Here is a 72,089-nt window from a genome sequence, read left to right as displayed (position 1 = left end):
TGTGATGGGGATGAGACAGTCCCTCAGGTAACCTGGCCTCATGCGATGTACGGCTTTAAAGGTAATAACCAACACCTTGAAGCAAATTGGGATCCAGTGCAGCTCACGTACCAAAGGTGTTACATGTGCCGACCTTGGGGCACTTAGAATTGCTTGCATGGCTGCATTCTGGACCAGTTGTAGTTTCCTGATATTCTTCAAGGGTAGTCCCATGTACAGCACATTACAGTAGTCTATATGGGAGATGACCAGGGCATGAGTGACCCTTCGAAGGGCCTCTTGGTCCAGGAAAGGGCGTAACTGGCACACAACATGAAGTTGAGCAAAGGCCCTCCTGGCCATAACTGCCACCTGCTCTTTGAGCAGGAGTCATGAGTCCAAGAGGACCTCCAAGTTATGCACTGGATCTGTTTGGAGCAGTGCAACCCCAACCAGAACTAAAGATGACAATTTCCCAGATCCTGAGGAGCCGTTAATCCACAGCCACTCCATCTTACCAGGGTTCAGCCGAAGCCTGTTGTTCCCCATCCAGGCCCCCAAGCACCTGGAAAGGGTGGTCACGGCATCACTTACTTCACCCAGGATGGAGATACATAATTGAGTATCATCAGCATATTGATAATACCTCATCCCGTGGTGACAGATGATCTTTCCCAGTAGTTTCATGTAGATGTTAAAAAGGAGCGGAGAGAGTACTGAGCCCTGTGGAACCCCACAGAATAGGGGCCGCGGGCTGGATTTCTTGCTCCCTATCAACACTGATTGGGACCAGCCCTGGAGGAAGGAGGTGAACCAGCGTAGAACCATGCCACCCACCCCCAACTCCCTGAGCCGCCCCAAAAGGATACCATGGTTGATGGTATCGAAAGCCACTGAGAGGTCAAGGAGAGCAAGGATGGATGCATTGCCTCCATCCCGCTCCCACCAGAGATCATCCATAAGTGCGACCAATGCTGTTTCTGTCCCATAACTGGGCCTGAAAACCACATACCAAAATTATTCTCAATCAGTTGGATTTTGCAAGAATACCTACACATTCTAAATGGCTCTTTTCAGTAAATACTAACTGCCAGGGCAACTTAGTTCCCCTATTCCTTTCAGTTTGCCATTTGGTTGTAACAAAATAGTGCAAGGAGTTTCCCCCTGAAGAAAAAGAAACACTGTTCACATTCCTTTGGGCCTGAAGATACATTGGCCAAGGATGATTGATTGATTGATTGATTGATTGATTAATTAATTGATTGATTCCTTCAGGCCGATTGCCCATAGATTCCACAGAACTGTGCATAATAGATCATACCGACTCAGAAAAGTTATCCAGGCACAAAGTAAGGCCAGGAGACAGAAGCATATCTTACAATTCATGTGGCTGGTGTGGTATAGTAGTTAAGATGTGGGCTTTTAAAAAGTTAGGCTCATGCTTCATCTGTGTGCACATGTGCATGTGCCTACTCTTGGTTTAGAACTATCTAGTCTTTTTTTAATAAGAATTTTATTAAGTTTAAAGCAAAGATAAAAGCTATAGAAAATCAAAAAACTAAAAAACTAAAAAAGTATAGAAACACGAAGAATTTTTCAAAATTACAAAAAGAGGTGACTTCTGACTTTTAACAGCAAGGATACATAACAATTTTCCATAATCAATCCCTTTCTCTATATTAAACCAAAATCACATTATTTCTATAAATCATTCCATTGGCACATTATAAAAATCACTAAATATAGTTACTCTCTCCCCTTATATTGAAAGAAAAGAAAAAATATAGACCTCCTAATCAACTTCCCCCCGCCAAGATAACATTTATTTAATTATTTCCTTCCTACTGCTATTCTATACATTCCTGTCTATATAATAAAGCTCGAACTAAAAAACATATAAATTGTCTGCCATTGTACTTGATAATACAACAATTTTAATAATCTTAATCATATTAAGATTATTGCAGATGCTGACTGCAGTCAGGAAATCAGAAGACGCTCAATCTTTGGGAGAAGAGCAATGACAAATCTCGATAAAATAGTTAAGAGCAGAGACATCACACTGACAACAAAGGCCCGCATAGTTAAAGCAATGGTGTTCCCCATAGTAACATATGGCTGCGAGAGCTGGACCATAAGGAAGGCTGAGAGAAGGAAGATAGATGCTTTTGAACTGTGGTGTTAGAGGAAAATTCTGAGAGTGCCTTGGACTGCAAGAAGATCAAACCAGTCCATCCTCCAGGAAATCAGCCAGACTGCTCACTTGAGGGAATGATATTAAAGGCAAAACTGAAATACTTTGGCCACATAATGAGAAGACAGGACACCCTGGAGAAGATGCTGATGCTAGGGAGAGTGGAAGGCAAAAGGAAGAGGGGCCGACCAAGAGCAAGGTGGATGGATGATATTCTAGAGGTGACGGACTCGTCCCTGGGGGTGTTGACGACCAACAGGAAGCTCTGGCGTGGGCTGGTCCATGAAGTCACGAAGAGTCGGAAGCGACTAAACGAATAAACAACAAATCATATTAAATCCAAAACCAAACATTTATTATTTTTTTCTTATTATACCTTAATAATTTTAACCCAAATCGTTAAAGATAAATGAAATCAGCGAAACCCTAAAAGCAATTGAGATAAATATTCTTAAACCTTTATCCCACTTCAGAATAAACCAGAGCATTTAGATATCCACACAATACGCACAGAGCTTTTTTCTTTAAAAAAATCAAACAGCCCAAGTGCCCCCCTCAAAAACCCCAACTTCTCCTATACATAATAACCTTTTTTTTTCCAGGGCATTCCATCAGAAGCTCAATTTCACTTACAGCTTGCAACTCGATCTCTCCCTTAAATTTCTCCAACTCGACTATCCGATCTTCCTCCAGCATTTCAACAGAAGTCCCGATCTCACTCTTAGAAGAGACATTTCTGTCACTGTCAAATTCCTCAGTTTCATCCATGACATCCCCAACCAGATGACAGATTTTAGACCTCATCTTTTCCACAATGTCCTGAATGCCTTGCATAAAAACTTGGTAGGAATCAGAAAGAATCTGTTTAAAATCTTGTTGGAAGTCAGAGAAAGTCTGTTTAAAATCCTCCATGTCTGAAAAACATGTCTGTTTTTCCGCGGGCACAGCTGTTCAGTCCGCCATGTCCCCACTGGAAGTCAGAATTATCTAGTTTTCTAAAGCGTTCAGAATATGGCAGCGAAATTACTAACTGAAAGGTAACAGTTGGAATATATTTCACTGTTTTTTAAAATTGCATACAGTTTAAAAATCCTGTTTTTGACTCTTATAGCCCACCACTGATCTATGGTCACTCTTTTTACTATGATTTACTGCTTTACCATTTTTATTTGTTTATTGTTTTAAATACTATTGTTGCCCACTCTCAGTCATAACAACTGAAATGAATGAATGATTAGGCTTGGATAAGGACATTTTAATGCATGATGCCAATCCAATTATTATTGTTATTACTAATTCACCTTCCATCACATATATTGAGTGATTAGATTTATATCCTACCTTTTCTCCAGGAACTAAAGGTGGCATACATAGCGCCCCCTGTTCCACTTTTTCCTCTGCAGTGACCCTGTGGGGTAGGTTGAGCCAAGAAACAGTGATTGGCCCAGATTCATCCCACACCTTAACTACTATACCACACCAGCCATATGAACTTTTTAAAGCCCCATTGAACTCAGTAGGATATTTTGCACATGCTTCTGCCTTTCTGATTGATGTCAAGGGAATTAAAAGTGTTTTGCATTGGTTGAATCATTCAGGTGAGTAATTCTTGGGTGGAAATAAGAGAATCGGTTCCATCAGCATCTTCCGGAGGACTGTTGAAACATTTCTGCTTTGTTATTATTTTTAAAACAATGGAGATTGAATTTGTTTTTAGGTGTCCCCTTCTGTTTTAATAATCATGCTGCAATTTTGAAACATGGATTTCTTTAAAAGATTGAATTCTTGTTTTATAGTTGTTGGAAGTTACTTTGGAGAAGGGGAATGTGAAGGCAGATAATAAATTAACAAAATTGTCTGTGTAATGGCTGCTTCAAAAATGCTGTTCTGATTACTGTTGTGAAACCACATATGTTGTTGAAATTTTGTAGTTATAGATAGTCCCTGTCATAGCAATCAGTGGCAACAATGTGGATTGATTAATACTCATGGTATTTCTGGGCAGGAGAAATAATGCTTTTGGGGTGCAGGATATTCTGTAATCTGGCATTTTGCCAAACATTAATTTAGCATGTGTAATTATTTCTGAGCTGAATGTAGTGAATTGTACAGTGTTTATGAAGAGCCAGTTGTTTAGCCATTATAACACCTGGGTATAAAAAAAAGTGATGAGACTCCCATACTTCGAAGAGTTAGCTAAAAAAATGGAATTTCAGGAGGTGTTTGTTGAAGTACCCAGTTATTTAAGGAGTAAGAGGAAGCTGATCCTCTTTTTTTTTAACCTGTTAACTCATTCAGTGATGATGCAGAAATTCTGTATGCAGAAGAAATGCTCAGGTTCAGCAAAAAAGGATGAAAGCGGAAGCGGAAAGATCTTTCTCTGGTTAAGCACTAGAAAAACTGCTGCCATTAAAAGCATAATAGCTCAGAGTCGTCTGAATATGGTGGGGAATAAAAGCTGAAATACCTACCTATCTGAACCGGGTAGAAGGGATAGGGAGTTTGGATCAGTATGACTGAAATCCTACAAGAAGTTAGTCTAAAAAACACACTGTTGTGTAGACATTTCTTTTTAATCCATTAAATCATGTCTGATTCTCGCTGACTGCCTGGACGAGTCCCTGCAGCTTTCTTGGCAAGGTTTTTCAGAAGTGGTTTGCCCTGGCCTCCTTCCTAGGGCTGAGAGGGAGGGGCTGGCCCAAGGTCACCCAGCTGGCTTTGTGCCTCAGGTGGGACTAGAACTCACGGTCTCCCGGTTTCTAGCCTGGTGCCTTTACCCCTACACCAAACTGGGTCTCTTGTGTAGACATTATAGAGCTATAAAACAATCATCTGATGAAATTCATGATACTGAACCAGTATACAAAGAATAAAATGAAAGTTTAACAAGCTGAGATATTCAGGGTAATTTATGGGAAGTGCCCCCCACCAAGCTGTGCATTCAGTGCTCCTACAAGACAGAAAGGCAACCTCTGGCAAGAGAGGGCTGTTCTGGGTGGTGTTGGAGGCTCTTGTTGCAATCTCCCTCCCCACCCAAAGATCTTGCACAGTGACATGAAACCAGAAGCAACCAGAAAGGCAATACACAAAATTAGCTGGAGGAAGACCGCCCAGGAAGTGGCACACCTTCCCGTCTTCCTGGCCTATAACAGCTGGAGTTCTCAGAACCTGCTCAGGGAAAACCTGCAGGGCCCCAGCTTAGCTGGCTGGGAGCAGGTCCATCTTCTGACAGCACCACAAGAATGATAGAACCAGGGGCCCTTACAGTTGTTCAGAGAGCAAAATGTACAGTAATCCTAATTGTTTTGTCTGGTTTTCTGAATTGAAAGGGGAGGTGGGGGAGAGATGTGGTTGGCTTTCTTTTTAGTCCCCTTTTCTGCGCTGCTGTAGCAGATCTAATGTAAATGTACAGGAAATCTGTAACATATTTATAAAGGGTGAGAACCTTCCCCGGAACTGGAGAAACCACTCCCCCCCCCACTCCTGCCTGCACTCCAGCTTGCCTGCTTTTAGCTGTAAGCCTGTGCCTGCTTGGTCCTTGCAAAACTGATAAGAAGATTTATTCAGCAGGAACCCTGCAGCTTATCCCCCACCTTTGTTTCTGACATCATTCCTGTCTCTATAGCAACCAGATGTGATGTAACTCCAAAAGGTTTCTTGGTCCTGGAGGGCAAGGTACAGGATGCAGAAGAAAAGTCAGCTGGCTCCTGAGTAGGGAGGATCCCTTTTCAGTTTCTAAAAGGGGGTCAACAAGAGAAAGCCGAGTGGGCCTGCTTGGCATGAATGGGGGAGATTGTGAGAGACGCCTCGCCCACCTGCCTGAAAGGGAGAAGGGACAGAACTGGGATCTGGTTGGAGAAATCCCAGCCCCCCATCCTTGCCTGCATTTTGCAGAAACGCTATTCATATAGGTTAATGTGTCCATATGGGAAACATCTTGTGTAATGAATGATGTCTTAGCCGATGGTTAAATAGGGCAGAAGAATCATTACACACACTTGCTCCATTTCATCAACAAACGTACAGCCTTGTGCTCCATTGTGAACAGGTGTGCCAAAGACTGACAAGCAAATGGGCTATTACTCAGTTAAAATTCTTTGCTTAGTGATCCTTTAGCTGCCCTTCTTCCAGATGTGCTGGCGGGGTCTGTGCTTTATGTCTCCTGCAACATTTTCTTTCTGCCTCTTTTCAGTCACTGCAAGCAAATAGATTTAATTGGTTGAGGTACAGTATGCAGGATGGTGATTAACTCACTCACTGCTGGATTTCCCTTCCCAGAGGCCTGTCCAGCCTGAACAGTCATCCCTGGGACCCAGACATGTGAACAAGGAAGTGTCCAGCTTGTGGAGCAGGTGGGTAAGCCGGTGTCGCACACATTTGTGCCCTCACTTTTCCCCCTTCCTTTGCACACAGTTGGGTTATCACCACTGTATGCCAAGAGGCTGTGCTAGTTAGGGTGGGGAGAGAAGGAGTTAAGCCACCCAGTCATGGGGTTGCCTTGCCAGTGGAAGGGAGCCCCTGCCCTCAGCACAAATCATCTGGTAATATGTTTACTAGAGTGGCCCTGGAGGTGGAGCTAAGCAGCTTTATGGTGGAGAACACCGAGCAACAAGGACGTGCATCTAGTGCACGGAGGAAGGCTCCCTGGCTCGTCCACTAAATCTTTCCCAAGCATAAAGGCCTCTGTGTAATCTGCTGAGAGGATAAAAGCTGCAGGGTGGCCGCTGGGCTGGTGACATAGTTTCACAAACGGCCGTGTGCTGGCATTTCTTTGAGCTGCTAGTGCAGTGCTGGTGAACGGCACTGGCAGGGGGAGCAGAATCTGCAGGGGGAGCAGGGTGGGTGGGCCAGAGCTGCTGGAGGAGCAAGCTGGAACGGCTGTGCGCTTGTGTGGCTGCAGTGGCATCTCCCTTCCAGGGTGGTGAGGGCAGCCTGGCCTCCCCTCTCTCTTCTCAGGCAGCCAAGCCAATGAAAAGAACGCAGTTATTTATTTATTTATTATTCAAATTTAATGACTGCCCATCTCCCCCAAGAGAGGGACTCTGGGCAGTTTACAATAAAATCAAACTCCGATCATAAACATTAAAATCTCATAAAACCAGACACATTACACTTATTATAAAATACAATAATAAATATAAAATCCAAGAGGGTATAAAAGTTATCCCAAGATTGTGCCAAAAGGCTTGGGCTGAGCAAGGTAGATGGATAGTAAGAATGTGCCATTATCTTAAAAGTTGCATCCAATGCAAAACAAATGGGCTGAGTTGTCAAGGCTTTCCACTTACTCCCATATTGGGGTGGGGGGGGGTGTCTGTGCGTGCATATTATATGTGCAGAGTTTTTTGGGTGGTACATGAGTAGGGAAGTTGTATTTGCATATCTACAGCTGTGTATCACCATGGTTCTTATATGGATGTGTGTAATTTTGTGGCCCCTAAGGGCCTGTTTCAGCATTTGGTGTGGCCTTCAGGGCCCAACCCTGCAAAACATCACTATGACATGCTATTTTTACAACAGCCAGTGGATTAAATATCTCCTTGCTCAGAGCTCTGCACTGGTGTTAGTCCCCCTGAAATCAATATATCTTATGGCAGCCACACAGAGACTATTGAAAAAAAATATTGCAAGGTGGTATTTTCATAGGATACCAGATATCTAGACAGTTCATAGGAGGAGTTAGTGCCCTGTGTTCTCGCTGACAGCCAATGCTATTGAAACACTCTATGGAAAGAATGAGGCCATGCTGTAACTCCCACAAGAAGCTGCCACTGCCCCAAAGGATCTCTTCGTGGTTCTGTGGAGTGGCCATGACAAAGGAATCTTTTATGGCAGCATGGTCAAAGTGGCCCTTCCAGGGCTGTTATAACATGAAACCTGCTCTCTCTACCTTTCATTGGGCCTGTATATCAACTATGGAAACCACACGGTCACTAGGCTTTCAGATATTCCTTGGTATAATGACCCAGTAGACAAGGAGATCGCTGTCCTTTGATCGCGTCATCTTGTGGGAACAAGTAGTGGGAAAGTTGCTTATCCCTCAGATAAGGTGTTAACCCGGACTTGGGAGCTCCAGGTTCAACTCACCATTTGACCACAGAGATCACTGATGACTTTACACTAGTCTACTTCCCAGCCAAAGGTTGCTGAGGGGATAAAATTAGGAATCCACTTTGAGCTTGTGTAGAAAAGGTGGGATATTAATGCAATAAATAGAGCATAAATATATAGCATAGTGCAATTTTCTCTAACTTGACTACTACAGGTCTATCCCAGCCAGTGTAAACTAATGCCCTCCAGATGTCCTAGATGTGTAGCTCAACACATCTAAAAGCATTAGTTTGTAGAAACAGAGTATGATATGTAACACAAGACACATTTGGGCATCTAATTTCTTTGTCTCTGGCATAGCATGGAGAGGAGTCATTATAATCATGTTCCAGAGAATCTTCAAGTAGCTAGAGTCCACTCCAAAGAGGCAAGCTGCTCAAGACTGACAGTGGGGCTTTGGAAGGTCTGGATGGACAGAACTTGGTGGGGAGAAAAAATGTAAGGGCTGGCTAAAATTGCAATCAGAAGAATCCTATATCAGCGCATTTGGCTTTATTGTGACCCTCAAATGAAGAAAGCACAGCCTATGGAGCTACAGATTGCCTCACCCCTGTTCTACTTTTTCTTTTTTGCTTTTTGGGGGAAGGGGAATAGAGACACATGAATATATTTGAGTGCAGACCCTCTCAGATGAAATTTGTAGTTGAGGATGGGTAACTTGCAGCAGCTGTTGAAAAACTCCCTCCACAGCTTAATTAATAATTGCTGTTGTCCTGTGTCAGTATTAGCTGGACACCCCTTTGGGGAGAGATGTATAAGACTGTGCCACCAGAAGATGGGGATCTTTCTGGAACTCACCATTGTATATATTCACAAAATGTATAATTTTTGCAAAGCCTTTGCATGTTTGAAGGCCAAAGGATGGAGAGAGAGTGAGAAGGGAGTAGGAAGTGCAGCTGTAAAAATTGTGCCAAATATCTACACTGTCTCACAATTCACTGAGCAGCTGATGGGCTTCTTGTTGCTGCTGTTGTCAGCCCCTCTTCCCTCTGTTGCAATCAATGCATGTGCTGACCTGTTCTTCTTGGAGAAAATTCTCCAGTTACACTCCTCTGTTCGCAAATCGCATCCTCTCAAGTGGCATGTAACAAGTGATGCACAGGACCTAATTTTCTCTTGCCTTCTCAACTTGGCCTCAGCACTGTGCTTGCACAAAAAATAAAATGAAACAGCCTGTATGGTCTCTTTGAAGTGGTACAAATGCCTCTGCACCTTGCAGCACAAAATAACTCATACCCCATATACTGTATTCCTTCCGCTTGACTACAAGTCAGATTTAGGATGACTGTGTGAAAATGAGGCCAGAGTGGCTGCCCCTTTCATAATTGTACAGTAGGCAGAATTTCAGCTTAACTTCTCATGCTGAAATTCTGTCTCCCAGCACAAATCTTAAAGGTGCAAAACCTTTAGCGGCTTTTGCATCTGACTCACTGTATTAACAGCAGCAGCCAGAGGTTTTATTGAATCTAAAGGCTGGAACAGGTGAATTAGGAAGTTGACAATCAGGATATTCTTCAATCTTAACAGTAAAACTATCAGGTTTGGGGTGGGAAAACCAACTCCCCACCCCCAGCACAAGCAAGACCAACATTTTGCAAGCTTTTATCTGCTTGCTTTGGGGAAGGGAATGCAAGAACATTGTTTCACTTTCATTTTTCAGAAATAAAAAATGAACTCCCATGGAGACTTCGTGCACTTATTTATCTAAGAAATAAACTAAACATTCCTGTCCTGCCCTCTCCAGCAATGTCATTGTTACACTTCTTCACCCCCAGCGGCCAAAAGATAGGTGGAAAGAAAAGATGCAGCTCTTAGCCTCAAGAAAGGTTACCCCATCCTGGGATGGAGAAACGGGATCTGTGGCTTGTTTACTTCATTCCAAATGCCTACATTTAATTACAATTTATATTAAGTGCTTAGATTTCTCTGGAAATATGGGAGGGGTGCTATACCTGAAAAAAGAAGGAACGAATGCTTAATCACAGGGACCACTTTCTGGACATTCCATTTTCTCAATAGCCAAGGGATTAGATTGTCTTTCCAGCCTCCTTAAGCAACTTTCCTTGAGAAAACACTCCATCTCTAGCTGCTGTTCCAGAGCAATTTCTCCCGCGAGGCTCCCATGCATCAATGTGAAATGCTCCCCTCCCCCACAATCATGTGGCAATACCCCACAGTGTGGATTGTTTGCCTCAGTGAAAGTATGCTATGAAAGTGACCAACAATTGCCTTAAATACTATTTTGATGGGAAGGATGAGCAAATCACTTTCTAGGTTGTCCCAGGACAGGCACTGAGTTATGCAGGGGGCATAGGAGGGCTCTTTCTGCTAACTCAAGAAAAATTCTATCTTAGCTGATCTCTTAATTCTTAAGGCTGTTTTTGAAGTCCTAGGAAATTTAAGCACCCAGTTTACACTACAGTACACAGGGACAAGTTTATTTTGAAGATAAAGGGCAATACATCTGTCTTGACTCTGGCTCCAAAGTTATTGCAATTCTGGCCCTGGAGGCAGCCAAGCACCACTTGATTCAGTTCTTCAGGACTGAGATGTGGTCACAATTCTTGGTAAGTTTGATGAACTGGTTGTATGATCAACTCTTACACCTCCTGTCTTCTTGTGTTTAATAGAGAAGGATAAACAACTGGCTTCAAAATCCTCTCAGAGCAGGGAGACAGATCAACTTTTTAAAAAGGCTGTTCCTGAAAAACATCCCCCTGGAATAAGAAGAGGAAAATAACTACTGGTTACATGCCCATGTCCCTTTCCTGGGCAAGATGCTTAAGCAAGTTGTTGCTGATCAGTTCTAGACACTTTGATGGAACTAATTTTTTGGATCCATTTTAATTTAGTTTCAGGCATTGGTCATCCCATGGAATGACCTATGTGTGGAATGTGACAAAGAGAGTGCAGTCCTGTCCATTCTTTGGATCAATGCATTTTTCTAGATAAGCTAAGCTGGAGGTGAGAAATAGTGTATTGCAGTGGTTCCACTCAGATCTAGATAGCCAGTTCCATCAGGTGGTGTTGGGACACTACTGTTTTACTCTGTAATAATTTTTAAATTCCTAAGGAATATTATCTGGAGATGTGGACTAAGTGGTCTTCAATATGGGGCTGATACCAAGCTGCGTTTTTAATCTAATACAGCAAGGCAGTTGATCTTCTAAATCTTTGTTTGGGTAAGGCAATAAATAGGCTTAATCTAGAGAAATGGAAATAATGTTTGTGGCTGGATTACCTGTCCAGTTCATGTAAGGGTAAACAATGAGTGGCCTTCATGATGTCACACTGAATTACAATATGCCCATAGGTGAGGGACACTGAGTTTTGTAGTTCTGCAACGTCTGGAGTTCTACACCACTACCCTAAAGGATTAGGATTAGGATTTGGGGATTCTCTTGAATCTCCGTTTGCTTGGTACTAACACTTTTCAGCACTATTTATATGTTATTCCCTGCTACTGACTTGACTTTGAATTTATAATCCTTGCTACTAGTTCTGCAACTCTCACTTATCCATCGTGTTTTAAAGTTATCTGTAGGATACCTAGAACGCTTTGGTTATGGAGTAGTCAAAAGGTGTAATAAAATGTAAACAATTTTAAAACATACATGGCTAAGTGGAATTTGGATCTTGTCCTGAACTGCTTGTTGAAGAGTCCGTTCTAAGCTTTTACCATCACTGTAACTGAAGAAACAGACCTATCCCGTAAACAAGATTCAAGCTATGAAAACCCACGATCAAGAATCCAAAACTCTTTCAGGTGCTAAGAGAAACCCACAGTCTTGCTGGATCCAGGCTTGCATTTCTGGGGGTGGGTTTGGGTGGCGGGGCGAGGTGTCCTACCATGTTTAGAGGCATGGCAGAAGACTGAAAGGGACTTGCTTGGATCCTGGGCTGCTTCTACCCTTCCACATCCCCCCCCACTTCTTCAAAGTTGAGACTTTCTGACCTCAGAAAGCACCAGATGCATAGGCTGATCAGAAAGGGGAAAAAGAGTCTGTTGTTATATGCTCTCTTTTGAGAACAGAGACTTATCTCCAGTCATGGAATGTGGAAACTAAACAATCCAATGGAAGGGCTACCGGATCTGGACTGCTAAAAATCCAGAGGACTACCAGAGGAAAGCCAAGAGATATAGAAAAAGTTTATTTGCTGCCAGCTGATGGCTTTCTGGATTTTTGCCGCCCAAATCTGGTAACACTAGCAATGAATTCTGGGTCGCTGGACTGCAGCCAGAATTTATTGTTGTCCTATTGGTAAGATCCTTGGGAGAAAGTTACATATCAGTAACTAATCTGAGAGACATTTAAAGGAAAAAAGAGCTGCAGCTTGTTCATTGGATGGTCACAAGAAAGAAATCCACAAAAATTAAAGCAATGGGTCTCTTCTTATATTGCAGAAAAGCCAGTTAAATCCATATGAGTACAATACATGCTGCTAGATCTAATAGTCTAAATGGTTGAATACATAAAAGAAATATAGAAATATATATGTTCACCCACAGGCTCATTGACTGGTTAAGCAAAATTCAGCCTCAATTTGTCATTTCTAAAATTGGATTAGTAGTGCCTTGCCTCCAAGAGATATTTCAGAAATAAACAAGGGTTATGTGGTAACTTTCCCTAGGCTAACCGTTTCCCACTTAGCACCTTTCAGATGTATTAGACTACAGTTTCCATAACTTCCAGCCAGCGTGGCCGTTGATCATTCTATAAGCATTATGGTTATAGAAGCTGTTGTCCAGTACATATGAAATGCACCAGGTTAAGGAAAGCTGGTCTAAGCTAAGCCAATTAACTTGTATTGACTTGGACCATGGATATCTAGGTGTAGGTACTTTCTTGATCATAGTTGTTGCTATGAGGACCTACCCTATGTGTATCACCTTGAGCTCTTAGGAAAAAAGATAGGATATAAATGCAATAAAAATAATACTTTATTAGCTAACTGAAAACATTTCTGTCACTGGACATTGAATGGACTGTTCAGTTCAATTTCAGTTTCTGAAACCAAGCAAGCTTGGACTTGCATCTAATCAGTATCTGGTGGCAAATATCCTACGAACTTCGGCTATGCCATTCTTAAATTCTGGAAAAGGAACAGAATAGAAATATAACAAATAATTAGAAGCTAAAATGGAGTGTAGACCTTTGGTAGCAACTCTCAAAACTATGAGCTGAGTTCGCTCTCATGCTAAATCTCAGTTTAGTTAATCTGTTTCTTAATTAAACCACTTTTGCCTATTTTTATTGTTTGTATGTGATTATACATATCATTGCAAGTTATATATAAAAAACTAAAATAAGTTGATGAATTTGTGTATCATGCTACAGGGTTTACGGCTGATTGGAAAATAGATGGAGAAATGTTCAGATATGCAAATGCTGTTAGAAAGGTAGTGGATGGGATGTGGTTTCTTGCATGGGTGTGAGTAGTAAAAGAGGAAGAGATTGGGTGGGTCAAGAATAAATGGGTACTGAATGAATATGAACAGAAGTACATTGAAATAACTTGGTCATACAGAAAAAATGAATGAAAATCAAATCCCAAAACAAATAGATGGAAAAAGATGAATGGCTTGGGAGGAAGAGGAAGACCAAGAAAGTCTGGTAAGATGGACTTGATGAGATCCTCCAAAAGAGAGAGGTTAGCAATTTAAAGAATAACAGGCTGTGTCTCAAGCAGTGTTTCTCAAACTTGGCAATTTAAAAATGTGTAGATCTCAACTCCCAGAATTCCCCAGCCAGTCATGCTATGGAATTCTGGGATTTGAATTCTACACATCTTGAAGTTGCCAAGTTTCAGAAATACTGATCCAAAGCTTAGATGGGTGTAGTAGAAGCAAGGATGATTTGCAAGGACAGAGAGAGATGCAGGGATATGGTGCGTGGTGTTAGCTGTATTTCCTTTCCTTTCAGCTCCTGGCTTTATTTCTTTGGCTTACTACTGCTTATTTCTTTTCTGAAAGACAGTAGCATGATGCGCATATGTACATATGCGTGTAGGTCAATGTTGGACATACAGGTTACACATTAGAGTAAGCCATAAGCCATGATTTACAAATGACAGTGCTGGATTTGGACAACATGACAGACCAAAAGCTATTAAAACTAGAGGTGATAAACCATTTTTGGAGCTGGGAGACAGGGCAGTTGCGTACCACATGCAGGGCAGAGAGGAAAGAGAACAATAAGCAGGTGGAAGGTTTTTTAAAGAAAGGCGAAAAGGCTTGGAAATGAAAATCAATGGGACGCCAGAAAGTAAGAGGCACACAAAGAATCCCTGCTCTGTGTTGCCAAGGCAAACCTGTCAATAGAGTATTGAACAAGCGCTTCAGACTTGCAATTATTGTTTCCTTCGAAACACAACTTGCTCCTTCACCTCCCAGATCAAGCTCAACTCTTGACGGCTGCAGAGATTTCAAGCAAAAGGAGGTTGCTTCCAAGGGAGATGAAACCAGGTCCCCAAAAGAAAAGCTCTGAAATGAAGGAGCTGGCCAGCTGCTGATAGATGGAGACCAACTTCTACAGGGGAGCTCCCTTCATCCATTGCAGCAAACCTCTCAAAGGAATTGTGGCATGCCTGCAAGGCTAGTGTATTTGCTATAGTGTGTCTGTGGTGGTCAGCTAGGATGATCCAGCAGAATTCAGCCCACGGAAGAAGGATTCTTAGCTGTCTAGCATATGTACCTGTGTCTAAATAGATACGGAGGAAATATACATAAATGGTGAGGCCGAACAGCCATGAAATACAACTCGTGACAGTTCAGTATTTAGCTTAAAGGTATAGATGTAACTCGTATACTTAAATACTTCACGATTGTTTGATCCACCTGTGGATCTCCCTCCTTCCCTTCCTCTATCTTCTCAACTAACTACCAACTTACTGATCATCCAACAAGGAAACCTCTCATCCCACAAAGCTAATGCCACAATAAATCTCTTGATTTTTAAGGTGCCACAGGCCTCGGGGCTGCGTATGAAGACAAATGTAATACTTTGGCGGAACAGTCATCTGAGGTTATTGCTGGCAGTTGTTCAGCTGTCTGAGGAGGCAACTACAAAAGCAAAGTGAGTGTATTTGAAGACATGTCTGCACCTGGGCTTCTGGAATGAGCAGTCCAGGTGAGGAGCCCACTTCAGACAGGACATGTGTAATACGCTCAAAACCTGAAAAGCTGCCGTGCTGTTATGTGACATACAAAGGTGCTATCAGAGAAGGCCCTCTCACCACACCTGCTCCTGATCTGGGTGAGAATTGGAGAACCCCTGAACAATACTGGGTCACCCCACAAGCCCTGCAGCCCTGGGACACTTTCCACCTTGCTTAATTGCCTCTCCACAGTCAGGGGAAGGGAGGTGCAGCCAGGGCCGCAACTGGGGGGGGGAGGCAAATGGGACATGTGCCCCAGGCGCCATGCTGGGGGGGCGCCAAAATGGGTGCAGAGTCCATGTTTGCCCCGGGTGACACAGACCCTAGTTGCAGTCCTGGGTGCAGTAGCTGCGGGCCCTGTATGAGCCACTCAGTTCATGTGGACTGAAGAAGCAGTGCCGACAGTTTGCAGTTACTGTACGTGTCTCTTTAGAGATGATTTCCCACAATGTCTAGACAGAACACCAAGCCAGACATGTGGGAAGCTCACCTGCAGAACTGCCCTAATGATTGTATTGATTAAGACGTGAGCTTTTGCAAGCCTCTTCCCCCGGATACAGAAAACAGATGGAGAAGCACACGGCCAAGGAGGGCTGAGGAAGACAAGCGCACAAAGCAAAGTGGGAGCCAAATACATGGAAAGCAAATGTCACCTTTTCATATCTGGAATGTAAAAGGTCAGATAATTTCCCTTAGCCATCAATATCCACAGAATCTTGCCAGCAGCCAGCAAGATAATCCAACTCATTCATAGTTCACAAAGCCTGTGGTTTCAGGTTTTCTCCATACATTTTGATAGCCGTCGTTTCTATGCGTGACACCCAATTAATAACATTGGTGAAGTAAAGGTAGATTTACTGCCAGGAGAGAAGACCCCTTCTGGCGATGGTGGTGTCAGGATTATGAAGAACTTAAGGGCTCCTGCATTTTTTAGATTTGTGCGAAACAAGAATGCTGGCAATTGCCTCTTGCATGAGAAGCTGCAACAACCTTCCCCAATTTGATGTCCTCTAGCAGAGTTGCTACAATTCCAATGAAAACGCAGTAGCGATGGGAGTTGTAGTCCAGCACTTCAGAAGTCATTAGGTGAGGAAATGCTCAGCCACATCTTCATTTTGTTTTCTATAAGGTGCAGTAGTTTTATCCCTTTTGTCCTAGCCCCTACTCCAAAGACAGTGGGAGTGATATACAGTACGTGAATGCCATGCTTACAGTTCAAAGAGACAAATACAGAAAACAAACCAGGGGCTCCTGAGAAAGATCTTGAGTCACTGGCTCATAGTCTCATCCTTGTTTCTAATTTTGCTGAAAACACTACTCAGAAGTACAGTGAAATTTTATTCTCTGAAAAAGCAAGATCTAAGAAGAAGGTTACAGCCCCTTCCTGGGCCAGAAGACAATCTGCACAGGTTTTGCAGAGCACTAGTGTGGTACTTTTAGAAGAAGGGCTTGAGGATGGGAAACTTGAGTTCAGAACTCTGCATCTATCAAACAGATTGATTAATATCAGAAAGATTTAACAGTTATTAACATTGGAAAGATGCATAGAGAGCTATTAAGACCTTTTGTCTATGAGTAGAGGCTAATTGAGTAACTAAGAGTTCTTTATAAAAGTGTTGGATAAAGAAACATGTTTGCATGTATATGCTGCAGACATGAGTGAAATAATAAACATTAATAGCATTTGTTGGCTGCTTGCCAAAATTTCTAATGAACAATGAAATAATGTCAATAGGTAAGATGGTGGAAGCATAGAACGTAAGGGTTGTAAGGTACCTTTGAAATCATCTAGCCCAACCTCCTGCCTCATGCAGGAATTTGCTATATCATAGCATCTGATAGATGGCCGTCCAGCATCAGGCAGCAGAGTCCCCTGGCTCTTGAGGTAGTCTGTTCTATTGTTGAACAGTTCTTACCATTAGGACTTTTTATTCATGTCTAACCATAACCTACATCCCTATAGTTTAAACTCGTTGTTTCTGGTTCTGTTTTCTGGAACTACTCTGAACAGTTTCCCTTTCTACTTGACGGTTCTTCAGGTATTTGAAGATAGCTATTATGTCCCTCCACAGTTGTTGTTTTTTCCTCAGATCTAAGCATACCCAACAGCTTCCATCATTCCTCATGAGTTTTTCGTTCCAGGACCCTTAACATCTTGGCTGGTCCCTCTCTGGAAACACTCCAGTTTCTTAGTGTCCTTCCTAAAATATAGTGCCTCGAACTGGATGTGGTATTTTAGGTCCGGCTTGACCAATGCAGAATAGAGAGGAACAATGCCTTCTCTGGCACTATATTAAATGGAGCCTAGGAGTGCATTTGCTTTTTTGCAGCTGAATACACTGTTGGCTCATGTTCAGCCTGTGATCCACTAAGAGGCCCAGATCTGTAGTGCATGTACAGTGCCCTATATGGTATCCCTATCCTCATTCAATACTCATGCCTTTGAATTTTCCTACCCAGTATAGGACTCTGCATTTGTCTGAGTTAAAATCTTCTTACTGGCTTCTGCCAATTGTTCCAGGTTGCCCATTGGAACTGGGCAGCTTATAAATTCAAAATCATCATCATCATCATCATCAAGATCCCCCTGAATCCAGATATTATGCTTTAAGGTGTTGGTTATCCTGCCCCCATCTTTGTGTCATCTGCCCCTTATTCAAGCCATTTCTAAATAAGTTGAACAGTGTAGTTCTAGAACAGAACCCTTCAGTACAAGTCACTTGACACTTCCTTCCAGCCTGATGTGCAGCCATTGAGGTATGCTTGTTGGGTATGATGATTCAAACAACTCAGTATTCATCTGATGGTAGCATAATCCCACCCACATTTTGCTATTTCTCAACTAAAATCTTTTAGGAGATTGTGACGAAAGCTTTGCCGAAGCCAAAGTTCATATGTTGACTGCATTCCTGTGGTCAGCTGAAATGGTTACACTACCAAAAAAAGATCAGGTTAGGTTGGCATATTTGCTCTGTATGCAACTAGAAAACCATTACTGTACTTTGGTCTCAGTCAGCACTGTGGACCACTACAGGTCTTAAGGAAATGGGTGAAAAGCTCTTCTATATAAATGTATGGCATTGTTAATCAATGTGAGACTTTTTTTTTTGATAGGGGGAAAAAGTGAAATCCTATATATAATTCCCTGAGTGAAAATTTCATTGAATTTAAGCACCACTGAATTCAATGAAATTTTCACTCAAAAAAGTATGTTTAGGATTTCACTTTTCCCCTTATCAAAAAACAAAACAAAACCACCTCACACTGATTGACAGAGCCTTCTCAGAATAGAGATATACTGGATTGCATGTAACTGTGCTATTTGCAAGTAGCGAACAAACATAAAAGAATACATGTTATTCCATGAAAAAAACCCACCCTGAGTTGCCCAGCATTGTTTTCTGATTATATAGTTCTATACATGCTTACTCAGAAATAGGTTCTAGTGTGTCTATGAGGACCTACTCCTTTGTAAGAACACTTAGGATTATAGCTGATTTATGAGGCAATAGTCAAGTGTCTGCCCGTGAATCTTAAAGCAAAATAGATTTAGATGGCTCTTGGTTATGACAACGTAATATTTGTGCATTAAATAATTTTTTATGATTGTCTGAATCAAGGTTGCATTGTGTTTTGTTTATAACCCCTCTGTATCATATGTCTTTACATAAAGGTATTTGTTTTAACTCTTAGTTATGAAGAGCAATAAAAATATTGTTCTAGTGAATGTGGCTTTCCTGTGGTTTCTTGTAGAATTACATATTTTTGAGGGGAGGGGTACCACAAAGCAAAAGTTCATGAAACTCTCAGGTACAATGAAGCCAAAGACACATTATAAGCCCAATTATAATCATTACAGTACTGTCAAATCAAGTGCAATCAGTCTGGGGAAAGAAGCCAGATGAAATTCCTGCCAAAATCCACATGTCATATTGGCTTTTGAGCAATTTGGACTCTTTATGGAATGGAATGATTCTAATACTGAATGCTGGGTTCCAAGATGCACCTTCTGCTTTTATACATGACTAGTGGTCTCTTGTATTTTTACCTGAGAATTATTTTCTTCTGAAGCACAAAGAACTCAAGTATATTAACTTGTGCATGTAAAGAAGGCAACTCAGTGACTAATTGGCCGCTTTTGTGCATGTTGCCACCCCAGAGGAAATACTGAGTTTTGTGAGATGCAGTCATTAATTTAAAGTTCAGACGACGAAGATGGATCCTGCAGAAAGGCCCTAATGTGCAATCCCTCTCTACTTGTACATGCACGCACACACATGCAAATATACTGATATCTGTGCACTGAGATCCAATTATTTTAGGCTGTATGCTCAATGTATATGCATGTGTAATTTCCTAGTTTCTAAACACATGTGTCACAGAAATTTAAGAATTTCTCTTGTGTTGGAAGTTTAACAAATTCTTAGCACAAACATATTGGTACAAAAATTTAGCATTGCTTAAAGAAAGCACTGATCCTTTTATTTTAAGAAATCAGCCCTGCCATATCCTGCCATATCCTGTGTCCTCTATAACAGCCGCTGTTCACAATGGATAATAATTTTTACATTAAGCCCCTTCAGGCCCTCTGGGAAATCAAAATTGTAATATCAGTTTGTTTTTTATTGGTTCAGCTCTGTGACAGTGCAGAGGCAGGGTCTTTGTTCAGCTTAAAGTCTGAGATGTCTACAAATGATCTCCAGCAAGCCCTTCCAACTGCAAGCTAAGCTAAGATCACTGTTCTTGTTTCACTCTCAGTCAAAAGGGTCGCCCTGTCTAATACAGAAAAACCATTCAGTGGCAGTTCTTTCTTTTCTACTCAAGTCTTTTTCAGCACATGCGCACACACGCACGCACACACGCACACACACTTTCTTTTCAATTAGATTTTTTTGTCTGACAGCACCAAGACTGTTGGGTGGGGTGATTTTTTTAAAAATATTATTTTATAACGTATCACCCTTCCATAGAACCTAATGAATTTCCCTGCATTACCTTGAATGGGATCTGACCCAGCCCAAGATATCTTGTGCCTCAGGCAAAGAATCCAAATGATGCTTTGCAACCATGCCCATCTGATCCATCACAAACCCAGGAGCACATACATATCTGTATGTTGCTCACGCTATGACAAAGTAGACCATGAAATTAATATATAATGCTTTCTTCCTCCATTGCCTTAATGCATTAAACATCAGGTTTATGACATTAAACCACTGCATTATAGAATGGTTTCTCTGTGTAGGTGTATGTGTAAGAAAGTTTGTTTTGTCCTTCAAGTCAGTCTTGGCTCCTGGTGACTGCATGGGCAAATCCACAGTTTTCTTGGCAGCATTTTCAAAAGTGGTTTGCCATGGTCTTCTTCCTAGGACTGAAAAGGACTGACTGGCCCAGAGTCACCCCGTTGACTTCCACATCTAAAACAGGATTAGAACTCACAGGCCCCTAGCTTCTAATCCAGTGCTTTATTCAAACACACACACATATGGCCTTTCCTCTCTGCTGAGTTGAAGTGTTATCTGCCCATTCTTGAGTTAGCAAAACTGTGCCAATATAAAATTTGCTGTCTCCCCTGTCAATTCCTATCCTGCCTCTGTTTCCTCTGTTTCTCTAATGATGTTCTTTATTCAAGGCTGCCCTTGAAGATGGCCTAGAAGCTTCAACCAGCATAGAATATAGTGTTTTTCTAAGCACAGGTCAAGTTACTGCTATTGGGCTTTTGCATCCATAAATTGTCTGGACCCAAAATACTTAAGGGAGCATCCATATAAATACTCTGAAATATTCAGGACTTTTTATGAGGCTCTGGTCTGTCAGTTTAGATTGACAAAAGCTTGTCTATTGTGTTCGAGAATGTTTTATCTGCTCTTCTGCTCTGCTATTAGCTAAGATTGTTAACTTACCATTTTGATATAAAGCAATTATGAATAGTTTTGAGTTACAAAAACTGTAAGGAAACCATTTCCTCACCAAAGGATTTTAATGTATTAAGAAGAATATTATTTGCTATAATCAAGATATTTCAATTGTTTAAGGATTCTAAAAGTGATCATTGAAGAAGGAACATACTGCAGCCTAAGAGACTAGGAATCCGTCTAGTTCAATTTGTCAATGCAAATTTACAGTCTCTCTTGAGAGTTTCACGTAATGGTTGGTTTGTGGGGGGTTGCTTTGTATTCCCCAAATCTTCCTGGAAATGCTGGGTTTAAACCTGGGATCTTTTGCAGTTATCCTGCCACTGAATTATCCCTTCAGTCTTACAGTCCTAGTTCTTGTTGCTGTCATCTACTATAATTCATGCTAAAGACATTGGTCTTAAACACACTGCTTTAACTCATGTTCATTTGTCCTTGAATTTTCATTCTTTTGATTCCTATTTTAATTTATTAATTTCAATTGAAAATATGCCTACACTCGGATACACACACACACACACACAAACACTTGGCAGTGTTTCCCTTCTCCCTCTTCAAAAGCATACCGCAATTACATGAAGGGCTCAACAACTCTATTCTCCAAATCAATGAAAGATGGCAGAGTGAGGGTGGAGAGATGGCTTGTTGCAATACCTGCCTACTTCCTCTAGCTGTTTCACCAGTGGCTTTCAATGAGAGGATTGCATTTTCAATGGCCAAAGGAAACCTAGGCTGTTTTGTTTTGTTTTTTTAATGGATACTAATAGCCTTCAGTCTTCTCCAACCATTTGGAGAACCCACTGCTTTGTGTGATGATGTGTCTGCTAATTGACTCAAGGCAGAACACAGCAGATGAAGTGCAACTCTACTGCCCTTATCTTTTCATCATTTCTCTGTTTCCGCAAGTCTCCAAGCAAAGTCTTCACGCTTGTCCGTATCAATGGATAGCTTCTTCCATATATCCCTCCCCTGGTAATTCTAGGTCTGCCACTATCATTGTCTTTGCTGCAGGAAGAAGATATTTGAAAGATGCCAACCAGTGAATAATGGTATATCTTCAACACTCATTAACACTTGATAGTAATAAATGTAACTAAGAGGGTAGGAAGGTCCAAAATATTTTTTAAAATAATATAAATTGTAAACATCTATATTCATTTTGTTGTCCTGTCTTATTACCGGTCATGGATACATCATCTAGAGAAATTTACAAAATAATATATCTGCCACAAGACTCACTGTAGTTGTTGCTGTCACAACAGAGTAACAATGGTTCACTCTGGAACTTTTAAAAATAATGCAACTAGTTGCAAGGTTATTGAATTTGCTCCAGTTAAATATTCGGGGTGGGGGGGTTGGGTGGGAGGGCGAAGATTGTCTTGCTTTGCTTTGCTTGTTTTGATGTGGCACAAAACACAGACAAAACCAGCCTAGCAACTGCTCCATATATTTACAAGTGCTTTCTAGTATCACCAAGTAATCACCATCCCAGAGCTCAAGTGTAGAGAAGAAGCAACACATTTCTGTGACCGTCTGATCCATCCATACTACTTCTTGCAAGCTTATGGGATTCTTGCCACAAGATGTAGGAATAGACTGTAGCTTTCCAATGGCTTTAAAAGAAAATGGAGCAAGCATATCATAACTACTAGGTATGATACACATACAGACCTCCGGCACTGAAGGCAATGTGTCTTTGACTGTCAGTTGCTGCAGAACATGACCTGGAGTGAGCTATTGTTTGTGGGCTTCCCCAAGGCAGCCAGTTGGCTACAATTTATTTATTTATTTATTTATTATTCAAATTTTGTTGCCACCCATCTCCCCCAAAAGAGGGGCTCTGGGTGGTTTACAATAAAATTAATACAATAACAATAAACATTAAAATCCCATAAAAATAAAAACAAGTTACAAATATAAAATACAATATAAATAAATACAAAATCTAAGAGGCTATAAAAGTTCCAATCTGGTGGGAGGGGCTTTAAGGCGCAAGCCATCCCCAAGAATGGCTACCCACCTTCCTGCCCCAAGTGAGATGGCAGAACCAGGTCTTCAGGGCCTTCTGGAAGGTCAGGAGTGAAGGGGCCTGCCTCACCTCTGGGGCAAGATGTTCCAAAGGGCAGGGGCCACTGCAGAGAAGGCCCATTTCCTGGACCCCGCCAGATGAAATTCTCTTACAGATGGGGTCTGTAACATGCCCTCTTTGCATGATCAGGTTGGGCGGGTTGATGTTATGGGGATGAGACGGTCCCTCAGGTAACCTGGTCCTGTGCCATGCAGGGCTTTAAAGGTAATAACCAACACCTTGAATTGGACCCAGAAGCAAACTGGCACCCAGTGCAGCTCGCGCAACAAAGGTGTTATATGTGCCGACCTAGGGGCACCAAAAATAACCTGCGCAGCTGCATTCTGGACCAGCTGAAGCTTCTGGATACTCTTCAAGGGTAGCCCCATGTAGAGCACATTGCAGTAGCCTATATGGGAGATGGCCAGGGCGTGAGTGACTGTTTGGAGGGCTTCTCGCTCCAGGAATGGGAGTAACTGGTGCACAACCCGAAGTTGAGCAAAGGCCCTCCTGGCCACAACTGCCACCTGCTCTTTGAGCAGGAGTTGTGAGTCCAGGAGAACCCCCAAGTTACACACCGGGTCTGTCTGGGGCAGTGTGACCCCATCCAGAACTTAAGATGACAATTTCCTGGAAACAGAGGAGGCGTCAACCCACAGCCACTCCATCTTACCAGGGTTCAGCTGAAGCCTGTTGTTCCCCATCCAGACCCCCACAGCCCCCAGGCACCGAGAAAGGGCAGACACCACATCCCTTACCTCACCCTGGTTGGAGATGTATAATTGGGTATCATCAGCATACTGATGATACCTCATCCCATGGTGACAGATGATCTCACCCAGTGGTTTCATGTAGATGTTGAATAGGAGAGGAGAGAGAACTGAACCCTGCGGCACCCCACAATGGAGGGGTCGAGGGTCGGATCTCTCCTCTCCTATCACCACTGATTGGGACTGGCCCTGGAGGAAGGAGGTGAACCAGCACAAAACCACGCCGCCCACCCCCAACTCCCTGAGCTGCCCCAAAAGGATACCATGGTTGATGGTATCGAAAGCCACTGAGAGGTCCAGAAGAGCCAGGATGGATGCACTGCCTCCATCCAGCTCCTGCCAGAGATCATCCACAAGTGCAACCAATGCTGTTTCTGTCCCATAACCGGCCTGAAACCTGACTGGAAGGGATCCAGATAATCCATTTCATCCAGGACCTTCTGGAGCTGCAACACCACCACCTTCTCAACCACCTTCCCGAAAAAGGGGAGGTGGGAGACTAGACGAAAATTGTCCAGCATAGTTGGGTCCAACAATGGCTTCTTGAGGAGGGGGTGTACCAGTGCCTCCTTAAAGGCAGCCAGGAACACCCGCTCTCTCAGGGATGTATTTACCATGCATTTACCTTATTTTCTCCAGGGCCAGGACTTTATGCCAATCCCTCCCATTCTGGAAAATAACTACTTTTTCCTGCTTAAGCAGACAGAATTCTCCCACATAACACCTCATCACTTTTTGGGGGGTGCTAAGTCAGGTGACCTGTTATAGGGAGTGACTAGAAGTGTATTTGGGATGTGTGAGGACATAGCCTCCCCTTTTTTGGCTAATTAGCCAGCACAGACAACCACAAGTAGGGGCAGGGTGACAACATGTGGATGATGACATCACACAAATGCCACAATTTATGTATTTCCATCAAACATGACACTTATGGCATTTGATGACATCATCACACACCTGTAGCCATTCTGACATCACTGGGGTTTGTTACAGACACTGTTGTCGGCCAGTGGGATTTACCTGCCATATCACTAACCAGACATTAAGAAAACTCTGGGTTGAATATATTGGGAGGTGAGGCACCATGAACACTGGATGGAGGCTGCAGTCCAGGAAACCCAATGTATGCGGTCAGTACTTCTTGGATCAGTAGGTGTTGGATGACCCAATCAACCACTAAAGAAAGGGCCTTAGAGCTGGTTCAGCCCTACATCTGTACATCTAATCATCATGCAAACTGAACGCGTGAGTGGCCTCCGCAGAAGCGCCTTGTGTTTGAGATGAAGGAGCCAGGAGGTTGGAAAGATCCAAACGTACCTTCGATCAAGTCTGCCTTTTCGCCAAGGCACACGTCATCCCTTAACCCCGCAATCAGAGAGCGACCTTGCAAACGTGAACCTCCCCATTCCAGTCCCCCAAATGAAATGGCGGAGAAATGCCCTCCTACCGCCATAGCGGCGTTCTCTCTTCTAACAAAAGTCACCCAGACTGCTTTCGGCTAGCGAGGCCCGGCAGCTTCTCGCGTGTTTCCTCAAGAACTACCTGCGGCCTTGTCTCCCGTTTGCAGTCGTGCCTTCGGCTACGGGCCGGGAAAGGGATTGGCAGCGTTTCCCCGCCGCTCAGCCAGGCCGCAGTTCGGCCACTCGCTGTCCCAGTGAACGGCTGCCGAGACCGGGACTGCAGGGAGCGATCAGCGCTGGCTTTCCACCCCTTACGAGCGACACACGTGGCTGCCAACTCCGGCCTTATTTGCATGCAGGAAAGCTTAACCCCTTCGGTTCCCGGCAGACCGGGAGCCCGCGGCAGGGGAGAAGAGCGAGCGCGAGCGCCGTTTCATGCCTCCCTGGGAAATGTTGGCGGGGATCTTGGGATTCCGGTGTCGAATGAAAAGCCTGGGAAACTTCGAGCCCATGGACTCAGCCTTGCTTCCTACCGTTGAATCTGAGGAATTCTTCCAAAAGCAAACGCCCATTCAGTTTAGGCAGTCCCGTTGGAGGGGGCGAACTTTTTGAGGATTACAGCCGTAATATCCAACCGCTTTCAAGCACTGCTTTCATCTTCCTGCCCCTGCTCTTGTAGATTAGCTGTGAGCCAGTCCTGTGGGAGCCGGGGTTCAGACGAATTGTTGTGACGATGATTCACCACCATTAATTCCTCACTAGCTGGCCTGTCCCGTTTGGCCTGCGAGCGACCAACAACGTATTCCGAGGAAATGTCGGACCCGAGCATTCCGCGAAACTACAATTCAACAAGCGGCCGAACCCCAAAAGGCTGTCACGCCGCTTGTCTGCTGCTTCCCTAAGAGAAAAATGAGATTCCCTAGATACCCCAGCTCCAGAGGCGATCGCCGTCAGTCTAATGAAGACTTCTGCAGAATTATTGTTTCTTTCACTCGTTGCAAGAGTTCCCTGCAGCAGTAATAGAATTTGTACCCAAGTATACGCAGCAGTTCAGTTCCGGAGGTGAAAAGCTTCCTTTTAAACAGGGCAGCTGGTCGATATTTTTGAATCGGAACCTTGGTTCAGTTGTCAATTATGCAAGGGAACAAGCCCCAATAAATAGAGGTTTCGCTTTAGAAAGGGTTGAGACGAGTTTAAGGTGGGTGCGTGTGTGTCCATTTATGGCCGCAATCCTAAGGATTCTTCCTTGGAAAGAAGTTCCATTAAACCTAGCGGAGCTTGTTTCTAGATAGGGACAAGATGCCTGTTTGCTGAGGGCCACAAAACGCGCAACACACAACTCGGTGTGTATGTCTGAATGAGGTAGTTGGCACTAGCAGCTGCTAATCATTGTACTTCTCTAGGCTGAGAATTGTTATCGATACACTCTGCCCATTTTAGCCCATAATTACCGGCTCCTTTCTTTCTTTGGTGTCTAGATTTCCAGCTGAGATTCTCTATTTCCTTCAATTCTGATTTCCAAAAAGAGATACTATGCTCCAGGCACAGCTGAAGCAGAGCCCCACAAACAGAACAGAGATCCATCGCGGAAGCCGATTTAACGCAATCGTGAGAATAATATGGATCCTAAAGCCTACGTTTCTCAGCAGGCACGCAACAGAAACTAGGAGGAAAGATCGGGACCAAGACTCTATTTTGCCGGGATTCTGGAGCAAGGATACCTCCTTGACACAAGCGGACTGATAATAAGCAGCTGAAGTGAACTCAGGAAGTTATCGATCGGTCCCTCGCTAAAGTTCCTATTGCTAGGCGATCCTGACTGCGGGTGAGACGGGCAGAGAAGGGGAACGAAGGTAGCCTCGGACCTCGAGGTAGGAGACGCCTGCCGAAACTGGCTCAGCTCTTAAAAGATAGAGGAATCCTCTGGCACCTGTCCCCAGCAGCTTCAGGGTTTTGGCGGGCGGTTGTATTTTTCAGCGCAGGCAGCCATTTTTCCTTCGGTACCTTTCACTTATTGCAGACTCGTCAATCGCCTTCCTCCGTCGCTTCCTATCATCTCGCAACTTCTGGTCTCCGCGGACTTGGTCGGCTCTGGGGGATTGCGTGTGATTAAGTCACGTCGGATGTTAGTGACGGAACAGCGAGTCCACCTCAGCGTGCCGGCGGAAGGTGGGGCTTTTACTGGACACCGGGGTGAAAATCGGGGAACACCTCTGGCTCCTGACTTCTAAAGTATTTCGACTTTTATCCTACCTAAATTATTCCACTCAGGATGAGCCAATTAAAGAAAGATTTGAGGGAAGAGACCAATGTAGGGCACGTGCCATAGGAACTCATGTGGCTATAGCAGTTTTAAAGTTGTGCAATCTGGCAATCAAATCTGTCTGCTATTTCATCTTGTTCGGGCCGTTTGGAACCCAGGGGAACTTCTGCGCCTCCTTTCTCTAGTTTGCGACCCTCAGCTGGAAGCCCCTGTATTATCTCCGCAAACCCTCTCTCGGGTTTCAAGCTGCGCCAGGAATGTTCCAGGTCTACCTTTCCCTTCTTTGCCGACAGCTGAGGAAATCGGCCCTTCCGCCGCAAGAAAGAAGAGGTGCATGATTTTCGGCTTCAGGCATACACGCAAACGGCACCTAAACAGGGGGAGAAATCTTCATACTCTCCCAACCGGTCCTGAGGAACGCAGTGCAAGAGCTACTCACACGCAAGCCTCCCCGGGCTTAGATGGGCGGACTCCCGGGGGCTGACTGGTAGGCTTCACCTGGCTCCCACCCGAAGCACCCTCGCCGCGAGGTAGCACTCGCTCGGGGGCCAGGATCTTAAAATGCCTCTCAGACCTTTAAGGCTTCTATATGGAGGGTATTGTGGACGAACGCTGGAGAAAGGTAGGCGCAGCCCACGTGAACCCAGCCTCGTACGCTCTGAGTGAGACGGTGGGGAGCGAACCCCACACTGAGACTATTGCGGTCTCGGGCAGTCCAAATTCATACTCTATACATTTAAGCAAGGACACGCAAAGACAGCCTACAAGTCTTCTACCCACTCTGCCCTTACTCTACTTTCCGACCCTCGGGGTTTCTGACATTCCCGCCCCCACCTTAAATTAAGTTTTCAGATAGCCGAATAGTGTTAATTATGCTGGACGACAGTAGAGGGCGCGCTGCCGAGGAACTAGGAGCAGAAGAGCATGCTTAAAAAAAAATCCAGCTATTCGCACGCGGAAATATATATATGTGGGTAGGAAAAAAAACAACAACGAGGAGTGAATTCACCATTTTAAACTTCCCGTCTTCTTGTGCTTTTGAAGCGAAAGACGGGTAATAGCTAATGAGGTATGATCGAAGACCAGCCATTTTTCCAAGGGTTGAATGTGTTGGAAAAGCAGCGGGCGTCCCCGCCCTCCACTCCAGCCGCCTCCTTCCCGGCGACTCCTTTTCCTAACGCAGATGCAGATTTGGGGTCCCATGGAGCGAGATCAGCCCAGATACAAGTAGTGCTTGAGTGTCAGGCGGGTTCTGTTTTTCAGCAACATTGACAGTATGGAAAGGACCATTCTTTTACTATTGAAAATCCGCCCCTTTATTTAGATTATTGCACTTTCTGGACGCTGTGTGGACAGAGGACTCCACCTGACTGCAGCCCCGAAGCTGTTCTGCAACTCCTCTTGGCACTTCGCAGTCCGATTTTTGAAAAAAAAATTGTTCCGCGCGCTTTCCAGAATCAGTGCAGTCTGGAGTGTGTGTGCGTTTCGTGGTGTGTTGGGGGAGGGGTGCGTGTGAAATAAATCGCTAAAGATTCCTGTTCGCATTGCCCACAGAGCTGACTCCGTCTTTCATCAAATTACATGAGTTTCTGCCATAAAACCTAAACAACACCCCATTAGGCTACATTAATCCTTAAAGTTATTCCGGACAGAAAAAGGCACTTCTGGGCCAGTGCGACCCTCCTTTTTCCCACTGCTAGCCTAGAGCTGGAGCTTTTCCATGGCATGTCTGTGCTGCTGGTTGTCCCGTCGATTGTAGCAGGGTTGCTCCGGAGTAACCCGAAAGGTTCCTCCCCCATTCTTTGCCTAACTCCCGGGACGATAATTTCGGCTCTTCACCGCCGAAAAAATTATTTGGGTCGCTCCTAAAATCTATTCCGATTTATGGAAAAATAGGTAGGATGCCCCCCCCACTGGTAATCCCAGACTGCCGTTTTCCATTTCTCGTAGCCTCTACCCCCACCCCACCCCCACCCCAACCGATCAACAGCTGATTGGTTTCCATTGTCTCTCTCGACCCAACTCAGGCAGTTATCCCCTTCTGTCTCGACGATCGGAGTGAAATCATGCATTGCGCTCCCGCGTCTTCTGCGGGATCAGGACCCGAGGACTAACGCAATCCTTACATCAACACAGGCGCGCGTCTCGATCTTTCCCTTTCTCCGCCTTTCCCGCTTCTCCCGCTCACCTTCCACTCTACCTCCCAGCTCGTCACTCCCCTCTTTCCACTTCTTTTTTTCCTGGCCCGCCCCTGTGCGCGCGGCGTCAGTTAAAGTGCCGAGCTCCTCCAGTCAGGTGAGATAATGAGAGAGGTATTCCTGATGTTGGGGAAAAGGAAAGCATCAGGGGGCTCTGTTGAACGAGAGCACAGCAAGACTTTTTTATTTACGTGTGGATTAGAAATTAATCCGGATTTCAAGATCAGAGCTGAAATCCCGCCGCGAACTCGAAGAAACTATTGACTCTCAAAAGGGAAGGTACAGTAAAGTGTCAAAAAGCCTACACAAAGGAGTTCACATTTTTCCCGCTAACCTAAAAGCCTGCAATCTCCTCCCGTGGCCAGCCTCCCCCGACTGAAGTTGCCAGATCTTTCAATTCAAAGACTCATCATCCGTCACCTAAAAACCTCTTCTCCACGGCAGAAGGATTCCGCGATGGAAAGTAAACATAGAAATAAGAACATCGGATGCTCTTTTGGGCTTCCGTAGCTTATGCGGATGGTCCTCTTTTCTGACAGCGCCGCACCAGAGCACCCCTGAAGTAGGTGCTCGTCCTTCAGTTAACTTTTTCGTCCTCCTGGTTGGTCCCCGGTGTTGAAAATCGGGGGTCTTGGGTTGCATCACGGCGGTAGGGCCAGACAGAGGGCTGGAGGGTGGTTTCCGTGGCCCTGCCGCTGCTTTTTCACCGGGGCTGTATTTGATCCTGGCACTGTCTACATGGATGCACTTCGAAACATTACGGGCGGGGGAGGGGACTGAGGGTAGTTTGCTGAGCAACGGAGCAGCCAAATCTTTGCTAACACGCATACACACCAGCGCCTGCAAAGGGGGGGGGGCGGGTAAAGCCACTCCTCAGCCCCTCCTCCCTCGCATCCTCTCCCTTTCCCCCTTTTCCAGCCCTCGACAACGCCGAGCCAATAGTCTAGCCGCGTTCCGCTTTGACAGGCAGCGAGGTCCCCGCCTCCTCTGACGTCCCCAGCAGGATTTGCATGAGTTGCGCTGCTGCGAAAGGCTGCAGCTCAGTCGTCTGGAAAGGCGAAGCGAGCGGCGAGGAAGTCTCGTCTGTCTGCAGAACGCAAGCCCCGGCTCCCTTCCTCCCGATCGCATCCCCCTGCGAAAAATTCAGCAAAAATGGAGCTGCCGGCGGTGGTGGGGGAGCATGTCTTTGCGGTGGAAAGCATCGAAAAGCAGCGAATCCGGAAGGTGAGCAAGCAGCGAGTCTTGGAGCGCAAGGGTGGAAGCTGGAGAACAGCCGAAGAGAGGTCGAGGGCAGCCTTCTGGCGATCTCTCCGGACCCTGACGCCTTTTATCCTTCTCTTGCAGGGCCGAGCGGAGTATCTCGTCAAATGGAGGGGATGGTCCTCCAAGTAAGTCCCGGGAGGAGAATCGGGCTCTGTAAGGACCCGGTGTCCTTAACGCGGGCTCCACTGTCTGACCCAGCCCCCGCGAATATTCTGCCATGCTCTAGGAACCCGAAAAATGCCTCCGTTTTCATGCATGGATTAAAAAGGGAGAGCTCATTAATTGGGGAGGCGGCAGAATAGAAAGAGGAGGCCGGGGGGTGCAGAGCCAGCAGCTTCAGGGGAGGAAGGCGAGGCGGACTGATGTGCAGCAGTTGCAGAAAATGGCTCCTTTCCCTTGGAAAGCAGGCTCCATATTGCAGAACCGAGCAGCCCCGGAGAGGGGGTAGGGGGAGGGGAAACCCATTTTTTAAAAAATACTCATGCTTGAAATCCTGGAATCTAGTTCGGGATGAAGAGGGCGGAGAAGTCGATCACTGTCACCAGGTTGCTGTCCCGCTAGCAGTGAAGCTGCACATTTAACCTGACCAACCCTCCGCTCTGCTACTTCTGCCGGATCGGAGCTGTAGATGAACCAAGGGACATGGAGCGGGGGAGGGGGGTTGATGTCTGAAATGACGAAGCCTGCTGAGGGGGGTAAAGGGGCCGCCAGGCTTAGAAATAGCGATGGGGGGGGTTAAGCCTGGGAGTCCTTTTGGCCGGCTCCGTGAGGGGATCGGCGGGGCTTTGAACCCCGTTCTCTGTAATATGCATGGAATTCCTCTGGAATAATAACTGCACTAAATAAACAGATTGGTGTATCCTCCCCCCCTCCCGCCACCCAACCCATCCCCCTTCTCGGGTTAGCGGCAGTCCTGAATGTGCACTTTGAAACAGGTCCTAGAAAACGGGAGGGGGGCGGTGGCTAATGCAGCCAGCCTCTAAAATGGCCCCACCGCGCAGATGGGATGCCTGCGAATAAGGGCTCTTTTCTCAAATATTGCTGCATACATAGCTAAGCTATTGTTACTGTTAAAAAAATACCAGTAATGCCATTTTTTAAAATCTTTTGCAAGATATAACACGTGGGAGCCGGAGGAAAATATCCTGGATCCCAGGCTGCTAATCGCCTTTCAAAACAGGTGAGTGCTTGCCTCGCCAAGGGAGCGTGGGGTTGCTGGCGCGGGGAAGTCTGCCCGGATCTGCCTCCTTCGGAGCAGAGGGAAGCCTCCAAAGAACTCCTGCAGCGGGGATGAAGGAACCCGCGGCCATGGAAGAAACTGCCCCTTATTTCGGCTGCAGGGCAGGTCGGCGGGAGCGTGGCAGCCTTGTGCAAGTCGCGCTGCATGTTACGGAACTTCACTTTAACCCCTTCTTCGCTGTGTGGCGGGACTTCCTTTGCAGCACGAAGTTGCCTGGCTAAGCTCGTTGCTGGCTTGTGGCGCCCGCACGTGACGGAAGGGAGCGGCGGCGGGTGTGCGCCGCCTGCGCCCTGCTGCTGCTGCGCTTGGCAGTTTTTGCCAGGCCTCCCGGGGAGGAATCGCGGCCACAAAACTGCCCGCGCAAGAGGCCCTTCACCCCGTCTCGAGAGTAGCTCACAAAATGCATATCGGGCGGAGCCTGGGGAGGCCTAGGAGGAGCATCGCGTAGGTCGAAGAGTTGGGCTGGGCTGGGATGCCCCCCTCCTGCTGTCCCTGGTTGCGCGCGCCTCATTTTCTGCAGGATCTTGACCCCGAGGCAAGTGTCATCTTCAGGCCTTGGGGAGGAGGCGGCGACGGTCCTCCTGCTCTTGCCTTTTTCCCGGCCTCCTAAAATGCTGTCTGCTACCAGAGCTCCTTCTGGACATTTCACATTTCCTATCCTGCTCGGAAGCTCCGGCACAGCCTTGTTCCACTTGGTCCTGCAAAGGATAAAAACGAGAGAGCCGGGAGCCGTAGGTCCCCAAGCACAGACCGCTGAGAATCGGCGCCTCTTGCGTGGCTTCGCCTCCCGCCCCTCGTTTGCGCGGCTCCGGCCAGCCCTGGTGAGCGAAGGCCGCACCTGGCCGGGGGGCGACCTTCCCTTTCCTGCATGAGGTCGATAATTTGGTTAATTTGCCGTTACGCAAACTAGGAGGGGGAGCAGAATCCCCTCCCTCCCTGCTGTCAGCGAATGAGCAGCCTCTGAGGCCGCGGTGTGGAGAAGCGCCTTATCATGTGAATCCTAATGAGGTGATTAGCATCCAGTGCAGCGCCAGCTTCCTACCGCAGCGGCCGTGGCTCCCTGGCAGTGTCTGGGTGGGAAGTTGGATGCTTGCTGCTGATAGTTCCTACAGCACTGCAGCCTGCTCTTCTGGGCCAAAGCTTATAGGGTTTGCTGTTTCATGCAAGCGTACTGTATTGCATATTGTTGTTGCACCAGATCTTGATCCATCTTTTGGAGCCTGGGTACTGTTATTCTTAATATGACCCAACTAAGTGATAGTACTTCGCTGATCTCAAGTACTGGTTAGTTCTTGCATGGGAGACCACCAGGAAATACCAGGGTTGTGGACTAGACTGGGAAAATGAAAGTCATCCCAGAAGAAGGCAGTGGAAAACTTCTCATATAATTATACTAAGACAAAGGCATGGATATGTGCATGAAGTCACCAAGAATCAAGCTTAACTTAGGGGGACTTTATTTTTTTATTATTAGTGTGTCTTTTGAAAAAAAAATACTGATTTGGAATTAGAGAGGAATGCCTCCTATGGCAAAGAATGAGTGGACTGAAGCAACAGAAGTGAGGGATAGTTTCTCATATTCTAAATAGTTCTATTTGAGTGTAAGCAGCTGTGTTTTCCAGTAGGTTTGAAGGACTGCCTTGCACACCTTAAGCTTCTTTGCTTCCAAATAAAGCTGGTTGTTCAGTTGAGAACAAAACTAAAGCTGATAGAAGCTTTGTGGAACATGGCAGGACTTATTTTTGAGGATATGTGTAAGGCTTGGAGTGTGTTTTGATGTTTCGAATTCAGATTTTTAACAAAATAGTAGCCGGTTTATAAATCAAGGTGCAGCTGCCTTCAGAATAGGTTCTTGTTTCAGCTCAATTGAAAGTGGTGAACCTGAGGGCCTGAGCAGATGGATGAATGGTTTGCAGAAAAAAAAATTAGCTGAAATCTAAAATGGTTCTTTTGAATGCCTCTGAGAATGTCTGGAGACATTCTGGTCTTTGGGAAGTAGAAACTTCTTTTCAGATTTGCCTGTGTCTTTGTAGATCTTCAGAAGACATTGATGCTGTCTTGGTGGTTTATATTTGGAGTGTGCATGCCTGTATTGTAGCGCGCTCCTGTGTCTTGAAGTCTGGCCTAACCCCCCACCTTGGCTTTTCCACTTTCTGATCTGCCGGTTCAGATGGGTGCTGTGTGAAAGTACTCACACAATCCCCCCTCCCTTCCTGCTTATTTCTGGATGTCATTGCTCTCTATAGCGCAGGCCCTTGAGGGAGCCATGCTTACTGACTGTATTAATTCCTGTGACCTTTCGGTGTTTCATCGTGTTTCCTGTAGATTCTTCCTGCTGCTCTGTTATAAACACAGTCCCGTGTGCCTGTCCTTAGAAGACACACTGTTCTTCAGGGAGGCTTACTCCCAAGAAGTTTGCCCAGGGTTGTTATTAATCTCTCTGTGTTAATCTAGCATGATAAAGGCTATCCTTTCCTTACTCTCCAATGTGCTTTTGAGGCCAAGCTTTTCTAATTGTACCTTTGCTGATTTTTTAATCTTTCTCCAGGGAGAGGCAAGAGCAACTTATGGGATACCGCAAGCGAGGGCCAAAACCAAAGCCGCTGGTAGTTCAGGTAAATTCAGTCAATTGTGTTGCTTTTTGTTCATCAGAATGAAATTAAATAATCTATACTAAAACTGGAAGTTATTGACTCCTGAAAGTAGACTCTTGCTGAACAGGCTGTCCTTTTTTTAAAAAGAGAGAGAGAGAGGGAGAGGCTTTGTTGGTGTCTAGTTTGTTTTCCTTCAATTAATTAATATTCCCTTCCTTGTCTAGTACATATCCCAAGGGGGAGAATTTCATCTTGGTTTCATCATGTTCTGGGAGACCCATATGCACACTTGCCTTGTTAACTGTAAAGGCCTTAGGAAGCCCTGTTCTACCCTCCCTTTCTCTTTTACAGCCAACACACTTCCTAACAGTGGCTTCTCAAGGCCTCTTGGCCAGTGAAAACTCTGATATGGCACAACCTTCATCAGGCTCAGGCTGAATCCTGAAAGTCTATAACTACATCTTCCAGATTTAAAAAATTTCTTGGAAGCAGCGGAAGGAAGCCTGTTGGCCACAACTCACTGCTTTGCCTTCTCTAGAGAAAACCCTTCTGGTTAGGAAGGATGGGGCCAGGTTACCTGAGGGACCGCCTCTTCCCCATTACCTCAGCCTGTCCCACCCAATCGTGCAGAGAGGGCATGCTGTGGACCCCGTTTCTAAGACGGCTTCGTTTGGCGGGGTCCAGGAAGCGGGCCTTCTCTGCAGTAGCTCCTGCCCTGTGGAACATGCTGCCCCCGGAGGTGAGACCTGGTTCTCTGCCACCTCGCTTGGGGCAGAGAGGGGAATAAATCTACATGGGGATGGCTGCTATAGACCACTCCTCCCACACTTGGACTGTTTTAGATTCTTTTGCCACTTGGACTTTTTTATTTTTTACTCTTATTTATATTATTTATTACTGTAATTTTATACTGTATATTTTACTCATTGCATGATTGTTGTTTTAATTGATTATTGTAAACTGCCCAGAGTCCCCTGATGGAAGGAGATGGATGGGGACAAATTGGATGGATAGATAGATAGATAGATAGATAGATAGATAGATAGATAGATAGATAGATAGATAAATAAATGCCTCGTTCAGCTGTAGGGATTAGCAAAGCACAGGGCCAAGAAACAACTAGCCAGAGTGAAGGCAGGCAGCTGCAGTTTGTAGCACGTTTCATTCATCTGCATTCCTGGCTGCTCCTTTTCTTTGGCTTTCCACATATGCTGCTTTTGGCCTTGTGCTCAAAAGGGTGATTGGGTGAAAGAATGTCTTATTTCCTCTACTTTCCTATGCAGCTCTGTTAGGGGAAAGATACAATAAAAGCATCCCTTTACCATGACTGCAGAAAGTGTTCTGTGTTGCTAGGCCCGATGCTTGTTCTGATCAGTTCCAGAAGCTTTTCTGAAATTCCTAATATACCTTTTCCCCTTTGCAGCTGCCATCTTTTGCACGCCGCTCTAATATCCTCACTGGCCTGCAGGACCCCGCCATGGACAACAGGCCCAAGCTGGATCTCAGCAACTCAGGCAAAAGTCAGCAGCATCAGTACGAACTCAACAGCAAGAAGCACCATCAGTATCAGCCCAACAGCAAGGGGAGCAGCATCAAGCACCAGTCGCACAGTAAAGGGAAGTACTACTATCAGCTGAACAGCAAAAAGCACCACCACTATCAGCCGGACCCCAAGATGTATGAGCCCCACTACCAGCCTCACAGCAAGGAGCCACAGCAAGGACAGGCCTGCTTGGATCATAGCAAAAGCCCGTTAATGTCCCAGTCGGACAAGTGGTCCCATAGCTCCACAAAGAGTTTGCTGAATCCCGTCAAGAGTTTGAGTGGGATTGAAGGAAAGAACGGGGCAGAGAAGAACCTCTCCAGTGGCACAGGGCCGCCGCCACCATCTCCCCAGGAGGGTGTGACCAGCAACGGCATTGGTGGCAAAATGAAGATCGTGAAGAATAAAAATAAGAATGGACGCATTGTGATTGTCATGAGCAAATACATGGAGAACGGCATGCAGGCGGTAAAGATTAAGTCTGGGGAGCCACCGAAGAAGCAGGTGGCCGAGGAAAGGACTACTAAGAGAGGATCTGAGGAGAGGCCAGAGACCTGGAAAAAGCCTGGGGAGGAGAGATGGTTGGGGAGAGATGGTCTCAAAGGGAAATCTGGCACAGAGGCCAGTCAGCTTCCTTCCGAGTTAGGAAGCAGCCCCTCAAAGACTGTGGCCCCCGTCAAAGAGCTGCCTATTCCTGAGCAGCAGCCCCTGCAGCTCACCACCAAGCCCAACCTGGTACCCTGGTCCCTGGATTCTAGCCAGCAGGAGCAGGCCTCACCTACCCCGGGACTGAGCCTTTCAGCCAGCTATGGTGGGCCCCGGAAACGCTGCCTTTCTGAGCCCCACGGAGACAAGGAGAGCGGCAAGAAGCGCCTCACTTCCCGGAGCATCAGCGCCCCCACCTGCCCAAGCTCCCCGGCCCCAGAGAAGCTCCAGCCCCCTGCCTTCCCCACCTCTCAGCCGGAAGTCATCCTGTTGGACTCCGACTTAGATGAGCCCATAGACTTGCGGTGCGTCAAGGCCCGGGGGGACCGGGAGTCTGGCCTGGTGCAGGTGAAGCCGGAGATCGTGCCAGTGCCAGCAGAACAGTTGGGGCCAGGGCCTCCGAAGCAGGTGGAGCACTTTGAAGTGGAGGGGGAGGAGGAAGAGGAGGAGCCTGTGCAGGAGTTTAAGCCTTTCTTTGGGAATATAATAATTACCGATGTGACAGCGAACTGCCTGACAGTGACCTTTAAGGAATATGTGACAGTGTGAGGAGCTCAGGCACGGGCTCCTGGCTCTCCCCCTTGGCAGCCCGACTCCTCCCTTAAGCTAGTGCGCTGTCCAGAGAAACTCTTTGGCACTGCGCAAAGACCAGGTCCTCTTGAGGTCCAGCACGCCGCCTTGTTGCCTGGAAGACGGGAGGGTGGGGGGCCAGGCTTCTGCTTTGCCTTCAGAGCCGAGGGTTTCCCACAAGGCTCTCTTGGCCTGCCAAAGTCTCGGGCCTTGGGATGTGGTGAGGGGTGCCGGCTCCCCAGTTAATTCACGGGAGAGGAGTTCTATAGTATTATATTTTAACAGTGCTAACTTGTTCAGTGGTTCATGCTCCCGTTTGTATGTGGTGTTGCTAAAAATGTATTGTTTGAACTGAAGGCAGGCCTCCCCAGGTGGGTCATGCAATTATATTTATTTGTAGGTATTTATATAATGAAATATAAAAATCCTAGATTTATGGAGTTCCCTAGATTGCCCTATATATATATATATATATATATAATTATATTAAATACATATATATTATATATATATAAAAAGCTATATCAGAATATTTTTTTCTTCCCTTTTTAAAAGCCACTTGTTTTTGATTTCCTTGCTTCTTTTTTTCATCAAACTGAAGGACCATCCCTTCCTTGCGTGCATTTGTGTGTGTGTGTGTATGTATGTGTGTGTACACACACACACACACACTGTTAACACATGTTGCTATCTCAATGTGCAACCCCCCCCAAATAATCTAAAGCTAAACAAGCTATTATAGAAATTGCTGCTATTAGAAATGTCTAAACTATAAGCTTCCAATTACTATGAATTGCTTGAATGTAAATATTAAATGGAAATATGTGGAAAGTGCATTTGATGTTCTGCAGCTGGCCTAGGTCTGGATTGCAAAGCCTAGCTGTGAAGCAGGAGGGTCTTGGCCCCTGACAGGCACCTTTGTGCCTTCAGAAACCAGAGGGCGGAGGAAGGCAAACTCTGTGTCATGCGTTCCTTGCAGAGGTCTATAAACCTTTCCAAAAATGACAGGTGGTTTGGAGTCCTTTTATTGAAGCTTTGGTGCTCCTGAGGTGTGGCTGCTACACATGCAGTCTGAGTTGTCAGCCTGGTTGCTTGCTTTTCAGATGCAGGCAAGATAGCCTCATGTGGTAATAACCTTGTGGTGCCTCAAGCTGGACTTCATGACCTCTGCAGCTGCAGATGACAGGCAAGTCGTTTTGCTCTGAAATGATTTCTTAAACAGTGCAGGATAGAGAGAGTGGCTGCACACATTCATTATCACCAACCTGGTCATACATAACAGGACTTGCTTCAGTATCTTGATCATGGTGTTCCATATGGAGTATGACACATTGCTATCTTCTGAAAAAATCAGCTTTAACTTCTTAAGGAATCATAAATATAATGAATCATTGTGATGAATTGGTGGTAAAAGGCTTCCTTCTCCACTGCCTGTGACATCTAAGCCTTAAGAGCTGCTTATATGAATGCAGTGGGTGCTCTGCACTTTCAGTTGGGGATCGTGCCAGAACGTGGACTTTACATAGGTGAGCATTCATCAAATCGTTCTAACTAGTTTTCCAACAACAGTCACCAGGGTGCTGCTTACCATTAAAGGAACAACATCAACCTTTGACTACCCCTGCATGTCATGTAGAGATAAAGAACATGGCATACTTAGTGGGCAGCAGTGGCTTATTTGCTGGATAGGTTATGATGAAAGCCAAACGACCGATCGGTCTTCCCCAAAGAATGTGGTTTGAGCTGTGGTAACTGAAACCACTGGTTCAGAGGATGTTTCATAATCCTAAAGTAATATATGAAAAACAAAGTTATCTAGAAAAGAAACTCACTCTTTTACCAGATGTCTCACAGATAAGGCCTGATCAGCAGAACGTAAGGCGCTAGCCTGTACCTCAGCAAGCTGTTGGTTTCTCTAACTCAGCGTTGTTGGTATCGGCAGTTTCTCCAAGAAGGCTGCTTGGAACTTTCTGCTTGCCAAGCATGTGTTTGGTCCCTGAGCTAAGGAGTGTGGAGGGGAATTCACTGAGAGCCCCAACCGAGAAAGTTGGGCTGAGCTGTTAGAAGTGTGGAGGCCACACTAGGTCTAAATAGTAATCCAGGTTAAAGTACTTTGCTGGAGACTACTGGGTCCTGTTGGGGGGAAGGGAAGACAGTCTTCTGAGAATGTGGTGCCAAGGAGATTACAGTTCCCTGTTCTGGGATGGTTTCATCTTGCCTTGTGATAGATAATACATGCTTAAGGCAGCCTTCCCATTGCTGCAAAGCAAACGAGAACATGAAGGAATTAATGCTAATTCCCATTTGTGCAATCAACAATGCCAGCTAGGGAAAAACCAATCCTTTCTTGGAAGAAAAATGAGTTGAAGACTGGACATGCTTTCCAAGAAGCACACCTTTGATTGGACTGTGTGTTTGGCTCTACCAGAACCTCTCTGAGAAAGAGCAGAGGACTTTAATCATGTCACAACATTGAACAACAGTTCATGGAAACTGAACAAAGTCTGTTTCAAAAAATGCTGGAAGGATAAAAATCAATACAGTGGCAGTAATCTGTCTGATTAATGGCTTGATTTGACTTAACAGAACTGCTCAAAAGCAGTCCCCAAACACTGGATATTTTTTTCTCTCCTACATGTAAATATACTTCATTTTTTAAAGATCAAGCCTGCTTTCTTCCTCAGCCAAATTTCTTGTTAAATATAAACCAGTGGTAAGCTATTGCAATAATATGGCAACATATACCTATACAGAAATAAGTGCCATTTAACTAAATCATATTTCTTTCAGGTAAGTTTGTGTGGAGTTATGGTCTGTAAGAACAGATTTGGTTTTCCCAGTGAAAATTTAAGAATTTGGGGGAAAGTCAAGGCAAAAACTTCTTTTTAAATGAAAATATGTTCCCATCCCCTGCTTCATCTGTTTCTCATGAGTTGGTTAATTACATTTATTCCTAATTTAAAGGTAGAGGGAAATTGTGGGGAGGGGGAACCCTTTTATTTTTCAAAATAAAAATGCTGTGTTCCCATCCCCTGCTTCATCTGTTTCTCATGAGTTGGTTTATTACATTTATTCCAAACATGAGAGAGAATTCTGGATTTCTGAATCTCAGGCTAAGGGCTGAGATTCTTTTTGTTGTTGTTAAAAAAGGAAACTAAACAGGTTCTTTTCTACTGATCCTCCGCTTAAAAAAACAAAACAAAATGACAGCAAGGGAAAAGACACTCTAGAGTTAAATGGACTTAGGTTAGTGAATTGTGGACAAGACTTGAGGTTCTTTGGATTTAAGTGTGCTGTCATCTTTTGTCAAATGCAACAGATTTTTCAAAACTGAAAAAAATATCAAACCATAGAATGGAATATGGCCCTCATAGCTCCTGCACTGTGGCACACTTCCTGTATCAGAAATATGTCAGTGGTTATGAGATGAATCTTCCTGTTTCTCTGGCAACCCTAATTATATTTAATACCTTTAATCATTGGTGGTTAGCAGTTTGTACAAAGTGCATTATTGCTAGTATATTAAAAACAACTTAATTGCAACTTGTTTTGAGCTCATCCAAGCCCATAGTGCTTGCAGATTCCCCCTCCCTTCTCCAGATCATCTAACCCCTGGCTGATCTGAGCAGAGAAGCCTAAAAAGCCCTGAGTGTTTTGATGAACACCATTTCCTGTAAGCCATTTCTTGCACTAAAGCTACACAAGTAACAAGCAGCTTCAGGTGCAGCTGATATAGGAAGCAGGCAAAACGGATGGGGCTCATCCGCTGGTCAAATAGCGAAGAAAGAAACTGTATTTTTAGGGTGTGATGTTTGCTGCTCAGATTTGCTTGCTGGCAGCTGGAGACCAGTGGCTGAGCAGAAGTAGTTATGCCCATACCCCTGTAGCTGGAATTTCTTGTGAGATGAATGCAGCAAATTGGGAAACACAGTGGATAGAGGGTTTTAAACTGGGTTCTAGTTTGGTCGCTGGCTGTATCAGAGAGTTAGACAACATAGTAGAACTTAAACTGATGCACTCAACTAGTCTCAGAAAGTAAAACAGCTTCAGATCTCATTAGTATTTGGATGAGAGGCCACCAAAAAAACAAAAAAATCCCAGGGCTGTAAACTAGACTGAGAAGTTGAAATAACATCCCATGAGAAGACAGTGTCCTATTACCTCCACAACATTCTCAAGAAAACTACCTAGGCCTGTCCATGAAGTGATCAGGAGTCAAGTTCAGCTTGAAGGGGTCTCTAATGGGACCAGTGTAGTACAGTGGTCAAATTGTTAGACTGAGGAGATTGGTTTGAGACCACCTTCAGTCATGGAAGCTTTCGGCCAGTCACTTTCTCAGAACCCAATCCGCCTGACAAGGGTGTTGTGGGGAAAAACGAGGAGAGGGTGCAATGTACTATGCCACTTTGGGGTCAAATATAAATTTAACAAACAAGTACTTTTACTTACGGTGTTTATCTGGGGAATTCAGAGTAGCCTGAACCAAGCAGTCAGTCCCACACCCAAATCCAGTCTGCCATCTGCTTAGCTTTAACCTAGTCTAGGCCCAAATGTGCAGTGTCTGCAGCCAGACTTGTGACAATGCTGTAAGATTAGATAGGAGGGTATGCTAGCACAACCTTGTAATAAAGAGGAGATAAATGGTTACTGAAGTCTTAAATGCATTTTCTTAAGTGTGGGTTGCCTGATGTTGACTCTGCAGTACTAGAAAGGGCTTGTGGAAAATCCTAAAGAAATGGAATCAGGCATTCTAACCTTGGTATCTGAGGAGTGTTACTTGTTTTTTTTGACAGTTGAACTCTGTATGCTAGAGTAGTCAGACAAAGATGGCAACATAAGTGCGCAGAATAGGAAAATTCTGTAAAGGAAGCTACCCCTGTTGAAATTTTATTTTCTGCATAAATGCTAAACATGCAGAAAGACATCTTTCCTCCTCTTAGTTGTTATAAGTCATTTAGATAATTAGAGTGACATACTATGCTAAACCATAATGTGATTTGTTTGGTTTTCACTGGGCTTGTAGCATGAATGCATCTGTTGTGGTTTGTTAGCTATGATTTATGATTTAATACATTGCAGCCAGACATTCAAAGCTTATTCTGCAAACTATGATCCAGCAAACCACAGTGTAGTCCAATGGATGAATCCAGTCTATATAAAAGCAAGTTAGCCCATCTTTCTACGCACTGAAATGTCCTAGGGGTGCACGTTGCACTAAGACCTGATGCAGCTTGTTTGGTTTTGGCTCAGCATCTTGTACCAACCCGTCCAGTTGTGGCTTATTCAGCAAGTCCTAGGTAAGTAAATTATGACTTAGAATCACCTCTGAGGTTGGAATGCTAAATTGCCATAGAGTTGAGGGACCAATCTGTGCAATACATAAAGGGGGATCAGCTCTGGGGCAACTGCTTGTGCAGCTTATTGGACTATTATGTGGTCTGGGTGGGGCAATTTCTCCCTTCTCCCAGTTGTGTGATGTAAATGGAAGGCGATGCCAAGGGCATTCCTCTGGCTTGCATTTCTGGCACATTCTCCCTGCTTCCCGAGTGAAAATAGGGGATTATCTGTCCAAACATATTTTCTCTTACAAATGTTTGTGAAACACGTTTTGACAGAATCTTGGAATTCTTTTTTCAGTATCGGCATTTTAGCATCCACAACCTAATGTTTGGGATTTTTTTAACAGTCGCAAATGTGTTTAAAATATTAACCTTGCTTATGCTTTTATCAAATTGTCAGCTATCATTTAGAGTTGTCACTTTAAAAAAAAATTGCTCCTGCATAAACAAAAACCTGGAAAGAAACATTTTTCTCACAATGGAACTGAAGTGCACAGCAGTCATTCATCTCACTTTAGTTTCGGTGCTTTTGGATGGCACACTTACCCATCATTGCCTTACCTGGGGTTTGTCAATGTTTTTCTAGGTTTATATAGCACACTACGCCATAATCTAATGACACTGGCTCAGTTCTCACAACATGCTAGGCTAAGCTGTGGTTGCCGCACTTATGGTTCAGCATATCATACAAGTGTACCCAAGAAAAAAACTACATTATTATTTATTATTATTTATTAAATTTAGTCACTGCCCATTTCCCCCCAAAGGAGGGACTCTGGGCATCATGTCAGATCATAGTTAAAATTATGCAAGCAGGACTAGTGTCACTCGTACTAGCATTGTTTTGCCTCTTTAGTTTAACCATTTTCCCAGGATTAGCAGGATTGTAGATGCTTTTCAGTATGGCAGTTCAGAATTGTAACAGTCTGAAGTTGGCAGGAAGAACTTGTGAAGGCCACCTTGAGGTGATAAAACTAAAGCCCCATAACTAGAGTTCTCAGACCTGGGCTGCAAAAAACGGGCAACCAAAAACATTAATTCCTTGCTGCCTTCTCCTGGTCATCCAGAGTTTTGCAGCCCAGGAGCCCCACCACGTATAACTCTTTTTAATCTTAATGGCCCTACTCTCAGAGAGATTTTATTTTCAGTGGAATTGCATTAAGGCAACTCAACATGAAATGCACAAATCTGAAAGACAGAACTTCATTCATCTTTCTAAAATCTTGCTGGAATTATATGGTCTGCTTGTCAGGACTTGGCCAATAACTTTGCAATTTTTTTCCTTGAACTGGCTAAACTAGGTTTTGGTTTCATTTTGGATATTCACACATTTGTGTAGGTACAGATATACCCATTGATTACCTGCATTACCTGCTCTTTTGCAATGAGCAATGTTATGCAGGGAGGAAGAAATTAAAAGCCAAATAAAGTCATAAGAAAAGGAATTACACATAAATCAAGTTTACACAAACACCATTCACCAACATACCTTTTTGTCCTTGCTAACCATAATTGCTTCCACCACATCAATCTGTTGCTTTATATGCTGCTTTTTGTTCACTAAACTTCTAACCTTTCTCTTTTGGAAGATCTCATTAACGCCAGCCAGCCAGAATTCTTGGACTTCCCTTCTCTTGACTCATTTACTTTTCCTTCATATATTAGCTTTGTGATTCAATCCTCATGCATTTTTCTTCTATAAATTAACTTACCTCAATGTATTTTTTTCATACAGCCTGCATACTGTACATTTATGTTCAATCAACCTTCATTAAGTACTCATTCATTCTTGACCCTATCTTTTCTTGTTTTACTACATACTGTACATTTCTTAAGTATAACGTTCCTGCTGCATTAAACTTTTATTATGTTTCTCTGGACTTACCCAACTATCAGTTTCATATAAGAAATTGGGCAGAAAGATACTCATATTAATACAAACAGGAAGTTTCAAAACCATTCCTCACAACAGACCACATGCTACATATTGCTTTACTAGTAGCATTCACACATCTTAAATTTCTCTAACCATCTTCCCATTTTTAGTAAACATATCACCAGGGGCATAAATCCATTGACTTGCTCTAGTTTCCACCATGTGTATATAACTCACAATTGTTCACCCATTCTCCCTTTGAAACACAAGTATCTCGGCCTCTGATATTTTCAGGCCCATTCTCTCTGTTGCATCATGCAATCCAACATTCAGGCTGTCAGCACTATCTGCATACAAGATTACATATTCATTCATGGCTCCAACCAGCATCTCTAACCTGATCACATGCATTCCTTATGCAGTTATCCATAAACACATGAAACAATTCAGGGAACTTGTATTACTTCCTGCTCAGTGTTGAGAGTCAGTGTGATCTAGTGGTTATGGTGCTGGACTAGGAGCAGGGACACCCAGGTTCTAGTTCTCCCTTGTGCATTGAAGCCAGCTCGGGCTATTTCTTCCCTCCCTCTCAGACCTAATCAGGGTCAGGCTCTGCGATTCTAGGCAAGCACGGTAGGAAAACAGGCACCCCTGCAACTCAGCGGAACAAACAATGAGGACAACTGCCTGCTCAGTGTTGAACCATTTGCTAAGCATTCCCTTTATTCTCATACTGTATTTCTGTTGTGTCTTGCTCTTGCTGCATTCAGCCACCAACCTACAACTCCACATTTGTGTAAAACATTCCATAATTCATGGCTATCTGCTTTATCATGTTTCCTCTAAATCAAAAGACTTGTAATATTTTTCTCAATGATGTGCTGAACATACCCTTTCCTCAGCATAAAGCGATAACAAGCATCTTCAATGGCACCCAGACATGTACTGGAAGCCAGTGCAGCTTGCAGAGTCATGATGTTATATGGGTGTACCAACACATGCTTGTAGCTACCTGCACCGCTGTGTCCTGGGCCAAGTGTAATTTCAGATGTCTTCAAGGGCAGCCCCGTGTAGAGTTACCCTGCTGACAGACAAACAGAATAATATAGCCCTTTTATATAATTTCTCCACAACATTCCTCTGGGATAGAAAGAAGAGCAAGGTAGGGAAAGGTGAGGTATGCTGGGAATGTTGTCTGGGGAATTCTGGGAATTGAAGTCCACATACCTTAAAGTTGCCAAGTTTGAAAAACAGTGCTGTACAGCATGGTTTTGGGACATTTTCCAACTCCTTAATAATAGATTTCCTCTGGATCAACCAAGTGGGAGGGAGAGGACTTAAGAATAGAGCAGTCAGCAGCATTCTAAGTCACTACCCAACTCTCTGGGCCATAGAGAAGCATTGGGGGAATTTTAGAAGGTTTTTCCCCCACAGCCTCTGGTTGGATCCATACCATTTCCAGATCTGTTCTTTCTTTTGCTGGCTTTTCCCCTCTCACTGGATTTCATCCCATTCTGTTCCGTTTTCAGAGTGTCTTCCAGCTGATAGACAAGCAGGCAGATAACAGGCACATGGGTCCCATTACAAGATTTATTTCCAACATTTTGTTGCACTGGGAAAAACTTTGAAAAGGTTATATCCACACACTGCTTTAAATCTTAATGTGGGTTCTGGCTTAGCATGCTGTGTGTACTCAGCCTGGTATGTAAACCATAGTTTGTAGATTAGGATTATGTGTGAAACGGCACAATACATTGAACCATTAACAGACCACATGCCAGGGTTTGCAAGCATACTAAACTAGAAGCTATCTAGTCATGTTTTAGTTTAGTCTATTCTATGAAGCTAGCTACTGGCTTGTTGAAGAAATGATAATTTAAAGAAACTCTGGTTCAGCATGATCTGTGAATCTAGGCAATTAGGACAAAAAGAAATTTTGGTGAAGAAAGATTTTACTCCATTGTGATGTAAGTTATTAATGGCCATTTCTACACCACCTATTCTCAGGATTCTAGACAGCTTAGCCTACTTCATGGGCCAAAAGTCTGACAAGTCAATGTAACCACAAACTAGGTTACCAAAATCCACCAAGTTGCAGCAAAGAGAAAGTGAACATTCTCTTTGCTGCCATATTGTGGATATCTGGATTTTTGCAGCCCAGATCTGATAGTCCAATCAAGAGCTTTGCCTGTTAAAGCAAATACTAGTATGTCGGTGAGACATTCTTGGTTTATTTTAAGTGGGTCTAACTTTTTCCCCTGGTACAGGAGCAGTGAAAACATTGGAAAAGATATTCAGATGTTGTGATGTGTCTATATCTACAAAGATCAGAATAATGAAAGCCGTAGTATTCCCTGTGACACTCTATGGAAGTTGGACTTTGAAGAAGCAGAATAGAAAAAGCATTGATGCTTTTGAACTTCAGTGTTGGAGAAGACTCCTGAGAATACCTTGAATAGTCAGGAAAGCAAACAAGTGGATCACAGAACAAATCAATCCAGGGTCTCACTCAAGGTAGAAATTACCCAGCTTAAACTATCATATTTTGGGCACATTATGTGAAGAATCAGCTCCCTCAAATAGTCTGTAATGCTGAGGAAGATGGAAGAAAAGAGGACAACCAGGAGGATGGACTCAGTTACAGTGACAACGGGTACACAGTTAGAAGACCTGAAGGGTCAGGTTGGGTACAGATCATCCTGGAGAAGATCTATCTATGTGGCGACTAAAAGTACATAATCAGAATCAACTTGATGGGACATAATCAGAACCAACTTTTTCCCCCCAACTCCACAAATAATCATCTGCAAATGTCCAAATCAAGCTTTGTATAAGGTACAGGAGCCATAGTATTAGAGGCTGGTTGTTATGCAGCCCTGAAAATGGAAGGGCAAAAATACAGCAACCCTTCTTTCCATGTTTTGTGAAAAATAATGAAGTAAGCTAAACCCTCCCTGCTGACCTTTCTGGTAAAGACCTCAAACGTTCTATGATACCCCAGGGAAAAAAATCCACTTGCAAACTTGGGGATAATGTACAGATTTGTACCATCATTTCTGGAAGGGACAGTAGCTTCTTTACTGAAAGAGAAAACTGACCCCAAACATGCCTTCTTAGGATCACTTTCAATGGGGTACATGAGAAGGAAGACCAGGATATCGGTTTCAGATTTCCATTCCCATATGATTTCACCTGTTGCAGGATAGTAATCATCACAGGTGAAATTCAAGAAACAGTTAGCATATTTATATCAGAAAAAAGAAAGAATAAAACAGAGCTAGATGAGGAGTGCATTCTTTTTATTATCTTGCCTACCTGGTTAAGGCAAGTTAGGTTATTTTACCACGAGAATTATAACACAGTGTTTTTTCATTTTGAAAAAAGAAAATCAATGAGTTTTTAGCTTAAGTGATTTTGAAAATATATTTAAAGGCTATTTCCTCTCAGTATTTATTCTCTTCTACACTGCCCCTAGAAACAAAGCTGATGGGGAAAACTTGAATTGTTTGAGAAAAGAGAATGCTTACCTTTGTCATTGCCTGCCTGTCCCACTGTATACTGCACAATGGAAGACTCATCCTTGTAAGTTTGTTCATGTTTAGTTCTGTCCTCTTTCTTTACTAGTACGCAAGGCTTTTCAACTAGACCAGGAAAAACTTCTCCAGCCTTGGATTTGCCCATTAACTTAAATGGAATCTTGGCATATTTAAATTTTTCAGCATTTTGTGGTATAAACATTCTTCAAGATAATTCATAGTTAAGAATGCTGTCAGCTCCTCAATTTCCTTGAGAGAGAGAGAGAGAATGATCTGTAATAGATTATTTTCTGCCCTACTACAACCTTTCATGGTAGTGAGGGACCTATGACTTACACAGGATTAGAGCATGAAAATATTTTTGCAGTCTTCAATCTGTCATCTTAAATATAATTGCACAGTGTGCAGGTAGATGAATTAATTGCAAGATTAGGAACTCTGTCAGACTTCTCCTGTAGCCATGCAACCTGGAAAGAGTCCAAAAAAGTCTCTCAGAGCCCTGACTAATAATAATTATTAGAAAGAAGATTAATGTTACAATATAAGAATCCCAGCAAGTACTCTACTTTGAAATGAACACCCTCTAGGTAGGCAATTTAAGGCAGCAAACTCCTGCTTTGTTTTCTTGTACTTTCTTTTTTTTTAAATATTTTTTATTAAAAGTTTTGCAAATAACATAAAAACTAACACAAACTAATTAAAAAGTAAAAGAAGCATAGAAAGAAAGAAAAAGAAGAAAGAAAAAGTGCAGAAAGAGAATAAAAAGAAATAGAAAGAAGAAGCTTCTAATCTCTTTTGCAGCAAATATAAGTACAATTATGAAATTAACTCTTACTCTATGGTTACAGAAAATAAAAAGGTTTCCTTTTTTCTATAATCAGTTTTTTTTCTAATCAAAACCACAAATCTTAAGTGCATTTTTTTCATGCAAAAAGTCTGTAAGGGGTTTCCAGTCAGCCATAAATGTAGATACTGTTTTTTCTCTGATCAAAGTAGTTAATATAGCCATCTCTGCAAGTTCCATCATCTTCACCAGCTGTCCTTCCATTGTGTAGTGTCAAATCTTTCCACTTTTGAACATACAATAGTCTTGGTACAGTTGTCATATATAAAAATAAAGTTCAGTGATTTGTCCATTAGTCCCAAAAGAAAAGTCTCTGGTTTCAGTTGTATTTTAACCTTTAAAATCTTCTGAATTAATGTCTGTATTTGTATCCAAATTTTTTTGGCTTTTTTACATGTCCACCAAACATGGTGTTTTCTTGTACTTTCTTGATGGAAAGGAAAGGAGACTTGTCTCTTGGATGAAGGCAGGGCAATCTGCACCACTCAGTCGATCGTTTTGGAAATGGTTACTAGAAGTCTTATCCATGTGGGACCCTGATCTCATAAATTTGGTCTGCGGAAACATTGAGACAAGGCTGGGATGGGATGGGATGGGATGGGGGAGTCATCTGTATCCATAATTATCAATGGGCCCAAAATTTCCTTCCTTCCTTCCTTCCTTCCTTCCTTCCTTCCTTCCTTCCTTCCTTCCTTCAATTTATATAGCCACCCAACTCAAACCAGAGACTCTGGGCAGCTGACCATCATTCTTGTATTCAATCTTTCTTATTCTTTTTGCATTATTTATTTATTTTAGTTTATTTATTTATTTTTTTGCATTGTCTTATTCTTGTACACAGTACTGTCTTTCCAAAGTTATACAATTTTTTGTATATAATTATGTGATTTCTAAATTTTTCCAAGTTGATTTGAGGATGAAATAAACACTAGTTCTACATGAGCATGTGAGTAACCCAATATGTGGCTTGGAAAATACTATGCAACTTCAGACAGCCAGATAAATTGTGGCAGAAAAGAAAACAGTCCCCTGTTTCTGGAATATTCCTTTGAAGAAGATAAGTCAAACCTAAGTTCTCATAACATTTTTCCACTAACAAATCATACTGTGCCCAGTCTCATAAAGGGAGTAAAAGAGATTTTTTTAAAAAGGATTTACATGATAAAAACAGGGATAGGGAAAGAGCAGATTACAGTTACATCAGGTGCACTAATTACAGCCTTTCCTGAACTGAGATGTTCTGCTCACAGTCACTCATGTTCTAGCCGCCTCCCGCTTGGACTGCAGTAACATGCTTTCCATGCAACTGCCCTTAAAGAATATTCTGAAGCTGCAGCTGTTGCAGAATACAGCAACACAGGCAGTGATGGGCATCTCTCAATAGACTTGGGTGACCCTGCTGCTTTGGGAGCTGTATTGAGTATCAGTGGGGTTTGGGGTACAATTCAATGTGCCGGTTGTCATCTTTAAGACTTGGAAGTGGTCGTTCTCAGTGGTCACCACCACTCCCTGGAAATGCCTCCCAGTAGGAATTGGATCAGCCCCCTAGGCTTTAAGAAACCTTTGAAGACCTACATGTTCTGTCTTGCAGAGGAGGAAGGAGCTGTTTGGAAGTAGCATTGCTGTCACATGGTATGTGTATTTGTTGTGGTCATTTTTTATTTTAATTGTATTGTTTATATGTATATAGGGTTTCTTGGGGTAGTAGATAGATAGATATCCAAATATTGATTGATTGTAGCTTCCAGCCATCTAAAATATCATGGCCTATGATGGGAAGCAGTGGAGTTCCAAGTCAGCATCATTTGAAGGGTCACAGATTGCAGACTTTTGCTATAGAATGAGAGGAAAAATAAGATGTCTATTTTTATAAATAGGATAGATCAGTGTTTCTCAACCTTAGCAACTTTAAGATGTTTGGACTTCAGCTCCCAGAATTCCCCAGCCAGCATGGGGAATGACAGAAGGAGGGGATTGCTGGTTGAGATCCTTAGCAACTGGAGGTACAGGGAGGGCCCTGGGCACTTGGCAAGGGTAGCAGGTAGAGAGCCAAGGTTATCTATCCAGAGCAGTGTTTCTCAACCTTAGCAACCTTAAGATGTGTGGACTAACTCCCAGAATTCCCCAGCTAGCCATGCTAGCTGGGAGATTCTGAGAGTGAAGTCCAGACATCTTAAAGTTGCCAAGGTTGAGAAACACTGGGGTAGATGTAACATGTGGGGAACAGTATTTACAGCTTCTGTTATAAGCAAGAGATTCATCTAGGAAAACTCCAAGTGGATGGGGAAGAGCTCTTATTTTGGACATTTCCTCCCTAATAATATATGACATCATCCAACCATTGCTGTGCAGCTGAAACAGTAATGAGGACAGGTTTTATATCACCACAGCATGTCCGGGTGGCCCTTGGAGATCTATAAATCACTGATGAGGCAGGTGAATGAATAGACATTAAAATGGAAAACACAGCTCCAAATAGATCTCAAGAATTGCACGTATCTTAAAATAATCTAAACTCTTAACTTCAAAAATACTATATAATGGGGATAGCACTGGCACAACAATAGCACTGTCACCACACTTGGACTATTTTGGGGAGTTTGGGTTGCCTGAAAAAAAAAAGAATGTGGTGATAAGTTGCAGAAAAGATTGATCAAAATTATCAGCATGCAGGAGCACTTCCCTTTGAGGAAAAGTGATGGCACTGGATTTCTATCTTTGGCAGAAATAAAATAAGGTGGCAGAGAATTACAGGAATTGTAACTAACCCATACTGGAAGCTGTGATTGAAATTCACAAAATGGTGCATGATATAGTTACAAGGAAAAAAATTCTCTCTTCCCCATTATTTTAGATTTTGGAGTCATTCAATTCAGACTGATAAATCAAAGAAGCTCCTCCTTCATGTAATTTAGAATTAATTCATAGGCTTTGCAGTCACCAGATGTGGTGAAGACCAGTATCTTGGATATATTTAAATGAGAGTTCAGTAAATTCACAGATGATGTCTCTACTGCTGAGCCGTTAAAGCTGTTAATTCTCAGTGAACAATGTGAATGATATCACCAGACATGCAAGGATTCCTGTAGTTTGCTTCAACCACCCAGTGCTCAGATTGTGTTGACAAATGTTTTCAGTACCATATTCAAAGTGAATGGTGAATAACTTGTCCTTGACTGTTAGGCCATTGATTGATTGATTGATTGATTGATTGACTGACTGATTATGTGCCATCAAGTCATTGTCGACTCTTAGTGACCACATAGATTTTCTCCATGATGATAACTTGGTCCTTCAGCTGTTCCAATGGTGGCCCCATCACTATTGTAACTGAGTCTACTTGCCTTGCTGCTGGTTGTCATCTTCTTCTCTTTCCTTCTACCTTTCCCAGCATTAGAGCTTTCTCCAGAGAGCTGGGTCTTCACATAATGTGCCCAAAGTAGGATAATTTGAGCCTGGTCATTGTGCCTCAACTATAATAGCCTTCATGCAAGTGATATGTAATTTTAAAAACCCAATATATGAGTCATGGAGAAAAGATGGAACTGAAATTCTGAGGAACTGGCCCAGCAACAAGGAAGAGGAACAACTGAACGGTAGGAAGAATTTGCTACAGTTCTGGTGGTTCAAAAATTTCCACAAACAAGTCCAAATACATGCATGTATTTGTAAAGAGGTTACCTTTGGAGTAAAGGGTCTCACTTGCTCTTCCACCTTAAAAGGAACATTTCAGTATCTTCAAAAAGTACAGTAGTATGGAACTAAAGATATTGAACAGCTTTGGAGGAAAAAGCCCACTGAAGGTTTTTTAAGAAAAACTTTTAAATCCTTGACTATTAGTATGATCTGGGCAACATGATGGACCTGAATAGTCAAGCTCACTCAACCCTTCTAGGAATAAAAATAATCTATTTGTGAGTTTGGAAAGATGGCTGAAATTTGTTCCTAATGTTTGTCATAGTGTTGTAAGATACTTGTGATCAGAATAGGTACTGAACAAATATCTGAAAGTTCTCTGTATGATTGTAAAAAAAGAGATGGCACTTAGCAAATTAAGTAGGTTTAATCACATAAGTGTCTTCCTGAATTTTCATTTTGAATAAAAGGTAGCCCCATTTTTATTGCTCTGCTTTTAGGTAGACCTTCAATGTATCTGGTGTCTAGGTGGCAATTGTTTATGCAACAAAATATTTGAGCTAGCTCTGTGATGGAGCAACTAATTAAATCCAAGGATTTGAGATAGTCTTTTCCCTGATGGAAAAGTGGCTATTTCTTAAATAGCAAACTCATTTTTAATGTAGACTTTATATAAAACATGCGTGTACAACTTGGGGCAAGTTCCAGAAGAACAGACATGTTGATCTCCTACTGCAAAAAGATAGACAGTTATATAGTACCCCCTTTTCTTTCTTTTTTCTTTCCTTTTCATAGCAGAATGGTTCATTGTAGCACAAACTTGCAAGGAATACTCCACATCACTTCACAGATAGGTAGCTGTGTGGATTGCTAAAGTATAAATCAAGGTGAATAAGATGGCACGAGACAAAACTGAATACAATATATACTTGATTATATGCAGCTGTGAGGAGTTGCTTCTCCTAAGATGAGAATTAAGCAAAATATTTATTTAGACATTGTAATCTTTATTATAGTTTGGATAGCAATATTGTATGATTGATTCATCAGACACTTACCTATTTTTCCATTATATCAAAGGAAGAATATATTTGGGGATCATGCCCTTATCAGCACACAATTAGACTACTATAATGCACCTTACATGGGGCTGCTTTTGAAAAGGATTCACAAACTACCATTGGTCCAAAATGTGCCACCCCACTGCTGGCAGAGAGCACTGCACTGTCTACTAGCAGGTTTCCAGGCCTCCTTCAGAGTCCTAGTGCTTACCTATAACGCCCTTGGTGGCTTAGCTCCCACTTATATTATCTTCAGAGACATCTCTTCTAATAGAATCAGCTCATCCTTGGAGGTCTTCCTGAGGAGGGATGATTAGAATTCTACCCTGTGGGGATGGGAGCCCATTGGCCATCTTTCTTACTGGTGATCTCAATGCTATGGAACACCTTATCCCCTGACCCAGGGATGTCACCTAGCCAACTTGGTTTGGTTCTTGCCAGCTGATTGTTACATTCTTCCTCTTCCTCTAGGGAAGAGACAACAGTCCAGTGGGCTTGAGCTGAGCAAAGAAATCAGTCTCCTGAAGCAAGCTCAGGTTACTCACCTTTGTGCTCTCCGTGCCTGTGTCCCTGCCAGATGCCTCTTCTATAGTCACGATCCTCCTCAGCACCCAACAGCTTTGGAATGAAGCTAGTTCAATTTCCTGCTAGGCAAAATTCAGGATGAGAGCCCACCAGGCCAACCAAGCTAGAGAAGGAGGCAGAGCCGAGGGGGATGTCTAATTTAGACAACAGGCTAACCTGCACCTTTATTGGCTTTTTGGAAGGCTGTGAAGACAGTTCTGTTCCCAGAAGCATTTGGACAGCAGTCGTGGTGCCAGGCTGCCTTTCGACTTTGGGGTTTTATTCTGATTTTTCCCCTTGCTTTTATTATTGTACAGTTTTTATGTCACATGGTTGTGGGTCTTATGTAGTGTTGGGGGGAAGGATGTTTTTCTCCTGGTTTTGGTTTTGTATTTTTTTTAATCTCATGAACTTCCTTGAGTCATTTTGATTGGCCAATATATACACACACGGAATGAATAAAGGTGGTATACGTTCTCCTTGAAGGCTTTTTAAGGAGAAAAAAGGTCTAAAAATGCTTGTCAATATGAGAAGGTGTATGTAAAGCTTTCTATTTCTTTTCCAGCTTTTGAATTCTGATTTTTTTCAGTTGCAAAGGTGGCAAAGAAAGTTCATTAAAGTTAAAGTATCACTACACAGTACCCAAGGAAGTGACATGAAATACAGTCAATTGTCATTCATTATTTTTGAACGTTTTGGCTGCTTGTGCAGATCTAGTAGGATCTGCACAATGTTTTTCTGCTTTTTTACCATGTGCCTTGGTATTAGACGTACGGAGCAGCTGATACCCACAAACAAAATTCTCCAATATTCATACTGATTGTAGATCCATAGCACTTTATATCTTGTTTCTAGTGGTGGGAGACTGTGTTACATTTTTGTAATGCTGGTTGTTTTTGTATGATTGGAAAGAGCTAAAACTACTCAGTCAGCAGAAAACGTGTGTGGTGTGTTTGTGTGTGTTTGCGCAAGCAAGTAGACACACATAATACTTTGGGGATTTTCTTTCTGCATAGTTTCACACCGTGTGAAAACCTATTATAGAAAAGTTCATTTATCTTATCCCCTTTTTCATTGTTGTTGTTTTTGTATACCCATAACGAAATCTGGCTTTCACCAACTAGAATATAGCCAAGTACACATCCTTAATCCCACTGGGAACATTGTGATAATGAAAAGTAGGTAACACATTTTACTAATAAATGCATAAGGAATTTAAAAAACAACAACACTGCACCACATTTCTGTAGCTATTGGGCAGAACTGTTGCCATTTTGAGTGCACAGAATGGGAGCTGTCAAATCAAAAAGGGGATACTGTACTGGACAATATGCCCTGGGGAATTGGAAAGCATTCCCTGATCAGAAACCAAGAGATGATATTGAACATCCAGAGCAGAAGTGAGACAAGGTTTTGCAGTGGGGCTGTGGAGACCCAGGTTCAAGTCCCTCAGCCCGATGTATCCTCACAGGGTTGTTGTTCTGGGTGGAAATTAGAAGAGGGGCTGCTGTCTTGAACCTCTCTTGAGAAGGAAAGGGAGGGTCTAAAGCTAACAGAGGATTTTGAGCTAATAAGCTGCACTGGATCAATTTTTTGCATTAAAAAAACCTTCCTACCTTACTTAGAAAACATTTTTTAAAAAGCAGTGTGTGGATGTCATTTTATGAATGAATGTGCATTGTGTGGACATGGAAAGAAAGGCGGCAATGCCCAGGGGGCAAGTTCTTTTAATTAAAACCTAATGGCAGCCATTAGAGAGCTGCTTAGGCGTTATGCTGCTGGAGATAGATGAGAAAGCAAGCAGAGGTGTAAAATGAGGGCAATTTATCACCTGGTCAAGCTGTTTCCCCAAGGCTGCAGAAAGCACAAATGTGGGAGGCTAGGCAGGCACATCTGCCCCAGCACTAAAGTAAACAGAGCACAGGGCATGGCATTTTGGCTGCTGCAGTTCGGAAATAATGTTTGCTCAGCTCTATCATCCCAAGGATGCTGTGGTACATTGTGCTCCCTTTGGCCCATCTGACTGACTGATGACTGGCTACTCCTTAGTGCTGAAGGTTCCCAGAAACTAAGGTTGAAGAGCTGGAGTGATCTGGGGAAGTCAAAGACTCTGGATCAGTGTTTCTCAACCTTAGCAACTTTAAGATGAGTAGACTTCAACTCTCAGAATTCCCCAGCTGGCTATGGTTGAGAAACACTGCTCTGGATAGATAACCTTGGCTCTCTATCTGCTACCCTTGCCAAGTGCCCAGGGCCCTCCCTGTAGCCCCAGTGTCTAAGGATCTCAAGCAGCTTTCCCCCCTTCTGTCATTGCTCCTTCAAGGGAACTCTGAGTGATGGCAGCAGAGTTAGACCATTCTCAGGTTCTGCCCCTCCTCCTCTTCTTCTTTATGTGTGTGTCTGAAAGACAACTCCAGCACCTTTCTTACCTTTCAGAACTCAGACCCTTTCAGTTGCACCAGCAGGTTCTGAGGCCAAAGTCCATTAAAGAAATTTATAGGCCCTTGGCTCTTTCCCTTCATGCTCTAAAGTGCTTTAATATGAATTGCTCAAAGTGCCTAGAGATGCTTAAAGCTGGGTCAGTAGATCTTCAAGTCTGTGAGCAACACTAACCAATGTAACAAATGAACAAAACCTATCTGATCCTAAGCTTGTACTTATGTAAATCTCCCGGAGTCAGATGGAGCAAGCAGGATGGATGGATGGGTAGGTAGGTAGGTAGATAGGTAGGTAGGTAGGTAAATAGGTAGACTCACTGACAGAGATGCCATGGCTTTAATATTTAGGCAACAAGCAGAAGGCCAGAAGGAGCAGCCTCAATACATTTCTTCTACAAGAGAGCAAAGTAGAATGGATTATCGGGAACAGCTCCCATTATTTTATTCTTTAACAGGAAAGTGGGGCATTGGGGTTAAAGAATAAAATAATGGCAGCTGTTCCCAATAATCCATTAGGGCACATGGCACAGTCTGGGGGTGCCTGGTGAATAGATGCTTGTGTTCAAAGAACAACTGCAATCTGTCTAAAAATAATGCAAGCTCTCCTTCACCAGCCCAGCCCCTACAAGCTCCTTACGGTCTAGTCTTTCTCATTACTAATTTACTTAGCAACCAAGTCTGGGCAGCAGGTTGACTTTGTTTTCCTTCCTGCAATGTCAGGAGTGGCCTTGAACTGGCACCTCTGCCTCTTCCAATCATCATCTTATCTGGGGCAGCTGATCTGATGGCCTGATAGGGAAGGTCTCAGGCTGGCCTTGGGGCCCTGAATGAGCTGCCCTTGAGCAGGTTATAACAGCAGAAGCAGCCAGGCGATGGGGCTTGCTTGCTTGCTTCTTTCTCTTTTTGTTTATACCAGTTAGGGGAAAAAACTGGATCATCTTTATCCAGAAGAGGAAGGAAAGGAAAGAAATAGCCCCATCCAGATTGGAGGGAAATATCATTTCCAACTAAAGAAAGCATTTTGGCAGCCTGCTAGGGGTTCTATCACAAAATGGCTGCCACAAAATGGCTGCCAGGGTAGGGGTAAACCCTAAATAAAAATAGTTCACCTACAGGCAAATGAATAAGATTGCACCCTACCACATCCTCTAGCTTTTCAGATGGCTGATTATCCCAGCTTATCCCTTTTTTGTGGGGGTGGGATTATCAGATTGTTTTCAATCAAATCCTTGGGCTGCGGCCTCTCATTATTTTTATTTTCTAAAAATGTCTATGGGGCCTACATGTGGCCGATGAGGCCTATTATTGTAAATGAAGTTAATGCTAGAGGCTGATATATCACATTGTACTACGAACATTTTGCATTGATTAATTGGCTGGTTGGTTTATAATTTTTAAACCAAAAAGTACACTAGAGGTATACCATTTATGTTGACCTGAGTCTCATGAAGGAAGGGACAGTATAAAAATATATATATTTTAATTATTAACATCTTTCCTTTGTGCCACAGCATATAATCTTATATCCACTTTTGTTCCATGGAACCCACTAGAACTTCCTTTAGCATTGTGCAATGATTCACCTCACAGGGTTGTTGTTGTGGGGAAAACAGGAGGAGAAAGGAGTATTTGGTATGTTTGCCACCTTGATAATAAAGGCGGGATAGAAAATAAATAAAATAAAATAAATAAATAAAAATTATTCTATCCAAACTTCCTAGGATTAAAGCCCTACAGGAAACCTAGAAGCTTGCTTTGTGTAGATATGGATAACGACCGCTTTATCATGGCCTTGCTAACTGCTTTCTTCTTTTTAATATAGGAATCAGCTTCTCTGATAGTGTCATAGATGAGGCCTGAAGCTGAAACATAACCAAAAAGTCATCAGACTAAGAAAGCATGACTTGATATAGATCTCTTGATTTATACCACATCCTTTGGATAATATATGCATTGGATTTGCAATTGCAAACAAACAATCCGGTATATGCATTGCAAACAAACAATTCGGTATTATTCAGTAATTTACTCAATCTCCATCTCTTTCTGGGAATCTGCTCATCATTTTGGCTATATGAGTCAATCCATACCTATTAAAGACTGTTTTACAGATAATTTTACAGAATTCCACATCAGATATCTCTAATTAAAACTTTCAACACTGAAGAAATAAAATTGTTCATGTAAACACACACACATATACAGCAGAACTATCATGCATCCTCATGAATGAGACTAAATCTACAACACATGGATGCCACTGATGCAAAAAAGGATTGCTTTTAATAGGCACAGCCTGTATCTTGTCCCACTTTGAAGGAAAGTTACATCTGGGTTAGGCATGTTAGCCAGAAGTGACTCATTGTTGTTTGTTCATTTAGTCGCTTCCGACTCTTCGTGACTGCATGGACCAGCCCACGCCAGAGCTTCCTGTTGGTCGTCAACACCCCCAGCTCCCCCAGGGACAAGTCCGTCACCTCTAGAATATCATTTTTTTGGATCACTGTGATGTTAGATGGCTTGCCCTGAATTCGAATTGAGGTCATTCTGTCATTTTTTGGATTGTATCCAAGCACTGCTTTAGCCACTTTACTATTAATTATGAAGGCTACTCCATTTCTTCTGTGGTCCTCTTGTCCACAGTAGTAGATCTGGTGGTCATTTGATGTGAAGTGGCCCATTCCAGTCCATTTCTGTTCACGGATGCCCAAAATGTCTATCTTTAATCTTGACATCTCACCAATAACCACATCCAATTTGCCCTGGCTCATAGATCTTACATTCCAGGTTCCAATGGTATGTTGATCCTTAGAACATCGGATTCACCATTCACCACCAGCACTGTCGGCCGCTAGCCATCCTTTTGGCTTTGAGCTAGCTGCGTCATCACGTCTGGGGCTAGTTGAACTCATCCTCTGTTCCTCCCCAGTAGCATTTTGACCATCTTCCGACCTGGGAGTCTCATCTTCCGATGGTATACCGACATATCTCTGGTTGTACTGATCCATTTAATTTTCACAGCAAGAATACTGGGGTGGGTTGCCATTACCTTCCCCAGGGATTGCATTTAGCCTGACCTCTCTGTCATGACCTTCCCGTCTTGGGTGGCCCTTCACGGTTTAGCTCATGGCATCATTGAGGTGCTCAAGCTCCAGCACCACGACAAGGTAACGATCCTTTGCTGAAGAGAAGTGACTCAATCTGTTCTAAAAGGGAAAAGAAGTTTGGCCTCTTCATTTGGCTTGAATTTCTCCATTCATGTGGGGCCAAAAAGTAGAAGAAGCACTTCTTCTCAGTATTCTGTAACTATTGGCAATGAGATTAACCCAAGATATAAAACATAGACCAGGAGTACTGGTAACAAGTCATAAAACAAGTAAGTTTTAAGAAGTAATAAGTAAGCACTGGAAACAGATGTGAGGGGTATGGAGGATCCTCCATTCACTCATAAATCTCCTTAAATGACACTGGAACAAGCATGACCTCTCAGTCAAAGCTAACTTCACAGAGCTTTGTAGAGCTGGCTCTCAACAGGGGCCATCTTCTGGAGATGTAGCTGAATGAAAGACCAAATGTAATTGGGACATCAGTCACTCCTGCATTATGTATCATGTTGCTGTTGCTGTTGTGCCTTGCAGCACACAGTATTATACCCTCCATTTTACAGATGAGGAACTGAGATCAAGACTCAGCCAGTTGCCCAAGATGGCCATTGGGTGAGTTATTAATTGACCAACTATAAACCAATAATATCATGTCTCAATATACCTTTTTTTTTTTTTGCTTTACTAGCCATTTGCTTAATACCTAGAACCTTGCTCCAGGCCAGAGGTGAACAGAAGGTGAACAGAAAATAGATTGTGATCACTTGAGAGCTGTCTAGCTGATCTGCAGTAAATCAACAAGAATTTCTGAATCCTAGATGTTGAAGATGAGTAACCACCAAATGATTTCTCTCCCTTCAAATTAGCTCAAATTAGGCTGGTTAAGAGGGAGGACAAGAGTGGATGTTTGGTTGGAAGAATTTCTTCTCTGGTTTTCAAAACAAATGGCTTGTACATGACTTTTGCATTGGGTCTCCGATACTGGATCTCTAGATTCTAGTTCTTTAAAAAAGTAGACCCCCAAATCTTAATGTCTGCCTGAATATTTTTAATTAGATATACTGTTAAAGGTTTGCTTAATGGCAAAGTGTATTTTGGGGAAAAAAACTATTACATGCTGACCATATAAAGATATTTGTCAAAAATGTCTGTTACTTTGGGAAACATCTCTGGATGCTGTATAAGATGAGAATATATTTTTGTTTGGGACTAAGATAGTTATTCCTATATAACTCACAATGGATTCACAGTAATACATACTTGCTTTAAGTGTTTACAAAGTGTGTGTGTGTGTGTGTGTGTGTACACATATTGCTTCACAACCCCCCAAAGGAATATTGAAGAAATACTTCCAAATTAATAGAACACCTAGTTATTTTTAGACTCTAGAGTTAATGATCTAAGATGAATTCTGCAGTGCAAGTGTTGGACTTTTGCCCCCAAATCCTGCCTTGAGTGAATCTCTCTTGCAAACAATAAAATGAAGTCTAAAGAAGTATACTATGGATATGGAAGTTTAAATGTATTAACTGTACAGTACAGTTTTTTAAATGTGTATTTTGACATTTAAATGTATGTTAAAATGGAGTTTATGGGGACAGGATCCAGAACCACTCTGGAAATCTCTCTTCTTGATTCTGATGTCCTAGTAACTCCTGATTCCACAAAACAGGTAATGCCAATGATGGTCATTTCACACATTACAGGTTAAGAATTTAGTTAAAAGCATCCCACTGTAGGTATACCTGTTGCACAGATACTTAATTGTGGGTGGACATAATGGACGATTATGATTTTTTTGTCTAAAATAGAAATATATTGGGAGTGTTTAGTTGAAAGTCAAGGAACAAGAGAAAATTTAATCAGCTTGATCCCTGAATATATTCAGAACAACTGAAGGATCTCTGATAGGTTTTCTTTCCAGAATATGTCCCATTCCTGGACAACTATCCAGGCCTGCAGGTATAGCTGATGAAAAGTGATTTTTGCTCAGCTATTCCTTTCCTTTATTAGCTGATCAATCTAGAAAGAGGGAGAGAGAAAATTAGTAGGAGAGCAAGATTCACTTGGTGGGTATCACTAGAAATCTTTCAGAAACCTTGACCCATCTTCCCTCTAAGAACCCAATTTCCTCTGACATACTGTACTTTGATTCTCCAACTATCAGATGTACATGAGAGATTTTTTCTTAATCTCCCCTTGTCCCTAGGCAGAATCAAAAATGCAGTGAGGAGGCACCCTAATTCATAGTGTATTTACATTTATTGCTAAATTTATACTCTCCACAGTCCTCACTTCGATTCAGAGCTATACGGGGATCTCAGTAATTCAAAAATGGATTCATATGAATCAGACTTCTCCAGTTCCAGGAAACTTAGCTAGAGAACTAGCCATAGTTGTTTAGCTAAATTCAAAGCCCGGCTTGCTCTTCATTAAGATCAATACAATATTCCCTGCCTTTGTTAGGGAATTCTCTTCAGAAAGAACTGGGCCAAGAGACAGAAAGCACTGCACTGTAAGTTCCGAAGGGTGCTGAGACGGGAGTCACACCGTTCAGAAGGTGTCTATAAAGTCTTTTTTAAAAAGCATGGTTATAGTCAGTAATTCTAACTCAAGTTTCATCTCGGGCAGGAACCTGAGCTGCAATTAGGAGGGAGCATTTCTATACATGTCTGCTCTTCAAGAGCCCTTTATTTCAACCGGGTCTGGGTGTAAAAAAGCCTCCTCCGAATGCGGGTCGTGCTCCCGCAGACGTGCTGCGACTCCCTTCCCCTTGGAGTCCCGGCTACTCCTGTTGGGTAAGGATTATGGTAATTGGCCCCAGCATCTGGAGGCCCCCGGGTTGAAAGACGCTGTGTAAGATTGCGGCCCAACTCGAGGGATCGAGTCTAATCCAAATATTGGGACGTGGCGGGGCTGACGAACAGGCGCCGGGAAAGCGACCAAGGAGCGATCAGACCGGCGCCGGACAAGCCGTAAACCACCCCGGCGCTCGGGCAGGCGGTCTCGGTCCCAGGCCAGGCAAGCGGCGTTAGGAGGCAACCACTGCAAAGGGACCGCCACACTTTTGGGGGCCACGGAAGCCTCCCAGGGGGCAGGGCCAGGTCGAGGTGAAATAGTCGTGCCAAGTGGAAGATTTCTCCAGAGCCGCTCTGTCAAATCCACCGCCGGCCGCTGCTGCCACAGTAGCGTCGTTTCGCGGCCCTGCTAACGTGAAGCGCAGCGGGGCGAGAACATAATACGTGGCTAGGCCGACGCAGCTCATTTTGGAGCAGGAAGTGTGCTCTGTGCATGCTCAGAGGGCGCACGGAGCTGTCATTCAGAATACCCCGAAGCGGGGACCAGGCGGCGATCATCAGTCGCCGAGCTTCCGATGCGGCCAGCCTAGGATCCTCGAGACCCCCGTGGGCCTGGCGCCTCTGCGAAAAAAGCCAGACTAGTTTTCAACGCTGGCTTTGAGGAACTTTCCTTGCGGGAAAGCTCCCCAAAAACTGGGCTCGCATTACAAATGTAACTCTGAGAAACTGAAATTCAGTTGAGGTGTGCACCACACACCGAACCATAAGCAAACCACCCACAAACCTACCTATACCTAGCCTAAAATAGAGCAACTTTGTGGCTCAGCGCCGTGGAAACACAGTCGTAGGAGTGCGGTTTCTGACGAGCTTGGGGACTGACCCCAAGCAAGTCACGTGGGCGACTGGCTCTCCCTCTGGTTAGCTTGGTGGGAGATCCGGCGCTACTGAGCTTTTCCTTGCCTGGGGAGAAAAGTGAAAAAAAGCCTCCGAATTAGTGGCCAGGCGGTCCGGGCAGAAAGCAGGACCTTTCCAAGCGCCCCGTCTCCTCCTGGCCCCCCACTCCGTTTCTCGTGCTCTTTTTACGTGGGAGTTATTTGGAGGACAGTCCTAGGGGGCGGGGGGGGGAATTTAACCAAGGGATTGTAGCACATTGGCTGCAGTCGGCTGTAACATAGCATTTCAAGATTTAGTCGCTGGCAGAGTTACACCGCTGCCGATGGACGTACAGACTTGGGCGCCACGCTTGATTTCAGAACCGTGAAGCGCGTGCATTGCACGTCCCCTAAGGATTTACTTCCGAGGAAGTGGCATACTGTTGCCGAGTTTACTTCGCAGCCTCAGTTCCTTCAAAAAAAGGCCTTTCAAAGTTCAGTGAGAAGTTCCTAGTCCGTTGTGTTTACTTAGATATAATTGATACCTCGACTCTGCGTGAAGACAGGGAAGCGCCAGGTTCAGTTTCTGGATAATTCCGGAAGATCCCTAAGAGGCTTTAGGCCCGACCTGGTCTCCTGCCATACTAGGTATGGAAAACAGAATGGAGGGGGGCGGGTGGTCTAGCCACGCATGGTACCCATATAAATACACCGGAGGAGTGCAACTAATGGGGCGAATGAGAAGAGGGGCTAAGTCCTCACCACGGTTATCTTGGACGGCCATTGAAATGCATGAAACCGGGATGGGAGAACGGAGCAGCTCCCTTGCTTTCTGAGTGGGAGGCCCGGGTGGTAGGGAATCGTCCCGGGAGGTTGCCTTGAAGCACAATCCCTCTCCGAACTTGGAAGATTCAAGAGCCATATGTTTGAAACAAAGACAAGGAGAGCGTGGCAGCCGAGAGCTTCCTGGCAACAGCCTTCCCCAGTCGAAACCCTTTTCGCTCCAGTAAGGGGTGGACCATGGTGGCTGGGTGACCACAGCTCCTAACAACCGCGGGGGGCAGGTGGGGGTGAGGGTGCCCTGGTTTCAAGCCCCGGCCGAAAGAAAGAAATTGCAGATTCTGTAGAATCTATTCAGAACGGCTTCTTTTGCACCGGCTCAAGCCCTGAGTCCTTTTCTCCTCTCTGGATAGAATATATGGGCGCATAAAACCTGTTTGCGGACTCCATTTCTAGCCTGAAAGCCAGAACCTCCTCGGTGACCCCGAAGCTCTGGGACTGGAGCAGGACCGCCCCCACCCCCGCATTCCATTCCAGGAACGATTGAGAGATGTTCCCGCCGAGTCCAGACCTTTAGAACCGGGGTGGAAAGAGCCCCCCTTGCCTGCCCAACAGCCTTGGACTTCGGCTGGGTGTTAGGTGTTGGGGCTCCTCTCGTCTCGCTCGGGGGCTGACCGAGTGTGGACGCTCCTAATGGCTTTAGCTAAGGGACACACACTGGAGAAGGGAGTGCCTGGAGGGCGGCCTCGGGGGCAGTTGGGGGCCAGAAGAGCCGGGCTGGTCCAGCTCCAGTCGCAGGCCAGCTATACAAAGGCTCCAGCACCCGCATTGCAACGGCAAGTCCCTCCTTGCGGTTTTCCTCTAGGCTGGCAATAACCTGCAATGCAGCAAAGCAAACGCCCCTCTCCCTTCTGAGTACTCTTTCTCACTAAACTATGAACGCTCTGCGCCCCCCCCCCCCAATCAGGTATGTCAATCCGCTCCAGGGGCTTCCAATTTAAGTTTGCGAATCCTGCCTCCGAAAACCTCGTCTCCCTCGAGAGCCTTGCCTTTTACAGAGGAATGCTTGGCTTGGTTGCGCATCCCCTCACCCTAGAGGCGAAGAGCACCTCCTCAAAAAATAGCTCTACGTGGCCATTTCAGAACCAGCAGGGCGGGGAAGAGCGAACCAGCTTCGGTCGGTCAAGGTGAAATACGCGGCTTTATTTCCTAGCTGCCTTGTAACTCGTTGGAGGATAGGCGGACCTCTGGGTCAGAGGAAAGTTCTGCTGGCAGTGGGTGGCCCTGCTAACAGAGCCAGTCGGCACAAATCACGTGTGCTGTGCATGTACAATGACACAGGATGCTGGCAGGGCCCGGCTAGAAAGCCGTTGGACTGGTTTGGAGATGCAAGGCCAGGACGAACCTGGGAGGAGTTCACCTGCAAGGCCATTTCTGTCCTAGTGATTTATAGATGCACCCAACTCTTGCCTTGCCAATACCCCAGTCACGAAGCCAGGCTTTAATCCCCACAAGGATGGCTGGGTGATGCTAGAAGACGGCTTCTTCCTTGGAAGCAGTGCTCTTCCCCTCACCTTGAATCACCAAGAGATGCTCTCCAAATGGTCCCTTTCGTCCTCCTCTCCTCCTCTCACGCTCCCCTCTGCCATAACGGCTCCCCTCTGCCATAACGGTTACATGGGGTTGTGTGTGTCTAGCTGGAGACATCACTGGGCATCCTGGAGGAAGGGCTTGAGCTAGTATCCACCGCCACCCTGGCTAAAAATAAAATAGGCTGCCATTGTTTTAGTACAGCGGGCTGCATTGGAGACATTTTTAGATTCTGGTTTTGAAGGCCTTGCAGAAGCGTTTATTCAGACAACAACAGGTCTTACTTGGAAACATGCGCTATTTTGTTGCAGAAAATAAATAGAATAAAATAAGCGTCTGTAATCATGTAGTGCTTTGCCAGCTGTTCCATGTCTATAAAATGTGAGGAGGAGGAGGAGGAGGAGAAATAATAATAATAATAATAGTAATAGTAATAATAGTAATAATAGTAATAATAGTAATAATAGTAATAATAAGTAGTGAGCCAGTACAGTACAGTCAGGCTGCTACTAGTTTCCCTCTGAAAGCCAAATTGTCACACTCAATTGCAGTTCTATCGAGATTAAGTTGACATCCAGCCTGTGCAAATCCCAGGGTTTGGGAAAGAAGGATGGGCCTAGATTGGAGGGACCTGGGCACCGAAAGTCTGCCCTCCCAGGCCGAATCATTTCTTCCTGGTTCCGAGGGTAGTCAGAAGCGAGCTGGGGGCGGGGGGATCCCGGTCCTGGAGTTTGAAAGGGACCTTATGAGGAAATCTGGGAGCGCAGGGAACACGCGGGTTGTAGCGGCCAGTCCCTCCCCCCTGGCGAGGGTGGTTAACAGGCGGCCTCTCCGGACCCATTTCAGACTGGGCTGATAGTTTTGGGAGTGGCAGCTGCAGTTATTCCAGACTTAAATATTCCGAAAAAAAGGTCTGTGCATTTATGTGGGGCGGAAGAAGTCAGGTTTGGAAGCTGGGAGGCCAAGAGGCTGAGCGGACACTGGCTGCAGGTCCCCATTTTCGTTCGCTGAGCAGAACCTCGAATGAAGCCCTGAACCTGAACCTGAACTTGAACTTGAGCTTAAGCCTGAACTGGAGAGGTTCGGCTTTGTGCCTTATTCTCTCAGGCCCCGTCCCCCGGTTCGGGGGGCAAGATGCCTTCCTTCCCCGGCAGCGCAAACAGCAACGCATCTGGGGGCACCTTCCGCCTTCTCCCTCTGCTTGAGAGGAAAACTGCGAAGGACAAAATGGCGGGACAGGGGTGGGCTAGCCGCCAAGCAGAAGGAGTTCTTTCGGCGCCGCCCCAGCCTCAGGCGGGCACGTGGTCCTGGCGGCGACAGGAGCCCCCAGCCTTCCCGCCGCAGCCTCGCCGGATTCCTGCTGCCTTTGCCGCCTCTGCGTCGGTTCCCGAGGCGAGCCCACTCCTAAAGGCAGTTCACCAATGGAAAATGGCTGCCTTAGCAGCTCCAGCCGGGTTGGTTTCTTCCAGGAGAGCAACCGTGGCAGGAGAGCGCTTTCACCCGTTCCTTCCCCTAGATTCCGCCAGATTCCCAGCCGGGCCCAACCGGTTCTGGAGCTAGGAGCTGGCAGGGGCTTTCCCTCCGGGTTCGGGACTCCAAAAGATTCAGGAAACCGTGAGGCAACGCGGTTAAAAATTTTGTCGTACCGACTTGCCTCCTTGTTTATCATGTCTGGTAGGATCCCCCCATTCCAGGACAACCATCCTGGACTGCCTTGACCCAAGGCAGTGCCTGGGTCACAAGAGCAAACACGTGGGAAATCCTGAAGTCACCTGGATCCAACAGCTAAGATTTCCTTTTCAGTGTTATTATGGAGGAGCCTCGGGTGGCGTGGAAGTGGACGCCTTGGCTCAGTCTTGGTTCTGCTCGGGCTAAAATAGAGCTGGGAGGAATCGGGGCCAGTTAGTCATTCTTCTCATTAACTCATACATTATTGTAGGATGCTGGGCCAGCACGTTCTTGCTTCTATTAATGGCCACGGTCAATGAAACGCACCGACCCCCCTCCCCCCAAGTTCGATCATGGGCGTCGCGACACCATCATCCGCGGCGAGAAGGCTGCTCTAGCGGGTGCTTTTGGCGTTGCAGCCGTCGCTGCGTCCCGAGCCCCCTCGCGTCCTGACTTTTGCAACGCCCTGTTGCAAAAGTCCTCAGGGTACCAGGCAAGAACTGGGTCAAAGAAAGTCGGAACCACAGCTATCAAATCTGGCTCGGACCTTCCCCCCATCCCTAAAAAAGTTGCAAAGATGACTTCGGGGTCCCTGCATTCTCCCCCAAGTCGCCAAAGCCAAGCTCATCCAGATCCGGAGATCTGGATCCACGCTTTCAATCCTGCGAGATGAAGACCTGAACTGAAATATATCCCAATGTTTATGGGAACAATCTTAGCTTCAGGTCGCTCTCATCTATAAGATCCAACTTACTCCATCGCGGCTTGATGATGAAGTATAGATTTGACCATTCGGTAATTCCAGGACTGGACCAAAAAGGATACGACAATATCAGGCTGCATTTCTGCTCACACCGATATCTAAGGAATCCTAACGCACTACAAAAGCTGCCAGAGCCACTGTTTGCCGGACCTGAGGTGTGCGTGTGTATTACATACAGAGAGAGAGAGAAAGAGAGAGAGAGAGAGAGATCAAAGTGGTTTTAGGGGCTGTATTTCACCCGGGATTAAACAGGTCAAGAGAAGGAGAGCGTCATGGGGGGTGGAGGCGGGAGAGAGAGGACCGGACTTTGAGACGGGTGCGTCCAGCCCCGGCTAAAAACGCTGATGTCAAGGGTATATAAAAAAAGGCGAGCGCCGGCTTGCCAACCGTATAAGGAAGCGCTGGGAGGTCGGGACGGGTAGGGGAATCCTGCGCCTCATTGGCGGGGGTGGGTTTACGGACAGGGCAGCTGCGGCGGAACAAAAAAGGCTTGCCTCTGCAAGTTAGCTGGAGCATTTTGGGGCGGGAGGACCGAACCAGCTTATAAAGGGCTGCCAAGTGAAATCACAGGGGGCGTATGTGTGCTGAAGTTGGAGGCCAGTGCTTCCGCCAATGCGCTAATACTGGAGTAATTTAGATTATCCAGCCGAGAGATGTTTCTTCCATCTCAGTCTCTCTCAAACAGATCGACGGGACACGCGCAACATCTCCCCTCCAGGGAAAATGAATCCTACTGAAATCCCTTCGCTTAATTGTTCTGACACACGGAACCATGATCTAAGCACACCGTCAGAGGTCGCGCAACCCATAAGGCTGCAGTGTGCTTTGCCTGTTTGTGGCTCAGTCTTGTGTGAGAACGCGCGGCGGGCCTGTGAGGTGCACAAGCAGAAGAAAACTCCGCTTTGCTACAGGGGGGCACAGTCCAAGCAACAGCGGCATTCCGGAGGCAGTATGGCCGCGTCCAGCTAAGTACGCTCCCTTTCATCAAGGGCGTGCGTAGGCTGGCTGCCTTGCCCTGGCGCCAGCGCAGAATCAGGAAATACGGCGCCCCTTTGCTGTCCAGAAGTTGCTCAATGGATCTCAGTGAATTGCTCAAAGTATCACTGTTCTGATCGGTTCCGAGCTTTCCAATAGAGACGTCTGAAGGGAAGACCGAAAGATAGGAGCATTTTTGCCTATTGGGGGGAGGAGGGGCGGATGAGGCAAGATGTCGGAACAGGTTTTCAGGAAGATCCAGTGTTTATCTGGCACCTCAGACTTAGCTATGTCCCGCCTCTTTGCCCTGTGAGATGCCTTACCTTGGACTGCTGTGGTCGAGCATGAGCACTGTATCAGATCTGACCTTCAGATTGCCCTTCCTATTGTTATAGCCCATTATTTCTCATTTCTGAGGTTCTAGAAAGATCAGATTCCCTCCCTCTCTCGCTACTTATTTACCTACCCTTTCCACCCCCTAGCACTTAGGAAAATGGAGTAGATCTGTGGCTGAGATGGACAGCTTTGGCTTTTGATGGGCGTCAGCAAACTACTCAGAAATGTCGGGATTTCCTTCTAATTCCCTGGACCCTTCTGCAGCAATGAGCACTTTCCTGCACCCTGCCCTTCGGAGATAGGGTTGGGAAGGCTGCACTCACAAGCTTTTTTCGTCCGGGCGGGAAAAAACTGCCTCCGGCATTCTCCGTCCAGAAGCTTCCCCGAGATGTTAGGACACTAACTCGGCATTTTTGCCACATCTCTCAGATCGCATTGCACAGAGATGCTCATAACCCCCCAAAGGCGACCACGGAGTGGAAAGCCTTGGGGCTGGGCCACGGGCAGCCGGGTGGGAGGACTATCTGGTGGTTCTAAGCTTGCCATCCCGGCTCCGGCCCTACTGCGGCTGCGTGCCTACAAAGAAATACTGTATGGTTTTCTCGCCCAAAGAGCAACCCTAATCAGAGGGTTGGGTCCCTGCTCATTTTTGCAGGCGTCTTGCAGTGATCCGGACGGGGAAGGCTTTTGAGGAGATCCCGTCTCAGCTCCTGGACGCTGCTCCTATTTCATCCCAGGCTCGGAAGGATCCAGACTTTGCAGTCCGCCTCTTCTGCTCCCTTTTCGAAGCCATTGAAATGGGCTCCACGCTGCACCTGCCTTCCAGGACCAAGGCCTCAACGGCGATCGACTTCCAAGGGGACCTTAAGTACAAGTCGAAGGCTGGGGAGCTACACCTTACAGCATCCTGGGGCTTCAAGTCTTCGGAGCGCCGGCAAGGCCTCCCGGCTCCTTCTGAGCTGCAGTAGCCCCTAAGGCAAGCTTTAGAGAGGGTGCTGGGCCGCCTGAGCGAAGACAGACCGCTGCAGCAGGCTGCTAGTCGAGCCGCTCAGGTCTCCAGCGGTGACCTACATTGTGCGCTGAAGAAGAGGAAGCGAGCAGGCCAGGCTGTGCTTGGGAAAGCTGGCGCAGTAAGGAGTCCGCTGCAGCGGGCATTACAGCCTTTCCGCCCTTGTCCGCCTACCTCTCCTTTGGCAGGGTGGCTGCCTCCGGATAGAAGGGAGCGAGGGCTAAGGCCGGTAGAGCGTAAATCCGTGGATTTAAGGAATAGGGGTCTCTAAGCCATTAAAGCCTCGATGTGCTGAATGCAAGAGAAAGGTGGATTAATTGGCACACTTGGCCAGCAGTTCGGCAACCAGGAGTCCACAGCATTACCCCCCTCCCGCGACGCCCTTACAGCAGCCATTTCTCGATCTCTTCTTCCCATATGGGATTCCAGAGAAGGAACACCCTTCGTCCATTGCTGCCTTTACAAAGAAGTCCCTTAGATTAAACCCCGCGTGTTTATTGTATCAGGACATATTCTCTTGCCTGTTGGCTTCACCTTGTAAAACTGGTTTTCCCTCCACTGCACTTCCGCCCACACAGAATCTCTCTCCTAGCTCTTTTTCGGACCACAACAAGCAGCTGGAGAAGTAAGAGCTAGAATCCGAATGAATGAGCCTTCTCCAGCCCCGGGTTGGAATGCCTTACATACAATGCTTATCATTCTCGCTAACTGAGGGTTATTGGAGATGTAGTCCCACACATCTGGGAGGTCATCAGTTGGAGGGAGCTTTATCGAACTGGGAATAGGTACTGCTGAAGGTGTATTCTTCAGTGGTAGGTTTGCTCTGCTGGTGTTTAAATGCAGGGTTTTTTATTTTATTTTAAGAATGCTGTTTTTCCTCTTTTCCCAGACTATCTCGTTTTCCTATACACTGGCAGCGGTGCGGTCCC

General features: G+C 44.6%; 1 protein-coding gene across 1 annotated transcript; it reads left to right on the top strand.

Moving 5' to 3' along the window:
* Positions 1-31,082: 31,082 nt before the first annotated feature.
* On the top strand, positions 31,083-38,976 carry CBX4 (chromobox 4). The gene is made up of 5 exons (XM_063293361.1): positions 31,083-31,280; positions 31,401-31,444; positions 32,434-32,499; positions 35,108-35,174; positions 36,577-38,976. Exons 1-5 carry the CDS (start codon positions 31,209-31,211, stop codon positions 37,948-37,950), a joined length of 1,623 nt encoding a protein of 540 aa, XP_063149431.1. The 5' UTR covers positions 31,083-31,208; the 3' UTR covers positions 37,951-38,976.
* The last annotated feature ends 33,113 nt before the right edge of the window (positions 38,977-72,089 follow it).

The sequence above is a fragment of the Candoia aspera genome, chromosome 2 (assembly GCF_035149785.1).
Source record: "Candoia aspera isolate rCanAsp1 chromosome 2, rCanAsp1.hap2, whole genome shotgun sequence".
NCBI classification, from domain to species: Eukaryota; Metazoa; Chordata; class Lepidosauria; order Squamata; family Boidae; genus Candoia; species Candoia aspera.
Note: the sequence above shows the minus strand (reverse complement) of the source record. Positions and strands in the feature narration are given on the sequence as shown.

Excerpts from the sequence above, each read along its gene's own strand:
- CBX4 (XM_063293361.1), top strand. The coding sequence starts at position 31,209 with ATGGAGCTGCCGGCGGTGGTGGGGGAGCATGTCTTTGCGGTGGAAAGC. Across the intron at positions 31,445-32,433 it reads TGGAGGGGATGGTCCTCCAA|ATATAACACGTGGGAGCCGG; the intron begins GTAAGTCCCGGG and ends ATCTTTTGCAAG. Across the intron at positions 35,175-36,576 it reads CAAAGCCGCTGGTAGTTCAG|CTGCCATCTTTTGCACGCCG; the intron begins GTAAATTCAGTC and ends TCCCCTTTGCAG.